Here is a 72089-nt window from a genome sequence, read left to right as displayed (position 1 = left end):
TGTCCTCTTTGATGACCGGTTGAAGCGGTCATCAAGAGGTGAAGTCCTCTGGATGGCCGGTCAAACCGGTCATCCAAAGGTCGTGTCCTCTTTGATGACCGGTAGACCAGTCATTGAGGTGTTGTGTCCTTTTTGATGACCAAATGATTGGTCATTGAGAGGTGTAGCTTGGAGACCCGACGAGTGGATTTATCACCCAAAAATACAGGTCCAGACCTCTATTTCCGAAATGGCGGGGATGATAAATTTTCAGTCATGCGAGGTCATGTCTTTTATGATATTACTGGCTGCCACAAACACCAAATAAGTGGCTGTTATACCCCGGGCAACCCCCGTTATAAATTGCCCAATTTATCACATCACCTCGCGCGGCCAAACAGGGCCTTATAAACCTGTGGTTTATATCTTGTTATAAACTTGTGGTTTATCTAAGTTTCAATAAAACAGTGATTTACGGAAATTTTGATCATGGGTTCACCTGGTTCTTTTCCCTTTCTAACAGTTTGGTGTAATAAAGGTTTTCAAGCCACCTGTTATTTTGGAATTATCCGTAAGACTGGAGCGAGTCCCGCTAACCAGTCAGAAGCCCCCATTGTAACAGGCGGCTCCGGCAGCATAATAATGTCAAGATCCGGAGCCACGAGGGAAACATGTGACCTGCATGGCAATCAGCCTTATATATTCTTTTGTAATTTGTTTTTTTTTCATCCTCAGCGTACCCTCCAAACAACTTTACACACTCATACTCAACTCCCTACAGAACTGGAACATTCCCAAGTCACGCGGCCCCCTCGTTGGGCACGGATTACAATGATTTGAGACGTTTTGCCCTTGACCTGGGCACATCCCTTGCACGCCATTCCCTGTTTGTTCATAATTACCAAACCGGAAACTTCCCGACACACGCCCCCTCCTTGGGCACGGATGACAATTACTGAGACGTTTTCCCCTTGAACCGGGCACACCCCTTCCACGCCACTCCCTCTTTGGTTACAACTCACAATCATCAAGATGTTTTGCCCTCAACCCAGGCACAGCCTCCTTCCGACTCAATGGATTATTCAGCATGAAATTTTTTGGTGTTTCGTCGTCTTTTCCTTGGGATTGTCAGTACTTACCTTGTGATGTTTCTTTTTCCGGTTTGAATTCATACAAACCCGCATTCGAAATCAAAGTTCCCTACAAGGGCAACCCTTACTTGTCTAAGGTCTTCCTTGTGGAACACTTTCCTATCCCTTGCGCCTCGTGTATCCACGTTCACTCGACCATTCCTATTTTACGCCTCATTTGATTAACAGAATCACAGGAGACTTTGGAAGATGATACTGTCATTCAGGATTCAGGGACAAGGGTTTGGAATCTCACCCCTTGTCTTTTACCGCGCCCTTTTGTAAAAGGAGTTTCTTCTCAGCTCAACCCTTCAGAAGAGTGGCTTCAATTTTTGCGGTTCCTTGGCTCAATGGGTGGTCTCTTGTCGCAACATTTTGACAAAGGGTCTTCTTCTCAACGCACCCTTGAGAAAAAAAGTGGACAGTTTCATGAGTGATTCATTGAATGGGTTATTTGCCTGCGCTGCTTACCGCGCCCTTTTGCCAAAGGTTTTTCTTCTCAGCTTGACCCTTCAGAAGAGTGGCTTCAACCTTTGCGGTTGTTAGGTTCAATGGGTGGTTTGAAGTTGCACCATATGGAAAAAGGGTATTCTTTTCAACGCACCCGTGAGAAATAAGGTTTCCAGGTTCTTGAGTGATCTGATGAATGGGTTTTTTGCCTGCGCTGTACACTATCAATTTTTTTCCACGTTTTCTATAAATAAGAACTTTCCGCGCTTGACTTTTCTCTCACACCAAGTTGATCCTGTTGACCCACAAATAAATTTAAACATCTTCATAAAACCTCCACGTAAGAATCAGTACCACTTTTTCAAATTCCTTCTTGAATTTTCAACAATTTCAACTCCAAGACCATCAAACCATCCAAACATTGTCTCTGGACACTTTGAAGCCACAGCTGATGTATACATATTTCTCAAAACTGTTGGTCTATTGTGATGCTTACGCCTTTTTGTTAGTCTGAACTTGATGTATTCCGCGGCAACCAATACGGCTTGGTGACTACTGGCACTTTCTTCCAATGTTCCGGAGTCGCAGGCAAGAAGGAAATAGATTTCAAAGTCAAACTCATGGCAAATACGGCAATCAAAAACGCCCTTGAGGAGGGCATTCTGTATTCTCTGACTGGAGGGCAAATGATTTTCCTTAACAATGGCAGTACTCCAACTATCACATATACACAGGAGTCAATAATGCGCATTGGTAAGGAATCTGACCTCACCCTTGATTTTACCAATCAAACTGGGATTGTCAAACTTGGTGTAATTTTTGAAAAGTCCAAGATACCAAGCCCACACGTGGGAGAGGATAACCAACTCAAGTTTAATTACTCAAACTATACCTTGTTTTGAGTTTGAACTCAACAACGACACAACTGTAATCTCAGGCTTTGCTCATCCGCAAATTTTATGTTACATAATCAAAAATTGTGAGATGCACCCTCATGTATCAGATAATTCATATCCAGGAGTGAGGGTGCAACTCAAAGGGTTGTTGGAGGGGTTTGACTCAAACACAGCTAGATTGATAATGAAGGTGTGCATTTCTTGCTCCTAAGCCAAGTCAATGGCTCCCAAGCCAAGGCAATGGCTCCTAAGCCAAGGCAATGGCTCCTAAGCCAACGCAATGGCTTCTAAGCCAAGGCAATGATAGCTAATTCAGCAGTTTTTCAGGTGACATCTGGTGTTTTTGGCCCAAATGGGGACCCTTCTGCTTGTTCATCCATCTGACATATCCCTCTATGAAAAAAAGAATCCCATTTTGTTTTCTTCTCACTCCCTACGTTGACAGATGGAACAATTTATCATTTTCTTGACGTCTTCCTATATTCTTAAACTTTCACCTTTTCTTATTTTTCCAAAGTGTGATATATCTTACTCCTTGCGGACTATTTTTAAGTAGCTGTGAGGGAACTTGGAATAAAAGTTTCAATTCAACTTGCAATTCACCATGGTCTGCAACAAGCGGCGGCGCAGCCGCCTTGAAAGTCTAGTATCTTGTAAAATAGGGGGTATCAAATATGACCAAATCCACCATTATGTAATTGACTGGTTTGAAAAAACCCATCATTTTTAAAACATGCTGGTCCTTCTTCTACCCCATTTTATGATCCACTGGTGAACAATTTGATTTTTGGCTAATTGACTGGTTTCTAATTGTGGATTTCTCATATTTGATACCCCCTAATGTGGTTTACACCTTGTAAACTGTGGTCTCAACCTTGTAAACTGTGGTTTAAACTTTGTAAACTGTGGCTTACACCTTGTAAATTTACAAGATTACAAGATGTAAACCACAAGTTTGCGAGATGTCAACCACAAGCTCACAAGATGCAAACTGTGAGTTTACAATATTTAAACCACAAGTTTACAAGATGTAAACCACAGATTTACAAGATGTAAACCACAGGCTTACAAGATGTAAACCACAGGTTTACAAGATGTAAACCACAGGTTTACAAGATGTAAACCACAGGTTTACAAGATGTAAACCACAGGTTTATTATAAGATGTAAACCACAGGTTTACAAGACGTAAATCACAACTTTACAAGCTGTAAACTACACTTTACAGCATGTACACCACTGGGCCTGTTTCTGGCATTGAAGACCATTGGTGAGACAGTCTGGTTCAGCAGACATGTTCCCAAAGGGGCCGCATTGTCTATGTCAAGGGACCTGCTCAGCATGCAGAGGTCTGATGGCTGCACCAATAGATTTAAATAATCTGTTGTGCAGATGGATTTTCAACACAGAGACAACATTTGGTGTCTTGCTGATCCCAGGAATCAAACCCAGGACCTTCCTGGGGACCTATAAATTACCAATTCCAGGAGGATCTCCAACAATTGGTGTGTTGTGTATGCAAATTTCACCATGCCATCATGTGCCCCTTGCCACCTGCATTTCCTCTCCCCAACGAAGTGCCCCTCCCCTGGGCAGATGGGCTGTTTCCCTATTGGTCCCCCGGTTGCCCCCATTATCCAATTGGCAAACCACTTTCCCAAGGTTAAATCAACACTCTGGTGGACCCAACGTTCCTCAGAAACAGATGAGTGCCATGAATTAATGGAGGCCGCTGTGGAATTACTCAAAGGGGAGAATATAGCTTGGAGGGGAAATGGTTAACTAGACTAGTACTAATGTGGGTTATGCTAAGAATGCTGATACACAAGCTGCCTTCCTGACTAATGCTGCAGCGGTGGGCAGATACGTTATCAATTTGGATAACTCTGCCTGTAACGTAACCTTTACAGTTACGTTACGGCCCAGTTACTGATAGCTGGTGGCTGAGTTACGTTATCCAATTTGCAAAATTGGGTAACGTAGTTTAAGTTACGATATTGGATATTGCAATGGTTGGGTTGCTCCGTTATCCGCAGTTTGACAAGTGTGAATTATACCAGCTGGTAAGGGGTCAGTTAGGTGTCTGCCAGCTGCTGTATATGTCGCGTGTTCAACTCCCACCCTGGGAGGGGGTAGCCAGTCCCCTATGTGGGTGTGGGTGCCTCAACACTGTATTAAAAGGGTTTTTTTGACGTTACAGATATTGTAATTCCCCAAAATTACGTTAACTGCGCCCGATTCATGGGAAAGTTACGTTAACATGGCTGCAAAAACAGTACCCCATCTGTGCATTATGTTACATTGCGACAGAGTAAAAATTAATGTACGTTATCCCAGAGGGCAGATCTGGATAACTAAAAATAGTTATGGTATCCAAAATTGCCCCCGTAACGTACCGTAACGTATCTGCCCACCGTGCTGTTGGGTATGAGAGTAACACTAAGAAAAATAAGAAATAGGTGTGGCTGGATTTCTACTTTATGTTAGACTGACTAATACGTATGAGATGACTACTTTCTACTAAGGTGAGAGCAATGGAATGATGGGGAAATTGTTGAGCAATAGGGTGTGCAATCTGAGGAGCAATGAGTTGTTCAATATGAGGAGCAATGAGGTTCAATATGAGGAGCAATGATTTTCAATATGATATTCAATGAGGTGAGTGATGAGGTTCAATCAATAAGGAATAATCAATGATGATGAGTGGAGTATACAATATCCAAAAATATGGGGGGAGAAACAATCAATAGTCTATGGTGATGATGGAGGGATAAAAGGCTCCAATCATCTGATGAAGGCAATACTATGGGGGGTAAGCATAATAAAACCAGCATGGGGGAAATACAACATCTGAGGAGGGGTTTATATAAGAGAGATTCTGCAATAGGTAGAAGGGAGGAGGAGCACGATAACTGATGAGAAAGAAAAATGAGTGCCAAGTGAGGATGTACTACAATAAGAATGAACAGGTGTGAAAAAGACAAGCTAAAGGGTGGCAATGGGAAATGTTCTTATATTTGATATGTGAACTGTACTGAATGGAGAGTGCAAGAATTTTGTGTATGTACTATATGTAATAAGTGGTAGAAATATATGGATGTACTGTATGTAATAAGAGGAAAGAAGAGTAATAGAAGTAACTCTGTACCAACGGTGGATAGTTACTTTACTTTACAATATCTGCGGGATTTTTTTAAAGTAGCTACCCGCCGTTACTTTTTGAGCCGTTATCTTTAGCAGTAATGCACAAAACAACGCGCGAACAGCGGCATCACGCGTAACGTAGCGGGCCTCTTTTTTTGAGGCCGTTACCAGTAAAGTAACGCGTTATCCAGCGGATAACACGTTATTGAGCAATAAAAGGCTAAGTTGGCCCTATTTTGGCCTTTTATTGCTTGTTATCTTGCCCGATATCTGTTGCTACGCGCTCAGATATAGTAACGGCCGTTGCCAAAAAAAAACTCTTGGTGTGATATCAATATTGCACTGCCGTTACTGGTAACAATAACAATAACGGCCAAAAAATGTTACGTTATCATTACGTTACGCGTTACTGTAGCAATAACTACCCACCGTTGTCTGTACTATGTAGGTGATGACTTGTAATAATTCAAAGTGGCAGTACGAAATATGAATGGCTATAACTATGAAAGTATGTGGAAATAGGGCATAGTGTGAGTGAGGAGCTAGGGGCAAAATGAGATGAGGAATCTGAATATGGAATACTATTTGGGAATATATGTAAGGATACTATGTAATCTTATAGCTATTGATGATTATAACTACGGGTTTACTTTGAGCACAGAGGGAAACTTGTTGCGCACGGAAATTTACGTTGAATTGACGTCACGTGAAGGAGGGCCTCCCTCCGTGCGCGCCACCAGCTCCCCTCAAAAAACTATCTGCACACAGGGGTGCTGTGCGGTGACAGGTGGCCGGGTTGAGACACTCCAGCAATCCGGAGGAAAAAAAACCCTTGATGACCGGCACAGACCGGTCATCAAGCTACTACATCCCTCTTGCCGGTGTGGAACTACTCTGAGGGAAGAATAGAGCTTGAGAGAGATTTGGTGCTTGAAGGGCTGCCTCTCAGGGGAACAAGAGGAAGAATATAAGAGTATGGACTCTTAAGGAAAGGTGTGGCTATAGAGGATTCTTGAGGTATGTCTAAGGTTTTACTTTCTACTAATCTAATAGCAAGGTAAAGGTAATGTAAAGTCTGTCCAACCTGATATATTTGGCATAGACTTATCAAGTTTGTCCACTCTGATTTAATGGCATAAGCTAGGCTAGTGAATGGTGACCAGTGATCTGGATCGCTGGGACAGGATCTTATGGGGAACAAAAGGTAGGGCCAAAGAGGGCAGACTATATACAAAATATTATGGGGCTGAGTTGTGGTTGGGAGAAAAGATGAAACAGTAAAAATTCTCAATCAAGCGGCTGAGGCTGAAAATGCTATGGGTATGGAGAGTTCTGGAATAAGGCTGGAATGTGGAGAGACAATGAAACATCAGGAGAAGGGGATTACATATCATATGAGTGGCTGAAAAGGGAAGGGCTGAAACCAAAGGAGACAAGGGGTAACCAGGATAAGATCTCTATGGTTATTAAATGTGTGGCTAATTCCAAAATGGGTTTGTTATGCTGGATTGGGAAGGGAGGAAAAGATGATGAATATCCAGGGTCTTTCCTAATAGTCTGGCTCTGTCTGATGGGTGACTTTCTCCCACTTGTGCCTAGCTGGGAGCCTGAGGAGTGTTGAGTTGGTGTGGGTGGGTATCCAGGAGGTGAAAAAAAGGGCAAAGAGAGGATGGGGGGCCTGTTGATGGGATGAGTTGTCCTGGCCTTGATTCTTGAGGAGGTGGGGCCTTGAGTATTCCAGAGAAGGTTATATTGAGGGAAAAAGACTTTGATTTTGGTGCCATATTCAGGATTGGCTTACCACACCGGTCTTCAAGGGGATTGTTTCCTCCGGATGGCCGGAGTGCTTCACCCTGGCCACCTGTCACAGCACGGCACCCCCGTGTGCGGATAGTTTTTTGAGGGGAGCTGGTGGCACACACGGAGGGGGGCCCAACGTCACGTGACATTGATTCAACGGAAATTCCTGTGCGCAACAAGTTTCCCTCCGTGCGCAAAGTAAACCTGTATAACTTTTACTATGCGGAAATAAGAAAGCAAAGATACCACTGGTGATATGCTATGGAGCATCACATAATGTCAACCACAAGCTCACAAGATGTAAACCACGAGTTTACAAGATGTAAACCACAAGTTTATCAGATGTAAGCCACAGGTTTGCAAGATTTCAACCACATTTTTACAAGATATAAACCACAGGTTTACAACATGTAAACCACCAGTTTAAAGCATGTAAACCACAAGTTTACAGCATGTAAATCACATGTTTACAGCATGTAAACCACAAGTTTACAGCATGTAAACCACAAGTTTACGGCATATGAACCACAAGTCTACAGCATGTAAACCACATGTTTACAGCATGTAAACTACAGTTTACAAGATGTAAACCACCAGTATACAGCATGTAAACTACAGTTTACAAGTAGTAAACTACAGTTTACAAGTAGTAAACTACAGTTTACAAGATGTAAACTACATTTTACAAAATGTAAATTACAATTTACAAGATGTAAACTATAAGTTAACAAGATGTAAACTATAAGTTAACAAGATGTAAACCACAAGTTTACAAGATGTAAACCACAAGTTTACAAGATGTAAACCACAAGTTTACAAGATGTAAACCACAAGTTTACAAGATGTAAACCACAAGTTTACAGCATGTAAACCACAAGTTTACAAGATGTAAACCACAAGTTTACAAGTTGGAAACCACAAGTTTACAAGTTATAAACCATAATTTTACAAGTTGTAAACCACAAGTTCACAAGTTTTAAATCATAAGTTTACAAGTTGTAAACCACAAGTTCACAAGTTGTAAACCACAAGTTCACAAGTTGTAAACCACAGGTTGTTTACAGGTTGTAAACCACAGGTTTGCAAGATGTGAACCACAAGTTTAAAAGATGTAAACCACAAGTTTACAAGATGTAAACCACAAGCTTACAAGATGTAAACCACAAGTTTACAAGATGTAAACCACAAGTTCACAAGTTGTGAACCACAAGCTTCCAAGTTGTAAACCACAAGGATTAACAAGATGTAAACCACAAGTTTAATAGTTCTAAACCAGAGGCTTAGAAGATGTGAACCACAAGTTTAAAAGATGTAAACCCCAAGTTTACAAGATGTAAACCCCAAGTTTACAAGATGTAAACCCCAAGTTTACAAGATGTAAACCCCAAGTTTACAAGATGTAAACCCCAAGTTTACAAGATGTAAACCACAATTTTACAGCATGTAAACTACAGTTTACAAGATGTAAACTATAGGTTTCCAAGATGTAAACCACAGGTTAACAAGATGTAAACAACCAGTTTACATCTTGTAAAATTGCGCTTTACATCTTGTAACCTGTAGTTCACCTGCCGTAAACTTGTGTTTTTTGTCTTGCAAACTTGTAGTTTAGATTTGGCAAAATTGTTGTTTGCATCATGTAAAATTGTGGTTTACATCTTTCAAACTTTTGGTTTAGATGTTGTTAATCTGTGGTTTACATCTTGGGACCTTGTGGTTTACATGTTGTAAACTTTAGTTTACATGCTCTTAGAATATGTGGGTGCACAGTGGTACGGCTTGTGACTTCAAACTTGTTTTCAATGATGTCAACGGTGTGTTAAGCCAATCCTGATCTAACCAGAAAACCAGCAACCATCAATCACAAGGCTGTCACACCTCAAGACTAAATCCCATACCTCTGGCCCCCTTGTCAGCAAAGCCCAAGCCCTCAACATCCCCACTCAATGGTAATACCCTGGATAATAGTATTCCCTCTTCCCACACTCACCCTCACTTGGATAAACCCTCTCCCTAGTCTCAAACATCTACCCAGATCACATGTTACCCCCTTCTTCTAGTGTTTCCTTAGAACCATGTGCTCAAAGATGTATAAGCAACCTTGAAACCCTTCACCCTCCAAACCCAACATGATACACATTATACTAGACATAGCCCCAAACCCCACCTAGATTATTTCTCCCTGAAACACTTCCTGAAACGCTTCCTGAAACACCTAACTCCTCCTATCTTCAATCCCTAGATTATTTCTCCCTGAAACACTTCCTGAAACGCCTAACTACTCCTATCTTAGATCATAGAATATTCTACCCCTGTTATGTCTCACATATCCCCTCCTCTAACTAGGAAGATTGCACCATAGCCCCTAGAAGATGGCATCATCCCCACCCACTATTACACCATCATGTGACTCCTTGACCCACTACTCTGACCACATGGCTGTTTCATCCTATAGAAGTAGAATGTTCTATGCTTCCCTTCAGGCTATCCTTGTTTCATCATGGCTCCTCTTTCTTGTGTATATAAAATGGGTTGTTTTCTTCTTCATTTGTTCCCCATCAGATCCTGTCCCAGCAATCCAGATCACTGGTCACCATTCACTAGCCTAGCTTATGCCATTAAATCAGAGTGGACAAGCTTGATAAGTCTATGCCAAATATATCAGGTTGGACAGACTTTACATTACCTTTACCTTGCTATTAGATTAGTAGAAAGTAAAACCTTAGACATACCTCAAGAATCTCCATAGCCACACCTTTCCTTAAGAGTCCATACTCTTATATCTTTTTCTTTCTCCCAGAGAGGCAGCCCATTAAAGCACCATTCCCTCTCCAGCTCTATTTTTCCCTCAGAGTAGTTCCACAACGGGTGTGAAGGTTTCAAATTGAAAGCAGTTGAGCACTACTCCTTGATCCAGTTGACAGTCACCAATTTCCTTTCCTGCATCTTGACACCTTCTATCCAGCCAGGGGCTAGTCAAACACCAAATCATAGTGTGGTTCCTTGTCAAGGTCACTAGTCTAGGCGGTTTCTTTCTCATCTATCCTGTTGACCATGATTAGCTAACTCTTCATTTATTATCTTAGCCCATGTGTTTGCATCTCAACTTTGTTCCTTTTTCTTTCAGGTAAAAATCAATCATCATTGTTTTCTATCTTATTTTTGTTTTTACTGAAATCAATTTCTTTTAGCCTGAACTTATCACATTGTCAGCCTTAGAGATACATCAAGTATCCAAAAAACTGCAATAAATTAGTAAATAATAATAATTATCAAATTATTAGTGCAGAATCAGATTCCTCATCATAAATTAAGGGGGGTCACCCACTCAAAGTAACCCCTTATTCCTATTCCTTCATGTACTAATTGTATAAATAAGAATTGGCCACAGAAAGCGCCCAAAAATAGTATTACATACAAAAATTGAGTAAAACAAACAAAATACGTAAAAAATAAACGGTTGTACAGTAATGAGTAATATTACTCGTGTAAAAATACCCCGTGAAAGTATTATGTAGACTTCTACTGAAGCTCTTTCACAGGACAATTGGTTATAAACATGTCATGTGACAGAGTCAGGGAAATTAGTCTATTATAATACAAATAATTTTCCCACAGCCAAGCCCTGGTCACGGCTACACCTCAGGATACTCCCATAGGGAGAAAAGGAATTAGTGTTTACGCCCACTGAAGTCCCCTCTACAAATAGAGGCCTATTTTGTTGAGTTGTCTGTTAGTCTGCTACCATGATGTATCACCACAGTATGGAGGGCTGTTGGATCAACCCATGAGCACTACCAACCAACCACCCAGCTGGCAGCCACAAGCGTCTGTAGCCTAGTTGGTAAAGGCAGCACTCTAGTATGTGTCTCAGCATAGCTGAGGTCGTGAGTTCGACTCTCACCAGACACATCTTCATTTTACAGTCTCTACAGGTTATGAGCCCAGAGCTACCTGAGCGCTACTCGCTTACAATAGAGACTTGATGAATTTGTGAATGCTTACTTGTAAGACCACGCAATCCCCTATAAGCCTACATCTAGATCACAGGTTCAATCCCTACGCTGATCATCTTTCCTGGGTCTCATTCCCACTCTCTCTTGGGGTCAATCCCCACTTCCCATCATGTAGCAAGGGGGGGTGTTGAGTTGTCTGTTAGTCTGCTACCATGATGTATCACCACAGTATGGAGGGCTGTTGGATCGACCCATGAGCACTACCAACCAACCACCCAGCTGGCAGCCACAAGTGTCTGTAGCCTAGTTGGTAAAGGCAGCACTCTAGTATGTGTCTCAGCATAGCTGAGGTCGTGAGTTCGACTCTCACCAGACACATCTTTATTTTACAGTCTCTACATATTTGGCCCTCAGGAAAAGATCCCCCAGACCATTCACCGCCCATCAACCGTGAGTTTGCCGTGAATATTCTCCCCTGCTACTACAGTAGCCCCTTTTCCTTATAAACCATCCCCAGCACGTAAAATCCACTGGATTAAACCCTTTAAAATATCAAAAATCCCTTATTAGCATAATTAAAGCTTTATCCTTATAAGTAGTTGCCGTAAGACCTCCGCCTCTGTCAAGCAGCCAATCAGTTTAAGCGCTTACCACCTACTTTTACACCAAATTAATTCCCTGTAATTAATAATTACATAATTAATCCTTCCTCTGTTACAGAGTGTTTAAACCCTTGTAGTGGCCATATTTGCCACTTAAAAAGCTTGGTAATTTATATTACCAGTGTTTACATCAGCACAGTTATAGTGCTAGGGCCCAAAACCCTTATTTTGACGGGTTTTTTGCCCTAAGCTTCATAAACAGAGCTGTCACACATGCTGTAAACTTGTGGTTTCCTGATTGTAAACTTGTGTTTTGCAACTTGTACATTGTGGATTACAACTTGTAAACTTGTGGTTTACATCTTGCAAACTTGTGGTTTACATCTGGTAATCTTGTGGTCTTGTAACCTGTAGTTCACATGCTGGAAACTTGTGGTTTACATCTTGTCAACTTGTGGTTTAGATCTTGTAAACCTGTGGTTTACATCTTGTAAAATTGTGGTTTACTCTTGTAAAATTGTGGTTTACATCTGGTAAAATTGTTGTTTGCATCATGTAAAATTGTGGTTTACATCTTTCAAACTGGTTTAGATCTTGTAAACCTGTGGTTTACAACTTGTAAACTTGTGGTTTACAACTTGTGAGCCTGTGGTGTACAACTTGCAAACTTGTGGTTTACAACTTGTAAACTTGTGGCTTACAAGCTGTAAACTTGTGGTTTACATCTTGTCAACTTGTGGTTTAAATCTTGTAAACTTGTGGTTTACATCTTGCAAACTTGTGGTTTACATCTGGTAATCTTGCAGGTTGTTAAGCACATGCCGTCGGCAAAGGTAGTTTTGAGATCAATTCATATGCTCTATACTGCCGTTCAAGACAGTTACCGGGATGATTTACGCCCCGTTTGGCACTGATATAAATATAGGTGATATAATCACAGGCTAATTCAATAAAAAATACAAAATTCAACATAAAGCCTCCAAATTTTTCTAGGCAATCTACAGTGCTGTTCTCTTCAACTGTGAACCCAGAATCAACTTATCCAGCCATCTTCAGCACCATAATACCATTATATCACTTCATATTGGTTAAAAGTGATATAATGGTATTATGGTGCTGAAGATGGCTGAATCAGTTGAATCAGATTTCAAAATTGAAGAGACCAGAACTGTAGGTTGCCTACAAAAAACATTTGGAGGCTTTATGTTGAACTAGAGGCCAAGGCGGCTGCAGCGCCGCTGCAGTGAAAAAAACACAATTATAGGCATGGGCCCTGGCATTGCATTTTGTTATATTGTAAATCAGTTATTTTGCCATAAAAATAGGATTACCAAACTTGGACATCATGTTTTCATAATTTCTTGCCAAGTCGTAAGAATACATATGTACCTTTTTTCTAATTTTCAATCAGATATTCTCCCATAACAAATGGCATCACCACACTTGGACATGATGTGTTCACAAATAATTGCCAAGTTCAAAAATATGTGACATTTGTCCATTTGGATATAATAAATGTCCTGCTGAGTTTTGAAAATGTATAACCCTGGCAGTTGTGAGATATCCAAAGCAGCAACATGATTTCAAATGGTTAAATCATAAATTCATGATCCACCCAAAAAAAGGTGCTGCAGACCATGATTTATGGTAAAGACACTATGGGCCATTTTACCAATTGGAAACAATTTATTTGCCCATGATGGTTTCAAAAAGAACCATCAGAATCAGATGCTTCAACTTGCAAAAGTGGTGATTGCCAATTTACACTATTCTGATAATCACAGCAATACATCAACATTAATCATATCAACACTTCAACTTCCCACATCAAACCACATACCTGACAGGAAACCCCTAGTCTTTTTCACAACCCTACTCTTGTGCAACAAATGAACAGCCCAAATAGCCCATGCCTGATGATTGATTTCAGAACCACTGTTTCCATAAAATGTTAATTTGCACCCATCTTCCTGGCCACTCTTAGGGCTGTTTCTATCAAGTTTCACTCATATTAACCATCACATGGTATTAATCAACACCTGCCCTGATCAACCTGCTTGTTCATGATAGCAATCAATCCACTCTCATCAACCTGCTCCCAATTGACAGCAATCATTCAATACAGTACCTTAATCAACATGCCTATACTCAATGCCAACATTTTGCTTGACCATCTCAAGATCAGAACAAAAAGTTTGACAATAATTATCACCACACTGTGCAGGTAGCTAATTAACTATTCTTTTGCTTGAAAAACATTGTCATGAAACCTGATTATCAAGACATGAATACAATGTTGTAAATGCACATTTGTTCTTGTTTTTTTTTTTTTTATGTTTTTTTATAAGCCACCATTGTGGAAACCTACAACATCTTTCCTAGCTGATGTAGACAAAATTACTACTGAAGGGAGCAGCGGGGAGGTTTAATTGACTTTTTACACCAAAAAACTAAAAGAAAACCCCAAACAATTGAAAACAGCAATAGAGAGGAGTTAAGAGAGGAGGACGGAATTTGTGTTTAACTATGATGTCAAGCAGCTTGATCATGGTTCTGATCTGGGCCAAGCTATAAGTTTGGAAGTTTCCTGGGTAATCATTGTGCCCTCAACGTTGGGGAGGGGATCGGAATTCTGGAAGTTCTGGTTCGCGGCGGAGGCGTTGGGGAGCTTGAGAGCAGAGGGCCGGGGCCAAGGCCGAGGCTGGCGGCGAAGAGCGGTGTGGTGACGTGGTGTGTCAGTGGTCGGAGAGGAGGGGGCAGAAGGGCGTACCGGGAGAGACTTGACGGGGTGTGCTTGTTTGAGGGGAAGAGTTGGAGCAGGAGGCGGTTGGCATTCATGAGGGAGATGCTTGTGTGATGAGACTGGCCACTCGTCTTTGGATGCGCCTTGTTTGCCAGCAGCACCAAGCTGTTGCTCGTGCTCGACAACAACATGCTAGTCACCCGGCGCGGGGAGAGGCGGGCTTGGTTCTTTAATGTGTTCTTCTTCTACCGATGTTTGTGTGACTCGAGGAGGTCCGGCGGGTATGAGGACCAATTGGATTTCATACTGGTAGAAGAGCTTTGGTTCCAGATACAGAATCAGTGGGCATGACCTTGAGGGGCAAGGATGAGGAAGGTTCAATTGGTGAACCGAGACAAGTTTGACACTGGGGATGTTTCAAAAGCACGGACAATACCCTCTTCCTTTTTACACCAAGGATGTTTTGGAAGCACATACGATACCCTTGTCCTTGTTGGAAATGATGAGGGGAACATGACGCTGAAGGTAGCAGCGGCCACGCGTCTTTAAATTACCAGCGTTGGCTTTACAAGAGTTGGAGACCTTCATGACATCGAAATAGGCATTGAGAGACATCAAAACGGCGAGGAACTCCTTGGTCTTGGAGATGAACTCGAGTGATCAACAAAACATAAACTGAGTTAGAGAGAAATATGATCAGTCGGGCTCTTGACCACCAGCAAAGTGAAAAAAAGTGCTCCCTTTATAGTCCGATAGCTGTTCAATCCCTCTTGAAAGGGTGTGGGGGAGTGATGTGGCGGTGGTTTTGTTTCCAAGGCAGGCCAGGGCGTACAGTCGAGTAGTCAAGGAGACTTTGTCCAGTAGCAGTGTGAGTGGGGCTCTGTTGCTACCAGGCTGTAGCAGGGTGGAGTTGGGAAAGAGAAGGTCAGGGCTGGGTGGATGAGTCCAATGGGTATATAAACAATGGTGGGCCAGCTACGCTAACCGTAGCGTTAGTGTGGCGTAGTGTAGCGGAATTCCGCTAAATTTTAGCGTAGGGTTAGCGGATTGCGCCTTCTCTGCACTAACGCTACACACAAAGGGTGCGCAGCTAATTTAGCTGTTAGCGTAGCGTTAGCGCAGATGCGCGCAATTGCGCTAACACTACACACGCAGGGCGCAAAAGAGCACGGGCTACGGTGCACCACAGTGCTTTTAGCTGAAAAAAAGGCCTTTTTTTCCGCTAAAAGCGCTGTAGCGCAGCGTAGTGACTGTAGCGGCGCGCTAACACTAACAAACAATTGGCGCCCTGTTAGCGCCGCTGAAACGTAGCGCAGCGTAGCGGCGCTAACAGCGCGCTAACGCTACTCAAAATGGGCGGGCGCTTTTTGCCGCTACGCTAACGCTAAGTGGCCCTGTAGCGTAGTGTAGCGTAGCGGCCCACCGTTGATATAAACCACAAGATTGTGTTTGCTTTAGCCCCAGGGCGTCCTCTGCCGCTGTACTTCCAGCGTGCAGTTTTTCCTCACCCCCTCCACTGTTGCACTTGCACAGTTTGAGGGGTTCAACTCGTTGGCCCCCCTTTGCATAATGCCTTAAATGTGGCACGCTGGGGGTCATCCTCTCACTGTTTTTTAACCCTGCTAGACAGGGATGGACAGTGGGCCATGGTGCATCAGCAGCTTGCTGATGTTAGGTGGCTGGTTGCAGGTTGTTGTTAAATTGTGTTTTTTTGTTGATTTAGACATTTGTAGAGGGAAAACCCTTCATTTTTTTTGCAGAAGTTGTAGAGGGGAAACCCTTGATTTTTTTTTGTGATTTTTGGAGATTTCTAGGGGAAACCCTTGAGGTTTTGTTTTGTGATTCAGAGGCTTTAATAAACTTGGATTTTCTATTTTTTATTGAATTAATCAGCGATTATATCACCCATAATTATATTGGTGCCAAATGGGGCCTTAAAGGTAGACAGCTCATTTAATGATTATTGCCTTTCAGTGATGCTCCAAAACTGACTATCCAATAATCTTTAATTTTTTTTGTTGGTCAGAAACATGTGGGTGCCATGTACCTTGGGGCTAGAGATGGCAAATGGTACCCGCCGCGTGTCCGGGTACTGCCTGCTTTTTTGGCCCAAAACAGATACCCGTACCCGTACTTGGCACCCAGGTCTTTCTGGCGGGTACCGGCGGTACCCGCGAAGTTGTTTTTTGTAGATATTGTGTTTTGCTTAATGGTTGGACTTCAAGAGTGAAGTTGAGTGCTGTAGTTATGGGGTTGTCTGGCACAGCCCCAGTTTAATCTCCATCATTCTGCCATACGGAGCCCGCCTGTACTGAAGTGAAAATGATCATGATGATCTTTATTTCACAATCCAAGGCAAAACAAAACAAAATGGAATTACAGAATGCCATGATTTGTGCACAGCAACAGGACCATCTGTCCAAGCATTCTACAAAACACAATATTTGCCTGCTTTCCAAGAGGGATCCCTCTTGGGCTTCTGCGAGCTGGTATCAGTATACCTGCCGCCGAGAGAGGATTTATACCTGCTCGCCGAGAGAGATTCCTCTCGGCGAGCACTGGTATACACACACCAGCTCGCCAAACTCTTGGCGAGCTGGTGGGTGTATACCTGCTCGCCGAGAGGAATCCCTCTCGGCGAGCTGGTGTGTGTATACCAGTGCTCGCCAAGAGGAATCCCTCTCGGCGAGCTGGTGTATGTATACCGGTGCTTGCCAAGAGGAATCCCTCTCGGCGAGCCGGTCATGGTGTGTGTACACCAGCTTTCCGAACTCTCGGCAAGCTGTTGTGTGTACACCAGCTCTCCGACCTCTCGGCGAGCTGGTGTGTGTGCACCAGCTCTCCGAACTCTTGGCGAGCTGGTGTGTGTATACCTGCTCGCCGAGAGGAATCCCTCTTGGCGGGCTGGTGGCTCGGCGAGCTGGTGTGTGTATACCAGTGCTCGCCAAGAGGAATCCCTCTCGGCGAGCTGGTGTGTGTATACCTGCTCGCCGAGAGGAATCCCTCTTGGCGGGCTGATGGGCGAGCTGGTGGTGCTGCAGCCGGGGATATCACACAGGACTTGCAGGAGACAAGTCCAGAAGGGGGTCGGGGACACACACAGCGGAAAAGAGGTAGCAGTATTGGCGGGTATCAAGCGGCGGTACCCGCCTAAAAATCACACAAAAACCAATGCCGGGTACCGCCGCGCGGGTACCCGTTTGCCATCTCTACTTGGGGCCGATGCATGGCAGTCACCCAATGGTCAGGATATCCATGGGGTAATCATTTACCGCTTAGGGGAGAAGGATGACGGAAAATTCAATCTTGAATCCATGCCACTTGATTTTGTTCAGCTCGCTTGCAGTAACACTGGAGACTATCTTGCCAAAACAATGTCCTTGGTAGTTGAAAAATTTGAAGTTCAAGATAAAGTACGCCCAATTTGATGCCTTTTCTTCTTGTGATACATTTTTATGACCTAATTCATTGCTTTTAATCAGATCTGTGGCATTGTTGACAACAATGCCTCAAACAATGCATCTATGGTGGCCGCTATGAAAAAGTTTAAATGGCCTTGTTTCAAAGGTGAACCACATTGGATCAGGTTCTTTGCACATATACTTAATATGATTGTCCAATCAATCCTGCGGCCGTTCAAGCATCTCCAAAATAAAGCACCTGGTAAACGGGCAACCAATATTGAAACAGACAAGGAATCAGAATATGAGGATGCCAAGATTCAGATCCAAAGGCAAGTTGTTTTATCATTAAATAATAATGAACATCATTCTCATGGTCTCAATGGAAAAATAGATACAACACCAATGATTCCATCTGTCAGGGCGGGTCTCTATTGTGGCCGCGCCCTGAATATAAACCTTAGTTATGATCTAAGGTTTCAGCTGATCTCAGCTGTCACAACATCAGTCGGAGCTCGACTTGGCCGCAGCACAAGGAGGAAAAGCCGCGCCTCCGTCTGGAGGGGCTGGTTGAGCGTATACAACCAAATTCCAAGGGACTCGAAGATTTTGGTCCTGTCTAGGACAGGAAAGAGAAAAAAGGGAAAAGGCCCGACTTACCTAGTGGAACTGGGAGTCGGGTTGAGAACGGAAAGGATGGAAGTGAGAAAGAGATGGATCAGAAACCCCAATTGTTGTGTTTGGTGTGCGTAGTCGAATGCAACAATGAAAGCGGGTGTGGTAACTCATCTGGGGGTTGTTCCTGTAGGAACAATCCCTAGTACTTATACCCCAGTCGTGCTGGGCTAACCTGTGGTCCGATGCACATCGGTAATCTTTGATCTATCCACCTGGGAATCTTATTAAAAGATACCCAGGTGTTGCTCCCTCACTCACTCGAAGTCAACACCCGATTCTGGCTGTCTCACTCAAGGGTGCTACATGAGTGTGCTCGCTATTTGGATGAATTGCTTGGTTGCGGGCCGCTCTTGCTCACAGTGGCCCGTAACTTGTCGCTGTCTGCGCTGTCTTTACTAGCAGACTGCTGACACTCGCCCCCCCAAAAAAGCACCGCTCTGATAGGAGTCGTGCCAGGATTGCGACGCTTTGCGGCGCGAAATTTTTGCACATCACAGTTGGTGATAGCTTCCCGCGGCAACCACTTATTGTGATCCGCTGACAAGCCCTTAAAGCGCATCAAATATAGCCTGCAATCTTGTCCCTGCGCTCTGGTCAATTTTTCGTCCAGAATGCGGAACGCAACACTTCCGTTGTGGAACTACTCAAAGGGGAGAATAGAGCTTGGAAGGGAAATGGATAGCAACACTAGTACTAATGTAAGCTATGCAAGGGTGCTGATGAGGCTGCCTTCCTGACTAATGCTGAGGGGATGAGAGTAACACTAAGAAAAAGAAGAAAAGGTGTGGCTGATTTCTGCTTGATCTTAGGAGCTAGGACTATGAGCTTTAACTACTGACTACTGAGGGTAAGAGAGTTGGAGGAGTGATGAGAGTGGGGAATTCAATGGCAAGGTTCAATGGCAATGGGTTGATGAGAATGGGCACTTATAATTTCTGTATCTAAAATTATCTATAAATTCTGCATATAGTTCTCTGCATGAGGTACAAGTGAGGGGGGGAAGACAGTTCTTATAGTAAGGAGGGATGAGCACAGACAGTGGAGGAATTCTGGCTATGAGAATGAAGGTTGTACAAATGAGGAAGAGTGATGTGAACATAGTAACAGCATGTAATGATGAGCAATGCTGAAAGGGGAATGCTGGTTATGGGAATAAAAGAATGTACTAATGGGGAAGAGTGATGAGAACATAGTAACTACTTGTAATGATGAGCACTACTGAAAAAGGTAAGCACAGATCCAATGATGTAATGTGTACAATAGGTATAGTACATAATGAGAAATGTATGTAAAGGGTTTAGTATGTGAGAATAAATATGTAAAAGAAATGTACTGTATTGATTCAAGTAGGTTACTAATGAAATGAGTATTGTAACTAATGAAGACTGTAGGTTGTCTGTAAGTCTTATATCCTCTATAACTACTGAACCATTGAAAATAAGGGGGTACTATGTATCAGTGACTATAGGTAAAATCTGGCGTAGAATCTGAATATGCAATAATAATGAGGTATTTGTGAAGGGTTATGGGGAGATGGGAAATGTAATGATGAATATATGTAAAGAAAAGCAATAAAATACTACTTATGGTTTGGAATGGAGCACCACACTGTCAGTAGCCTCCAGGAGCATATCCCGCACGACCGGAGGTGGAGGATCACTCCTGTCCCCATCAACCACATACTTTTTTCAGAAAGCCAACTGGAAAAGCTGGGTGTTTAAGGTCAAAACCCTCTGTCAGGATAACCTCTACGGCATTTCGCCCGTGAAGAGCCTTGACAAAAAATGGCCCCACAAATGCATCCTTCAGTTTGCGGTTGCCATCTAAATTCTGAAAATTAACACTGGAAACCAATACGCAATCTCCAACCTTAATATCATAATCGCGGTGGCTCTTGTCCCATTGTTCTTTATTGTACGCAACGGCCTTGGCTATGCAATTGCTGGCATGTTTCTCTGCCTGGAGCATCATCTGCTGGAACCGCTCAGCGGATGGGTGAAGAGTCACCCCTTTGCTGAGTAACATATCGCAAGGCATATGCAGAACCCATCTGCGTTCCAGTTCAAACGGTGTTTTACCTGTGCTGGAATGTATGCTGGAGTTATAGGCATATTCCAGCGCAGGTAACAAACACACCCAGTCGTGTGTATAGCCTTCGCTGTCCTTAAACTGGAGGCCAAAGGCACAGTACCGCCAAATCATATCCTCCAGTGTCTGAATCATATGCTCCGCCAAACCATCTGTTTGAGGGTGATACGCAGTGGAGAAAACTTCGTCCCCACAAGTTGGAACAAATTTTTCCAGAATTCAGAGGTAAACTTGGGGTCACGGTCAGTGATGATTACCTTTGGGCAACCAACATCATGAATAATGGAATTCCAAAAAATCAAGGCGACGTCCAACGCGGTATTCTCCTTGTAACACGGCAAGAAATGCGCCCGTTTCGAGAAACAATCCACTACAACCAAGACCGCGTTATAGCTATCCTTGCCCGCCGTGGGGAGCGCGGTGACGAAGTCCATATTGATGACTTCCCACTGCCCTTTAGGCTCCTCAATTGCTTGCAAAAGCCCGAACCGCTTACCGGTCGCCCGATTGGCCCTCTGGCAGCGGTCACAGCTTGCGCAATATTGCTCTACTCGTGTGGTCCACCCCTGCCACCAGGCCAACAATAGCAGGCGTTCCACTGTCCTGTCTTTAGAAAAGTGTCCGGCCGCTACATTATTGTGGCATTCATGCAACATGGTCTGAATATGATCCTCATTAACCAGGACAAGGGCACAATGATTTTCAGTCCAATGGTACAGTAGTCCATCAAGCAAGAGAAATCTGTAGAGACTGTAAAATGAAGATGTGTCTGGTGAGAGTCGAACTCACGACCTCAGCTATGCTGAGACACATACTAGAGTGCTGCCTTTACCAACTAGGCTACAGACGCTTGTGGCTGCCAGCTGGGTGGTTGGTTGGTAGTGCTCATGGGTCGATCCAACAGCCCTCCATACTGTGGTGATACATCATGGTAGCAGACTAACAGACAACTCAACACCCCCCCTTGCTACATGATGGGAAGTGGGGATTGACCCCAAGAGAGAGTGGGAATGAGACCCAGGAAAGATGATCAGCGTAGGGATTGAACCTGTGATCTAGATGTAGGCTTATAGAGGTTTGTGTGGTCTTACAAGTAAGCATTCACAAATTCATCAAGTCTCTATTGTAAGCGAGTAGCGCTCAGGTAGCTCTGGGCTCATAACCTGTAGAGACTGTAAAATGAAGATGTGTCTGGTGAGAGTCGAACTCACGACCTCAGCTATGCTGAGACACATACTAGAGTGCTGCCTTTACCAACTAGGCTACAGACGCTTGTGGCTGCCAGCTGGGTGGTTGGTTGGTAGTGCTCATGGGTCGATCCAACAGCCCTCCATACTGTGGTGATACATCATGGTAGCAGACTAACAGACAACTCAACAAAATTGGCTGGCGCTGAAATTAGCTTTCCAAGGCTCCTCTAAATGAGCAACCAAGTCTGGCTGCAAATGTTTTGACCGGAGAATCCCAATAAGGGCAGCCGTATTACGGTCCGTATCATAGCTACGTTCAACTGAGTCCCAGAACTCACCTGACAGCCCGCTGACGCTAACTGCCATGATAGGTACCTCCCGTGGAGTATCGTCCTTGTCAGACGCGGGGTTATCCTTATCATTCGGCAAGGCCCACCGCGATAGCCCATCCACATTCTTCTGGATCAATCCGTCGCTGTGTACAATGGTCATTGATCCCCTCCACTCCTGAATGGAAATCTGCCACCGCATCATGTGTCGACTCGGAGTCTTCATGCTGAGCAACGATTTCAAAGCAACACAGTCAGTAATTACAGTAAACACACACCCGTCTAAGTAATAGTAGAGATTCTCAAGCGCCCATACCAAACAAAGGCACTCGAGCTGCGAAGCTCCATATTTCTTCTCGGAGTCTTTCAGCTGCCGCAAGATGAAACAAATAGGCCCCTCCTGTTCCTTATCCCCAATCATCTGGATCTGGTGCAGCGCCGCCCCGATCCCATCCATACATGCATCAACATACAGCAAAAAAGGACGAGAGGGATCAGGGTGGAACAGCAAGGGAGCCGTAGTCAATGCAACCCGCAACGCCTTGTAAGCTGCAATCCGTTCCAGAGTCATTTCAAAGGCAACATTTGGACTACAGATTTTGTATAAGCACGACGCCATCATATTGAAGTCTTTGATGTGCAGACAATAATAACCTGCAAAACCAAGAAAAGACTGAAGCTCCTTGACCGTCACCGGGATGGGCTTCAAAAGGACCGCCGCTACCCGGTTCTGGTCAATACCCAAAGACAGTCCGTTCACAATGTGTCCCAGCGCTTTCAGTTCTGAAAACCCAAAGGAACACTTCGCCAGGGAAATCTTCATTCCCATGGCAAGCACCTTCTGGAGAATGATATGTAGCTTCAACAGATGTTCCTCCCAGGTGTCAGTGAAAATGATAATATTGTCAATATAAATAATTAACCACAGCTCACTCAATTCCAGGCGGAACTCAGTGTCCATCATACGCTGGAAATGAGAAGGCGCGTTCTTAATGCCAAACGGCATCCGCATGTATTTGTGGATTCCCATGTGAGATATGATACGCAAGAACTGGCGACTATCCTTATTCACCGTGTTCTGGTGGAAACCCTTCAGGACGTCCATACAAGTTATGTATTTTGCTCCATGCAGTTTGGTCAGAGATTCCGTGATCTTTGGCATAGGGTACCGGTCCGGCGTAGTGTACGTATTCAGCGCCCAAAAATCGCCAACTAGCCTAGACTTTTCCTTATTCCACACGATTATCACGGGGGTGGTGATAGAAACGCCCTCATTAGACCCTAATTTTTGTAATATACCCATGCGGATCAGAAGCGCGATATGTTCCTCAATCACCGCGCGGGTTCTTGGACTAGCGGGGTACGGTGACTTCCGAAGGGCCAAAGGGTATGGTTTTTCCACTGTCAAAGTAACCTCCACTTCGTGGCCCCTAATGGATCCAAAGGGCTGATCCGGTGTGGCAAAAGCGGCTTTGTTCTCGGACAAGGTGCGCACTAGACACTGTTGCTGGTCCGTAGTGAGGTCGTCACAGATTTTAGACTCGCGCCCAACCTCATCCTCAAACGCCTCCACAGCTTCTGTCCCGGTATCAACTGTCCATGACAACAAACTTCATAACCATCTTTACATTTCTCAAGATAAGACAAATATTCACAATACCCAGTGGAATCAAGGACCCGGAGGCGCTATGAAATTTTCCCACCTGGTCTGTCAGGATAAACTTCTCCCATCCCGGGCAAAAACGCGCAAGATAGTGTTTTCCAACTACGGACCTAACCGCGCCGCTATCTAAAAACACCATGCAATCCCTGTCACAGCAGGTCATCTGCACAAGGTTGTTCCTCCCGCGAGGTGCTCCCACCGTATCTACGCTTCCAGAGACAACACCTATAAAGGATTTATTGTCTTCCGGATCACTGCCCAGCTCTGCACCAACGCCGGCCTCGTCACCTTCGTCCACAGCATTGACATTCTTAGGACACTTTTGTGATGTGTGACCTGCCTCCTTACATGTGAAGCATTTAATGTCAGAAGGCAAGGACTTCCCCTTCTTGCTGGGGTTGCCCAAGGCTTTGGCTGGTGTGGGCGGAGAAACCTTTGGTGGGAACCGTCTACGGCCCAGCCAAGTCTTGTCGCAAATATCTTCCAGTATATTGATAAAACTACTCAAGTCCTTGTTGGGCCACTTCATCGCGGTCTTAGCCGCGTACTCAACTTCATTGTCCATCAAGTTCAGGAGTTTGAAGTTGATGGACTCTTGATCAATAGTAGGCTCAAAAAACTTCAGCCTGCTATATTGGCGTGTGACCCACTGCGCCGGACTGGTCTCGCCGGGCACGAACCTATCCGCTGCGAAAGCGTTTTGTTTTTTGCGTTTCCACGCTGAATGGCCAAACTTCTTACAGATCTCAGCTCGCCAAAACGCCCACGTGGAGTCTTGGTGAGTGAGACGCATAGTCTCATACCATGAAAGTGCCGCTCCTGTGAGCATGGTTAAAAGCTTTAGCACAATGACTTCATTGTCAACGTAACTATCCTTCTGGGCGGTATCAATCCACTGGACAAAACGCAGGTGGTCATATTCGCCTTCGCCAGAAAAACTAGGCCAATCCGATTTAGAAATGGCGAAGTTAAGGCGCTTCTTCAGTTCAGGATCTATGCCCGTAGTTTCCCGACGCGGCTGCCCCATCGCGGCACCAGCAAGGTGAGGGGGCGCTTCCCTTACACCATTATTCCTTGTAAAGGATTGTACTGTGTTAGTCAGACCTGTGATCTCTTCGCGAAGCCGGGCACCCTGAGCTCGTTACTGGCTCATCATCTGATCAATCTTTCCTTGGAGATTCAGGAAATCAATGTGCTGACTTTCACTCTGTTCCTTGAGTTTTTCTTCTACCTCACTTCCAAGAACTGAACCGCGAGGATCATGGCGAACGGTTTGGAGGAGATCAGCTAAGCGGCGTTCAAAACCTTGAAAGGTCTGTTCTAAACGGTCAGTTACCGCGGCACCAATGTCGTCTGGAGCCGGAGCAGCAGCCACAGGGGTGGGTGGGGAGAAGATGTGAGACTCTAAGTTAGCCATACGGGCACTCAGTCCCTGTACCTCATGTATGAGTTTAGGGTTGCTTGTATCCCGGCTAATAATCTTGGAGACCGATACGTCAAGCGTGTTCTGCACAAACTCCTTAACACGCCTCTCCATCCCATCCAACTGGCCATTCCCAACGCTAAGTTTTCTCACAGCTTCCTCCACCTTGTCCACACGACAATTTAAGCTTTTTATATCCACAACATTATTATTAACAGACGCGGATATAGTATTACTTCGATTAGTGAGACCAGACAAGGAAAACTTAACGGACTTGAAATTCTTGGATATGATATCTTTCAGCAAGTGAAAATTATTAGAAACAGGAGTAGACACGTCCTTCTGGACAGATTTAACAAGAGAAGATATAGCAGAGTTTGTATGTAGTATAATCTGCTTGGAATTACCATCAACAATCTTCTCCATCTGGGAGAACATTTGATTTAGCATACCGCTAGCGTCGCCAAAGCTTAGTGGCGCTGATTCCCTTGGTGTCGGGCCCTGGACTGATTGATTGACTGGTAGCCGCCCTGGATTGTCCGACTCATACGGAACAACTCGTCGTAGATCAAGGTCCGGTAATCCCGGCGCCCCCTCATGCGGCCGTTTTGGCCTGGTCGGGGTCGAACTGTCCCCGGAGCCGGTTCCTGTTGTTTGTTTGCCGGAGGCGCTGCTGGTGGGGCCCGTTGGCGTGCAGAGGCTGCTTGGCGGTTTTGGCCCCGGGCGCGGCTGCGCGGAATGCTCGCCGGATCGTTTGCCGGATGATTCGGCTGACTGTTTGCTGGGTGGTTTGGGTGAGTCACGTGGGGGTTCCAACCCTTGGTTAGAGAGAGAAGAATCTCCCAGCTGATCAAACGTTCAAGACTGTTGTGGGTTGTGATGGCCTGATCCCAAAGAAGGATCATTGCCTCCTGGTTGTTGCCCGCTTGAGCCTCCAGGAACGCCTGCTTGAAGCGTAGGTGGGTCTGGAGAAGTAGCTCGGTCGTGGGATTCCAACCGCAGCGGGCCGCTGGCACGTTTAAACTTGCCGGCCGGGACAAGGGGGGGGTTTGCGGACCTAGTAGAAGAGGAATGAGAACCAGTGTTACTGCCGGTTTTCTCGGTTTTTTTAGGGGGAGGCATGTTGGGAGGTTTAGGATGAATAACCGGTTGGTTCCGTAACGACTATTATGGACTCGCCGCTATCTGGTGAAGCTCTTTGTACCGTGCTATTGAGCCGGATAGGGTCGCCAAGAGTAAGCCGTCTTTTGACTTCGGCGGTGGAGCCTCTAGCTAAGGAGGTCTTGCAGGATCGGATATTGTTAATCAACCTTGTAACCACTGGGTGAGCAGGGCGGCTAGTTGTAGTCGAGAGCGCAGGATCAATAGGATTGGTGGCCGGAGCTGTTGCTGGGGCTATAGCAGGATCTCAATGATTAGTCTCAGTTGCCGGGGGATCCACGGTATTACCGGTCTGTCTGAATAAATGATCAAACAATTTGGCGACTCCGTTAGAGCTGACCGGTGGGGTAGAGTTTTGATTAACAGGATTCCCGTTTCTGTTAGCGTTTTCACTGTTAACAGTTTTGGGCCTGGGTCTGTTGGATTGAAAAAAACTGTGGAGTGAAGTTTGTTGGGATGCCACTAGTAGAAGGCTTCAGCCATACGTTGTACACTCTGTAGAACCCAGGGTCTAGTTTGAGGACTTACTACTGTCGAACTGGTAGGAAGTTACTGAGGTAGAACGTTTGTGAGGACCAAGTCGTGTTTGAACGAAAAAACAGTATCTAACAAAATAATCACACTTAGGTAAGTGGACAATCAAAAAAGGCTTTAGGAAAAGAAAGTTTCCCAATGAGGCCCCCAAATGTCAGGGCGGGTCTCTATCGTGGCCGCGCCCTGAATATAAACCTTAGTTATGATCTAAGGTTTCAGCTGATCTCAGCTGTCACGACGTCAGTCGGAGCTCGACTTGGCTGCAGCACAAGGAGGAAAAGCCGCGCCTCCGTCTGGAGAGGCCGGTTGAGCGTATACAACCAAAGTCCAAGGGACTCAAAGATTTTGGTCCTGTCTAGGACAGGAAAGAGAAAAAAGGGAAAAGGACTTACCTAGTGGAACTGGGAGTCGGGTCAAGAGCGGAAAGGATGGAAGTGAGAAAGAGATGGGTCAGAAACCCCAATTGTTGTGTTTGGTGTGCGTAGTCGAATGCAACAATGAAAGCGGGTGTGGTAACTCATCTGGGGGTTGTTCCTGGTAGGAACAATCCCTAGTACTTATACCCCAGTCGTGCTGGGCTAACCTGTGGTCCGATGCACATCGGTAATCTTTGATCTATCCACCTGGGAATCTTATTAGAAAATACCCAGGTGTTGCTCCCTCACTCACTCGAAGTCGACACCCGAGTCTGGCTGTCTCACTCAAGGGTGCTACATGAGTGCGCTCGCTATTTGGATGAATTGCTTGGTTGCGGGCCGCTCTTGCTCACAGTGGCCCATAACTTGTCGCTGTCTGCGCTGTCTTTACTAGCAGACTGCTGCCACCATCTGTGGGGAAGATGATGCTGCCAAAGGAGACTCTGCTGACAGTGGAGATTTGGAAGAATTGAACCGCAACAATGGGTTATATTCTGATTTATCTATGGCCAACATTGAGGATTTGAGTGATGAGGATGAAGATAAAACCCTCTACACTTCGGCATCATGCAAAAGAAGCTTAAAAAATGGTAAATGATTCACGTCCAAGCAAGAGCAAGTTCTGCAAACTCACCTCACTTCTTTCTAGTTCCGTGCCATAGCTTGGAAGCTGCGCAAATCACCAAATTTGAAGGCCAATTTCATCAAACTGTGTGCAGAAATGGATTGCTTGACACCTCACAGCATTCCAAGAGACATCCGAACAAGATTGAACTCCACCTTTGCTCAGCTTGAAGGAATAATCCAATGTGAGAAAGCAATGTGGGTAACAGATCACATCCCTGATGAATTCATCACAAAAGCTGATTATAATCTGCGGGGAAGCTTCATCTGGCAAAAGGACCACAAATTTGGGATGCCTCAAGGCTATAACATTGGCAAGGTTGATATACACTTGGCACACGACCTCGTGGCCATCTTGCAGATATTCTACAAGCAAACACTCCAAATTTCTGTGTCTGGATCTTCTTGACTGACACATATCATTGTCTTCATAGAAAAGATAACCAAACATCTTTCAAATGTGATCAAGGGAGACGGCAAAAAATACCCACCCGTACTCCAAAACGTGTGCCAACTTGGCCTGCAGCTTACCAATTAATATTATATGCTTACTGACTGCTTGCCTTTGTATCACATTGCCATGGGTTTGTCTTCCTTTTGTCTCAATCCCATCTGAATATGCTAACCAAAACCTATCTGCTTACCTTTTGACCAGTACTCCACCCATCCTCCAAAGACCAGTACTTTGAGATTGCTGGCTGGGAAAAGAATTGGATTGATGAAGCCCTTTGGCTGACACAAGATATGTTCAATACATTATACAAGCATCCACTCAAAGCTCTCCCCTCCAGTCAATCAACAAAATCAAGCAAGTTGGGCTCATTTAGGGCCTGTTAGGCCACGCAGGGGCCAAAATCTCAAACTTGCAAGATCAGAATCTTCCCATGGGCAGATTCTGATCTTGGCCAATGACAGCTGGGCAGCCAAACATGCCTGGAATCTGGATCTTTGACATTGAGATCCTGATCCAGGACTGTTTGGCTGCCGAGAATCTCGGGTTGACCCTGCCACCACGGGCCACCTCACCAGCATCCAAGCGAGAACAATACCTATGTATGTACTGGTACATATGCAGGTATTGTTCTTGTTGCCTCAAATTAGATTTGAACCCATGACCAATCTGACTGGTTATTGAGAGGTTTGATCCCTCTCTACTTGATGACCAGTCTGACTGGTGATCAAGTAGGTTGATTCCTCTTGATGTCAGCCTTAGAGTCAACACAGTTGACCTAAAACTGCCTTTTATCTCCATTTTGTACCTAAATATGTTTATATCTTTTTAACCTTAAGACATAAGGTTGTTTTGACTTCAAATCCTGATTTCTGATGCAATTTTGACCCTAGTTTTCACTGATCACTTTCCAATATCTCTGCTCCTTCATAGAGTTTGTGGTTTGTGACACGCATGCGCAGCGGCGCCGTGTAGTCGCACCTGAGCGCTCCAAACCACATGTACATGTGTGATTATGTCATCCAGCTTTGAATTCGAAGTCAGGTTCCCTTATGCAGCTGGAGGATCCACAGACTTCAGTGTGGTTTTCTTGTAAACTTGTGGTTTACATCTTGTAAACTGTAGTTTGCATGCTGTAAAGTGTGGTTTACATCTTGTAAACTGTAGTTTACATGCTGTAAAGTGTGGTTTACATCTTGTAAACTGTAGTTTACATGCTTTAAAGTGTGGTTTACATCTTGTAAACTGTAGTTTACATGCTGTAAAGTGTGGTTTACATCTTGTAAACTGTAGTTTACATGCTGTAAAGTGTGGTTTACATCTTGTAAACTGTAGTTTACATGCTGTAAAGTGTGGTTTACATCTTGTAAACTGTAGTTTACATGCTGTAAAGTGTGGTTTACATCTTGTAAACTTGTGGTTTACATCTTGTAAACTTGTGGTTTACATCTTGTAAAATTGTGGTTTACATCTTGTAAACTTGTGGTTTACATCTTGTAAACTTGTGGTTTACATCTTGTAAACTTGTGGTTTACATCTTGTAAAATTGTGGTTTACATCTTGTAAACTTGTGGTTTACATCTTGTAAACTTGTGGTTTACATGCTCTAAACTTGTGGTTTATATCTTGTCAACTTGTGGTTTATTTACATCTTGTTAACTTATAGTTTAAATCTTGTCCATGTAAGTTTTGTTTGCCTTTTTTTAGCTGTACATTTTTCAAAGGGAGTGCGCCATAGGATTCTTCCTTGCCCGTCCCCTTCTAGGGAGGCCCAAACCGTCTGATCTCATAGAGGGTTCCAGGTCTCCCAATGTGTGGGTCGACTGCGTGAAGAGCCCCTCCTTTCGACTGATGAAGGCCGTAAGGCTTGTTCAGCGTGCCTGTGTGCAATGGGCGCTCAGGGCGCCGAGAGGGGTCTCCTCCGCAAGACAGCTCTTGAGCGTTATTAGGAGGAGGTTTCTTAGGAGAGCCAAATGTGAGCCCCTAGAACTTGGCTTCTGAGAGCCTGAGACATTAGGTAGACCCAAACCTCTAAGAAGCAAGCATTGTTGTTGCACACGCGTCAAGTAACTGAATAAGACCCACATCACAATACAAGGTTCTTATTGTGTTTTTCAAGAAGCTTGGACAATTTCAGGAATTTTTTATTTCATGTTATGGATTTATTTTCAGCTTCCAGATAGACTCCGCGCTTAAATATCCCACAGCCATCATTTGATTGTAGTGTGTGTAACAGTCCTGAGCTCGGTCGGTCCCTCCGTTCAGGCAGAGGGCAGCAGCCTAGCTACATGATGAGGGGCAGGGAGGGGAAAAAAGCCTCTCCGGTTCCAAATATGAGCTTTGTTTTTCCAAAATTCTACTCCCTGACCATCATCTGGAGAATGATGGCTCAGGGATTAGATTTAGGCTTGGGCCCCATCTGACACCTGTCAAGACTAAGCGTGGAGTAAACATGAAAGATATGGGATCTGCCAGGATCTACCCCAAATAAAACTTTGTGAATGTGTCCAAGCTTCTTGAAAAACACAATATGTAATATTCCTAATGCGGCAGCTTTCTCTGATGGGGAGTAGTGTCTGATATACAGATTGTAGCAATCTGATTTTCAGCGTCCTAAGTGACAGATCTGATCTACCGGTACCCCTAAAGCGTTCCGCAGGGAAGCGCCTCCGACCCGGAAGGAATAGCCTGATATGCCAGTGTACCCACCACCAAACAGGAGCTGCTGGATGAGTTGGACCGCGTCGGCGCGGGTCAAGTTGAATTAGTTGGGGCCGTGTTGGTAACTGAAGAGTACCCTGTCTGAACCTGGAGCGGCTTGTCGCAACGCAGGATGGCTGCTACTGGGCAGAGGAGCCCCCCCAGCCGTTTTAAATGGAGTAGTTGGGGCTCTCCGGGCTTGGCGGTCTCTGCTCCTCGGAGAGGCAATGAGACCAGGTTAGAATCAAGGGTTATGAAACGTCCCTAAACAATGGTGTCCTTGACTAAAACGGTTGAAGATGGCTCAGGTTGTCCTGTCGCATTTGAGAAGGTCAGCTCAGCTAGTCGGGCCATCCCCCAGAACGCCACCACCGCCATATCAAATATTGCCCTGGATTTGGGGGGGCCGTCCTTCATGCACTTGGCCAGATAGAGGAGGTGGTGAAGCTGTATTGCTTTCTTGGATGGACAGGGCGGTTTGGCCGCATCTAACCATGCGGAGGACCAAAGGAGCACCACCAGACCCGTCGAGCAGAAATGTCCGACTTCTGCTCAAACGGGGGGATCCGACGGGTGGGCTCGACCACCCATTGGACGGCCATGTCCGGCAACTGGTCGGACATGCCTGTCCGAGCTCTTGTCGAACAAGCATGTCCGAGGGGATAATCCATGCAGTGCATCAAAGAACTTGAAGCATATCAGCAACCCGTCTCCTCCCCCCACAGACAGCAACCCGTCTCCTCCCCCCACAGAAAAGTGTGGCATCTAAAAAAAAATGAAAGAAGTTGAAAGAAACAAAAAACAGTATGATGAGCCTTGCAACTTCACAGAAAAAGTTAACAGATGTAATACTTACCTGGGGAAGTCAAAGAGTGTCCTGTTCAGTCACACCTACGCAGTTGCCAGCATCGTGGCGGAGGGATTGGCCATAAGCAGTGTGGAGGATCGCGTGACCGGTCCGGTTGGCAGCCGCGGCACATTGGTAGGCGTGTCCGCCCATGCCGTACTTCAACGCATTACTCCTGCAAAAGGCACTCCTCCCAGGTTCGCTGCACTGGATTTGTAATACTACAGGGCAGGGGGCTGAAAACAGTGTCAATGTCCCATCATTGCTAAGCGTTGTTACAGGTTGTTACTTGGATATTGGTGGTGGCGGCATTTTTTTGTATGTATTTGTTCCATGGCGGTGTTGGTGGCGTTGTTGATATGGCATTGGTGCTGTGAAACCAGCGGTGACAGGACCCTGGAAAGCCCCTATGGAACACAGTAACCTAAATTCCAAGATTTTTGAAAAATTCATACATTTTTGGAGCCCATTCATACACGTTTTGTGTGTAGGTGCAGAGCTTTTTCAAAGAATTCATACAAATTTTGTGCGTACGTTTTCTTTGCCGCGGGCGTGAAGAAATACTCCCAGAAATGAGTAGCCATTTCTGCTACATACCCAGAGGAGCAGTGACAAAGGTAAAAAATGGAAGAAGAATATATTTTCGGGTTTACTTCGCGCACGGAGGGAAACTCGTTGCGCACGGGAATTTCCGTTGACTCGACGTCACGTGACGTTGGGCCCCCCTCCGTGCGCGCCACCAGCTCCCCTCGACCTATGTAACCTCCGAACAGCCAGTGTTAGACTGGGCTCGCGCGTGCACGCGAACCCAGTCGTGGGCTGAGTATCCCCGCAAAATGTCTTGAATCCTGCTTGCTCTGAAACCCGCTTCAATCCCGCGCGACTTTTACCAGTCCATCGTCCACCTGTCACCCCACACCGCGCCTACACTCCAAACCTGGCGCCTGAGCTCCAAACCTCTCTCCGCAAAAAAAGCAAAGTCATCACTCAAGATCACGTCGTAACTTCTCGTACGGCTCATCATTCAGGATCATCAACTAGGCTCAAAAATGGAATCAAATCATCCCTTCCTTGCGCGTATAACATCCAGGCCCTCTCAAATCCCACCCAACCCTACCATGAACGCTCCCCAAAAAACACTCTCGACTGCGCTGCCGGATAATTCTGACGACTTTGTTGACCCATCTCTTCGCCCTTCGCTTCAGTCCCCCCCAATCAGTCCAGCTACTATTGGCTCCGCGTTGAACAACCCAGCTGTTACAAAAACTCAGGAGGCCTTGACACCCGACAAAGAAATGGAAAAATACAAAAAGAAAACCTTGCGAGAGCTCCGCGAACTCCAACACACTCACATAAAGTACAAAAAACTCAACCAAGCAATCAAAACCGAGGCCGAAAATCTCTACTTCGAATATCAGAAAAAACAGCATTTGCTTTCGCTCAAGTACAGCCGGCCGTCCGCATTATTAACCAAGTACCTTGGTCAGCGCCGCACCCGTCAACAGGAAAGCTGTTGGGATAGTTTCCGGAAAAACGACCCAGATGCGCAGGAGGCTTTACACAACAGTAAGCACAATCCAATACTTCCATGATTTTCTGTTTTTCAGTTCACATAGACTGGGTTTTGCATCTTTTCCAGCCGAGAATAATATTGGCCAGCGGAACAAAGAAGTCTCCAAGTTGTACAAGCAGGCTACAAGCACAAACAACCCAAAAGAGAGCCGAGAAACCAACAGCCAAGCAGATGCGACCAACACTTCAGACGCCGCCGAGCGAGGGATTTTCAATAAGATATTCAAATCAAGTGAGAAACTTCGAGCGGAGACTAGGTCTTGGGCCGAAGGGGTCCAGCAGCAAGTGAGTCTCAATTCAGCATCTATCCTTGAGAAAAACTCAAAATCAATGCTTTTTCCTCTGATTAGCTGAAGGAGTTCAGCGACTTGTTTGGTATGGAGGGATTCCTCGTCCTTGCTGGGCAAGATCATCAGAATCCGTTTTTCTTCCAAGGCGGAAGCATAAACGGTGACGATTTTCTGAAAGGTCTTATTGATGAAGGTGATCAAATGCGTGAGTTTGCGATCTGGACAGCTGGACAGAAGAAGAATATGAAAAAGAAACAGAAGAAACTTGCTAGGCCTCTTGCTTCTGGATCGGCTCTTCAGGTTGCCAGTCAGCCCCGAAGCAAGAAAACAAAACTCAACCGGTTGGCTTTTGAGAATCAGGATGTTTGCCAGGGTCTGTTTTATGCTCTGAATTTTCTTTTAACTCTGTTTAACGTCTCAGGACCCATTTTGATCATTTACTGGCATGATTTAGGTAGCTTAGCGCTCAACCACAAATACATCTGTTGCAAGCTCCGTGAAATATACGGTAAGTGTTCTCTTACGAACAGATTGTTAAGACTTCCAAAGTCTGTTTGATTAAGTGTTTCATTCTTTTCTTTAGAGGAGGTTCAGACTAGCAGCAAGAAGAAAGATACACGCGGTTGGCCAGGAACCGATACCGCTTTTCAACTTGCCAACTTTGACCGCAAACTTGTTGTGAAAGAAAACACTGTTGGCCTCACATCAGAACATCTTCTTAATGTTCCAATCAAGAATATGCCTATCAAGGTGACCTGGTTGGTCCTGCGTGGCCTAAAAAACAACTGGATAACTTTAGCAAAACATCGATTCGACACACCTCCCAAATGAACTGGCGGAAAGAAGCGCAAAGCCTCTAAAATCAATGAGGAAGAGGAGGATGGAAATGATGGTGAGGATCAAGCAGGAAACACCGAAGACAAAGGAGATGATGAAGAAGTGTATGGCGAAGATGACAATGAGTAAAAGAAGTTTTGTTTTGATTTCTCTGTGTGGAAAGTAGTTCACCTTCCCTCGTGTAGAGAAACAATGTCAACAATGTTAAACTTATATAATGAACATTAAACTAGGCCAATAACAAACTTGAAATTGCAATTCATTGATTGACATCAGCTTTTCCATCAAAGGCTGAACTACCAACAACTGCAGATACATAGACAAATGCTTGACTTGGAGATGCTTCATTCCAAGGTTTGCAATCTGCCTTATTCAAAATAAGTACTTTCCAATACAATTCTATTTTTTCAACCTACTATTATTACCAAATATACATCCTTCAAAGTCAAATAAATATCCAAGTTGCTCTGTCACCATTTCCCTTATGGTAAAACTGTCTGCCTATCAAATTGGATTAATGTTATGCACAAATCCACGTTATTTAGTTTATGTTTCCCTTGAATGCAATCAACTCAAAATAAATATTGGGATGTAATGGTCTGGCCATGTATTTTTGCACACTATTAGCCAGAAAGGAATGAATTTGCATTATGAGTGATGTAAGAATAAATTTGAATACAAGGGGAAGCAATGATGTTTGCCAAAGTGATGATAAATATGGCCTGAACACCAGAGGCCTCAACTTTAATAATCTGAACACTCTGAAAAGAAACACAATTATTTCAAGATATGTAAATTTCCAAAGCACTTTCACAAATTTACACTTTCATAAACCCAAATTATGATTCTTAACAGTAAATACTATATATTTCCAATATTGAACTGGAAGCCTGCTATACTAACATAAAATTTAATTATACTAACAGCTAACCTGTTCTTCATTAGCTGTGAATTACCAGATGTGCACTAGCACACACAGATGGCAAAAACTGGTGACAACGACTCATGTTGGAATCCAGAATTATAATTATTAGTAATATAAACACCATACCACAGAAGATCCAATATTATATCATGGAATTTACAAGTCAAACCTATTCAAAACATATAGAAATGAGAACCAGGGACATATCTTGGTTTTGATAAAATTCTCATCAAATTTCTCCTTCAGAAACCAGAGTTATCATTTTTGATAGTACTAGAGGCCAAGGCGGCTGCGCCGCTGCAGGGTTTAAAACCCCAAAAACCAAGAATCATCACATGATATTATTCCAGGTGCGTGAGTTTTACAAGACTTATTTTACAAGGCATAACCCTTGTAAAAGTGGTCCTTTGTAATTTTATTACATGCACAGGACAAAACAGATTTTTCCAAGGGATTTGGAATTTTCTTAGCCCATGTAAATAATTCATTGTGAAACATGCGGTGGAAAAATACTGTGTACAGGGGTATTGCTTATTATTACAAAGTATGTTTTACAAACTTTGTAATAACACCTATGTATTTTCAATATTTGAACTTGAAACTGTATTTTTACGCGGTACAGAATACAAGGCTTGTTTTATTCCGCTGGAAAAATTTATCACCGCAAGGTCAAACAACAATTTTACATGCCTCAACGCCTCGGTTCCGTAGGATGCCCCCCATTTGTAAGTTTGTTGTTTGGAGTCCCGCCCCCCTCACCGTTCCCTCCATCCGCTAATTTTCTCTCAGCACATTCTGCTTTAGCCGATCTCTGTGAGCTGGTGAGATTACATTGAACACGTCAGCCAGAAGCCATGACCTTGAGGATTTATCCCATCCCTCTCCCATACACCCCAATAACAAGCCAATCAATGGCTAAAAAAATTCTTTGCCGCTACCGGAAACAAAGAGACTCGTCCACCTCCGAAACCACTGCTCTCAAACAGGTCCAAGTCTACGTTGACAGTGTCAGGTGACCGAGGTCAGTCTCTTGGCTCCAGGTACCTACGCCCCCTCTGATATTGGGCCTGATACCTTGTTGTCGTGTTCTGATTTTTTCTTGGCTATGTATTTTTGTAGGCCGGCGGACAAACACTGGTGTGGCTGGACCATCCCGAGGCCACTCCTTCTACCCCCGAGCTCGCCAAACCCTCACTCGTCACCGCACAAAAACCGCTGACAGGTCGGAGCAGCCGAGGACGCCAATTAGAGGAGACTGACCTCGAAGATAAGCTCGACCAAATTAGAGGAGACTGACCTCAAAGATCAGCTCAACCAGCTGTTCTTTATCTCTACACCTTCTGAGCAGCTTCATGTAGACATTCAGATCTTCGAACAGCCAGGCATCATCGTTATCAGGACCTTCATCCAACGCTGGGTCATCCAGTCCGTCACAGTAGGTCTTGTATCGTTCATAGGCTTGAGAGGCTTGTTGGATACGTTGGTAGGCTACCTTGTCGAGCTTAGGGCCCTTGGGGGATCTCAAGATGACCGCCATCAGATTGACATTTTCACTTTCTAAGGACAGCGAAGATGGGAGAAGTGAGTACAAGCAAGATGATCAGCGCGCGGAAGATTGGCTACTGACTGGCATCCTCTTCGCAAAGTTCCTGGATCTCTCGAGGCGCTTCGACAAACTTCTTGATTCATTCACAAAGCCTATCATCAGCAATCTTCACTGCGACCTTCTCGGCATCTTCCTTGAATTCTCGAATCTCCTTGTACAGGCCACTGCGTGTTTCGAGTATCTCAGTGACATACTCAAAAGAAAGGAAAAATGTGTGTATTTTTTTTGGAGATAATCAACTGACGATGAGAACATCCGCTGGATGTTCTCATTGTCAGTTGAGCAAAGTGTTGGGACAGCGGTTCATGATCAGAGATGACCCCCGTTTGTAAGCAAGGAGACTTGGATACATTGGGCGAGTTGAGGATCAAAATGAAAGTCTTGAAGACTGCAAAGACTCCCATCTCCCGGCTATGGAAGCCGCCTCGGATCTCCTTTCTGGCTAAATGGCTCCTGCCACCTGTTCCTTGTCTGTTGACCGCTCTTGGTCCTCTCCTGTTTGGGTGCTGCTCTTCGCCTTGTACATATTTCATTCTCTTAACCACCGCTCTCAGCCTATATATATATAGGCTGAGAGCGGCCCTCTTGTAGAACCTACTACGACCTGCCTTGCAGAAGCTTGTCCGTTAGATTTCTCTTCAGACTCGGTCTTCTCGTATCGCAAGAGTCCCATTAGATGGGACTCATCACTTCTCTTTTGTATCTCTCTCACTAGCGACCTGCTGAACATCCTATTGTTCTCCTCCAACATAAAAAGGCCTCTGACTTGCTGCAATGGTATGAGAAATAAGTTTGCTTGTACTTTCCCTGCTCTTGAAACCAGCGAGCATCACAATACTAACAATCCGCAACTGACAATCACATATTCAAACATTGAAGAGAAGAAATGTCCAAGCAAAGGAAAGCAAGCACGCAAGCAAGAGGACTATCAAGCCAAAAATCAAAGAGCAAAAGACGGACAAAGTCAAGGAAACCAGCGACCCAACACAGAAGACCATTGAGCCCAAATGCTTGGCCACTCAATCAAGCACCCACAAGGTTTCCCAGGGTTCCCAATGCTGAATACGTGTGGTGAGTCTCAAGACACACTGTTTTTGATGAGGCAGGCCGTCTAAACTTTCTTTTTTTTGTCTTTTTGGGGGTGGCAAGTATCCTGTGTAAATAGTTGTTTGCCTCGTAAAATTCTCATTTTTGTCCACCAGATGTGAATTTTACAACCCTTGTGAATGCAAAAAAGGATCCCATGTAAATTAAACCTCAGAAATTTGAGATTATTGTGCCTCACGTACCTTTTTGCATGGGTTTTTTTTTGCAAGGCAAATCCTCGTGAGAAAATCACTTGTGAAATTATATTTCAGTCCCACAAGCCAAAAATTTACAAGGTATGTTTTACAATGGTTGTTTTACAAAGTAGGCAAAATTTGAAGAACCCTTGTAAAAGTACAATAAACCCGCAATGGAATGTAATTTTACAAGGGATCAGCTTTACAAGGCATAAGCCTTGCAAAAAAAGGGTTGTAAAATTCAACCCCCCCATATTATTCCTTTTGAGTAAAAGTTGAGTTAGGGGCCAGATGGAGGTGATAGGAAGGGTAATCTTCAGTTAATGTGAGACAAGAATTGGTGATTCAGTGTTGTGCAGTTTGATTATGACTTGGAAAGTTTTGTCTTGTGATTTGTAACAAGTGAAACATGCATTGTGGATTTTGATCTGAAGAAATTCAATCTAGATAGCAAGCAGATAAAACATTAACACATCCATTGGTGGATCAGTCAGACTTACATTTGGCGTGGGAAGGGGCAAAGTATAGAGATCAATTAATGACCATTGCCTCTCATTTAAGGTCCTATGTGGAAAGGTTAATGAATGGGTTTTCACAGTATGCAAAAGTGAATTATGGAGGTTTTCCATCCAAGAATCATCATTTAAATGGAATTGCTGTCAATATTAAACCCCAGGCTCTAGAGGCAAAGAATCATTTGTCTCTGGTTCAAGCATCTGTGTGTTAAGTCCCCCAATAAGTGCCATCATGTGAGCCCATGTACAATCTTCATGAGCAATGTCTTCTTCATGGAATTGCCAGTTTTCCTGTTCCTGAGTTTGATCAGCCTCCCAAGGGGTACCCTTGACCTCCTCAATTCATTGCGCCGTTGGACGTTGTTCTTGTGTGCGGCATTTTTGACATGCTGGTGCCAGTCCTTTTCTTGCTTGGGGAAATACAAAGTATGTAACACTCTCTTTGTGGGTTTAGTCTTTTGAAAAGGAGGAATATTTGAGCCTTTTTGTCACAAACAACTGAAGTAGTGGAGAAAAGGCATACCTGGCTCATCAGTGGGGCCCATTTCAGCCGCAGATTGATGATTGTGTGGTCCTGGTGTTGGATGAAATTTTCACTACATGTCACATGCTCAATCTCCATCTCAAATAAGCTTCTAGAATTTTCACCTCAAGCTCTGGGAGCGAACTAACCCAGTACCTTCAAGATCACACTCCACACCATTGACTGAACCCCGCCAATTGGCAATATTGAATCAAGGTAAATTCAACATTATCAAGCACTCATCTGAATGTCATATCAATCAGTGCATCTCAGTCAAGCGCAGGCGTAGTTCTCAAGACACAGAGGATACTTGATCAGGGGGAGGAGAGGTACTTTGCTTGCTCGCTGTTTCTCAATCTTAGGTTTCATCAACTCAATGCTCTTTATATTTTCTCAGTTTACATATTCTCTCATAGTCTATCGCCAACATCAACAGCCTGTCTAGTCAATAAAACTAAACCTCAATAGGTAAAATTATTCAATGTTTTCACACATTTTCCTATCTTTTATTAACCATTGTTTTTGTTAGATTTACTACTACTGGAATTTAAGTGTTTGCAATAAATCAAGACTTCTCTGAACTACACCTAGGTGTGTGAATTTGTGAAGTGGGGTCTGAGTGGGTTGTTTTGTATGAGAAGCGGATCTTGGCTGGGGCAGGAAGTGTTTATGGTTTCACCTCACCAAGTGCTGGGGAAGGAAGCGTTACAGTTTCACCTTGCCTCACCTCTGAGGTGAAACCAAGGGTCTCTTCAAGGTGTTTCTGGGGGTCGTTGAACGCAAGCGCCCTCCGCCCACATCCCACACCTCTTGGGGCTGCCCTCATGGCTTGCCCGACCCGGCTCAAAGGCTCCGATGGGGCCTCTCTGGGCCTACGCCTCAACAGGGCGGCGGTATGGCCGTGGAGGCATGTGGCCGACTCCCGGGCGACCCCGGGGCCATACTCACCCCAAGGCGCCCCCCGTCCTGCCGGCGGCCAGCCTCGGCGACGCCATGATGGACCCGCGGGGCGCCCCCCCCCCCCCCCCCCCCCCCCCTGCCGAAGCGGCGTACTACGCCGCGTAGGGGTGCCAGATGGGGGCGTACCTGGGGCGCCCAGGTCAATGGCAATACCATGTTGTACATGAGGGCGTCACCTCAACCGGTGGCGCCCCGGTTCATGACAGGGGGCGTCACGATGACTGTGTGTCCTCATGAGCCCCAGTGGCGCCAATGTGGCGCCTGCACTGCTGGTGCGCCGGCTGAGCGCCCCGAGCGGGGAGCGAGCTTAACTAAGCCTCTCCGAGCAGGCGCGGAGCGTCTCCAGGGTGCTCGCGAGGGACTGGTGTTAAGTTCGAGCGGGGAGGGGTGGCAAGAGGCCGAGCAGACGGCCGGGAGTGAATACGAGGCCCCAAGCCTCCTGGATCCTCCTGCATCTCTCCGCCCCGAGGAGCAGCAGCGCATACAGCGTGGATGCACTGCCTACGTAAATCCTCCGCTCCTGAGCAAAAAAAGTAAACGACGCATACAGGTATGGTATGGTGCCCCACCTGTACCTGTCAAGCCGAGCCCAGAGGCCGGCGAGGGACCAAATACTTGCAGGAGGCATATGCGATATGCACGTGGCTGTGATCTGGACATGCGGGGCTAGTCAGCATGACATATCTTTTGTGCTGAGCTTCGGCTTGGTTTCCAGGCGTCAGGAGGAGACGGAGACGCTGGGGCAAGCTTGTTGACGATCGGGCGCATATATATATATGCCGATGCCGCCGGACAGTTGTGGGACACAAGGTTGTGGAGGCAGTGCAGTCAAGTCACTATCGGTGCGATTGGGCAACTTTGTCATGCTGGATGGTGTGGCATTGTCACTGCGAGTAATCAGAACAAGACATTTCATAGAATGGAAGCGGCAAGAACTCTGGACAAAGGCATGGCAGAAAAGATAATCCAAACAACGGCGAACAGCACATGGTAATATATATAGATATACGGTTCCCACTTTTGTTTTCATGGTGAGAGGAAGGAGGAAAGGAAAAAATACAGGACCGTTATGAAGGGAGAGCCAGGAAAGACGGGAACGCAATGGAATTAGGCATAACAGAAAAGGCAAAAAATGGACCGAAGTGGCAAACAAAGAAGAAGACAAAGAAAGATCAAGATGGGATATCAGAGGGGAAGGGAGACAGCCGGATCACGATTTCATCGCTGCTGCTTTGACTTTCTTTGTCGTAGAGCTTGTCTTCTTGCCAGTAGACTGTAGTAAGTAAAGAGTGCCAATTAGTACCGATCAGACGTGCTGGGGATGAGTGGAAAGGAGAACTTACTGCCTTAGCGGCGGCGACTTTCTTTGTGGGGGCGGTGGGGACCTTCTTGGTTACCTTCTTGGCAGCGGCTGGGGCCTTTACTTTCTCGGCGGCGGGCTTCTTAGCGACGGGCTTGCTGGCAGGCTTGGCGGCTTTGGGGGCTGGTTTCTGCGAGACGGAAGCGGAGTCAACAACGGCACCAGTGGGAGCTGCAGGATGAGGATGGACTTACGGGCTCTTTGACTTCCGAGACGGGTTTGACGGGTTTGGCTAGTTTGACCTTGCCGCTGGCGCCCTTGGGCAGAGCGAAAACACCTTTCTCGGCCCCTCAAGCAATGGCTTTGTTCAGACGAGCAATGTTGGCCGGGGTGTCAAGAACCTTGAAGCGGAAAGCGAGATATCTGCGAACGTGGAGTAATGGGGTCAAAAAACATGTAAAGATCGCGGCGGGGGCAGAAAATTGGCTTACTTCTTGTTGGCTGGTTGACTGACGCCACCCCGGACGTTTTCCTTGTCGTTCTTGATTGCATCCTTGATCATGTCCTCCATGGTAAATTTGATTTCGGTGGGTGCGGCCTGCAGACGAAGATCGAAGTTGGTCAGATGTGCAATGCTTGGACTCTGCCCTGCTGTGTTGCGAATGAAATGCGCGAGGCGAGCGGAGTGGGTGGCGCGGCATGTAGCAACCATCGTGGCAAACCTTTGTAGTAGGGGCAGCCCGCTGCCTTGGAGCATAGTGACTGGTACAGCCAGTACTCAACCCTCCATGGTACACACAACATACAGTATGGAGGGCGACGCCACCGCCACGCTGCTGCCTCGCGACTGCCCGCACAGTTCTTGTAGACATACATACCCAAAAACTCAAGGTGGGTGAGTTGGTTGGGGTATATAAACCTGGGGTTTGGATTTTTCTAACCCCAGGACGTTCTCTGCCACTGCACTTCCAGCTGGCAGCTTGTCCTCAACCCCTCCGCTGTTGCACTTGCGCAGTTTGAGGGTTAATTCTCGATGACCCCCCTTTGCAATTGCCTTAAATGCGGCGGGCTGGGGGTTATCTGCCCAATACTTGCAACCTCTCTAGAAGAGGATGGGTATTGGTTCTGGTGTTGTTGTTTGACTTCCTTTTTTTTCTTGTTATTATTTTGTAGGGGAAACCCTTGATCTTTGTTTTTGTGATTGTCTGTCTTTAATAAACTTAGATAGTGTCATATGCAATTTTGAACACCATAAATACTATGGTGCACATGACAAGTTGATGACTAATGACAAGATTCACAACTGACACATGCTTAGATCCAAGAATCACAAACATGTCACTACCCTACTCTAACACAAACCATCTGTGAAAATTTTTCACAGATGGTTTGAAATCTCATGCACACTTCCTGTATAAAATCCTGCATAAGCATTAGGGGGGCTCACGTTAGCCTGATTTTGGCTGCTGGTCACAGATGGTTTCAAATCTCATGCACCCTTCCTGCATAAACTTAAAAAAAATACTGCATAAGCATTCCCTTCAGCAAGGCCTTTACAGGGGAGGTCTTGCTGAGAACTCTATTTATTTTCTAGAATATCCTTGCATAGACCTGCATGAGCAGACATCAATTTTTAGCAAGGTTTTTAGACTGATTTTGAAATCAGGCTAACGTGAACCCCCCTATTCCCTTCAGCAAGGTGTTGAAACTCTGTCTTCTGTTTCCTACTTGCTCCAAAATCCCATACATATATAATTTTCTCCCTCTTGATGATACACAACATTATAGCCTGTTTGCATCTCAGTTATGTATGTCTGACCAACGTCTTGTACTTGTAGTCATGAACCCTGACATTATCGGCTTATCAACTCTCCGAGTGTAACTTGTCTTCTTGGGTGTGATTTTATTCATTATGGTGCTGTTTTTTATTCATAACCTCATTTTCTCTCAACCACAGTTTGACCTCATGTACATAGTTTACTTATACTGTGCTAGTTACATGTGAATCAAATCATCGGTTCCCTCCCTCTTTTTCCGCCATTGAGCTGATCCAGTGAGAAAACCTCCTCTCACTGTCCTGCATATCCTTACTGCATCTCCGCCTCCTTTTTGGGGTTCTCCGGTCGAAAATTCAACACAAGGCCTTGCGGAAAACTCTATTTCTTTCCCAGAATATCCTTGCATTGACCTGCGTGAGCAGCCATCCAATTTTTGGAAAGGTTTGTGATTTTGAAATCAGGCTAAAGTGAATCACCCTAATGTACGTTAAAACCACGACAGCAACACCGTCAACTCTGTCTCCGGGAGAGTCCGGCTCTGTCCGGCTATGGACAAACGTCGCCAACAAAAACCCGCCCAGCGAGAGTTGATCTTCCGGCTTCGTGCCCACGTCTGTCAGAGACGCCACTAGACAGGCTACATCTGGATTCACTCCCTCTGGTCGGCTCGAACTGGAAGTGAATAATGACAACCGATGCGCCAGTTGATGGATAGCTAACTCAAGTACTATCTGCAAAAAAACGGAGAGCAAAAATCATGAATCAGTTCATTTGCTTTGTAACACTTAGAAAAAGTTGAACTCTCGAATGGAAGATGATTGTCAGTTTTTTACCCAGTGCTGTGTAGACCAAGAAGATGTATTTGAAAGGGATAGTCGCCTTGAAATTCGACGTAGAGCCCAGCGCACGGTCTGTGGTGCTAAACGGAGCATTTGTCACAAGGAAACATGATCACATTGTTGGCTTCCTCATCTGCAAACAGAAAGAAACCTTAGCGGGTCAAAGGGCGGTGAAAGGGCTTTGAAAGAAGCAGAAGAAGAGTGGCTGTCTTCGCCACAGACGCAGCGGGTGATGCTAGTATCACATCTTCCGGGATGAGTTCGTGCTGCTGAGGAGAATTGGGCAGTTTCTATCTGGCAGGTTGTTTGTTTCAACTTAGCCAGGGATCGATGTTTTGATAAGTTGTATTTAACAATGTTTATGTATGGTGTTCATGAAGGATAACACTTATGGCTGAAGGACAAAGAAGAATTCATAATAAAAACGTTGTTCTGCGAAGGGAGTAGGCAGCGTGGATAGCATTTTGGGAAGCTGTAGAAAACAAACTGTGCCAAGTGGCAAACCAAGATTTGTCATAATTTTGTGAAGACAGCTCGTTTATGTCAGGGAATATAAAAGGAGCTATATGATGTTCCGCAAGATATACATAACGTTGAAAACGGTCTGATAGGTCTCCGATGATGTCAATGAGAGATGAACTGATACTTTCTGGTGAACGTGCATCAGCTGATTTCAAAATCTTTACCAGCCATTCACAACCATATCTCATGAATCTTGCTGCTTGATCTAAGAATTCCAGTTGTCCAGAAGACATCTCTGTAAATAATGGTACCAGTTTCTTTTTCATTCCCTCCCTTGCTAGTTTGTCAAAGAATAGTTTTGATAGTCGCATGATTGGTATAACTGATCTAAAAAGCTGCTCGGCTGGCCGACTCATCGGTCTTTCCGAGTCTGGAGAGGACAGGTGGAAGTAGTAATTCGTTAATGAGCTGCGCATCTCGTCATGGGGCCAAAACTCCCGAATAAAGTCGAATTCAGATCCTTCCATCCATTTGATGGTTTCATCGATCGATTCGTTTAGAAGAACGGCGGAACTGCGTATGTAGTGCCATCTGACCGTCTTTTGGAGCTTGAGGCCTTCAATCAAACTACGGGAGGAAAGGAAATAGACAGACACCATAATCTCCAATTTTCCGATAGCCCGAGCCATGCCGTGCAGTCTGTAACATTTGAACTCTTGGAAGTGCCGATCGGTGGTTTGGGTTGGCTCGGGTACGGTTCCGGGAATAATATCATCAACCGCACGACTGATTTCGTCCAAAGTCCTATGTACGTGTGGTTGGACTTCAAGAATGAGTTGTAGTTTTGGGTGCGGTTCTTTCAGCAAGTCACCCGGTTATCCAGAGCTAGCGAGAAGCTTTGAAATTGCTGCTTCAGGTGAGGTAGAAGAATCGAGTGCAGGTGAGCGTAGATATTTCTCTTCGAACGCAGTCTGGCGATAGACATATCCGTTGGGATATCCCTAGGAATTATACTTGGCCAGTGAAGCGAGTGCGCCACAAGACGGTCGAAGCCTTGAATAACCAGATCTAGCGTTGTGGTACGCAGTCAGTCAATTTTTGATGTTCAATTTGAGACCGTCGGTTTGATGGAAGGACCTTATGCGGATACATACCTGCTTGATGGTGATCAAGCTGCTGGATTTCTAGGGTAGGGTCCGGCGTATCAACGAGCTGATCGGTTGGGTCGGGCATTATCACGCAGGTCTTGGCTGCTTCGTGTGTCAGCCTGCGTGATGCCAAGGACAATAATCCTTCTAGCTACACGAGCTGCAAAGTGAAATACTAGAGTTTTAAGGACTCTGGGGATGATATCCAAGGCTTTGGAGAGGTTGTGTGGCGTAAAAAAATAGAGAAATAGTAGTAGTTAATTATGTTAATAAAATTAATATAATTAAAATAAGAGGGGCCTGCAAGCAGGGGTGGTTTAGATCCCTCTAAGGTATCGTGCAAAAGCAGAAGATTTAGGTACCTGTTAGTACTGGGGCCTGCAAGCAGGGGTGGTTTAGATCCCAGCAAGAATGAAGCGGAGAATCTCAAGAGAAAGGGGTTAAACTTACTAGAATTAAGCCCTTAAAGTCTTGAGGTTCTTCAGGGGAGAATCTGAGCAGATTCAGACGAAGGAATTGAGCTAAAGTCAGCAACTAAGGATCTTACCAGGCAGAGAACAGGTGTTGAGCACGTGTTGGAAGCGGGTAATGATCAGAGTAGGTGTAATAGCATGAGGGAGGGTCTTTGGAGCGCACAGAGGGCCCTTTAAATAGTCATGAAAGCCCTCAGGGAGCGCTCAGGGAGCCATATAGCTGCTGGCCAACTTGTGGGCGTAATTCTGGCTCAATTTGGCGGTTGGCCAACTTGTGGGCGTGATTTTAGACCAATTTGGCAACACTACAGGAGGACTATTCCTTTTTGGGGCGTGCAAATGGCTGCAAAAGTAATATTTGGCCGTATCAGGACTAGTCTAAAACACTTCTAACTAGTAGGGGTTGTTACGTGTGTCCTATCTTCTAGATTGGGCCACTTATGATGCTCCTGTATCATAATTAGTCTGAAACACATGGTAATTGTTTCAGGCTAATTTACAGGTTACATAATAGTAATTACTGTTTGGGACATGCAGACTGTCACGTGTGGCCAATTGTTCTGCTTTGGTCTACATAATGACATCACATGTACCAATTGGTTGGTACTTCTTATCTTTGTGCGTCAAGAATGTTTTATTTACATCATTACATATGTAATGGAACATTCTAGGCGCTCATGGGACTCAGAAGGTGTCATATCTTCATAGTATGGCGTGATCACGGCCTTTTTGGGTGTCTGTGGCGCTTACAAGCATATGTACATGAGCATATAAGCATGAGCGCTACCTTATCCGTGGTAACTGGGTATATTTTCATGTGTAATTTACACAGGGAAGGAGTAAGAGTTTAGGGTACGTTGCAGTGAGGTACCCTAGTTTATTTTAGGCGTGGATTAGGAATCTGAAGTAATATTCTACAATTTACATATGTAAGAGTGCGTAATAATGTCTCTTTCATAGGTAATATTTATACTTTTTATAGTGTTACATATGTAGGAGATTAGTAATAATGTCTCTAACATATGTAACAATTTTATTATTTTTCTGTGATATTATGTCACGGTGGCTCTGACATAGTAGCCAGCTGACATCGTGAGTCTTCGGCGGTCAACGAAAATGACTACTCTGGCGAGCTGCCGCTCTCGGACCTGGAATGATGAGAGAGAACACATGATCCATGTGATGAAAACAAGAACAACGAGCCAAAGAACTAACGACACAAGGAGAACCAGAGACGTGTCAACCGAGAAAGAGTGTGTGAATGTGAAAATGAAAACTGGCGGTGTCAAACATATTGTCTTTTTACTAAAGCTTGGAGCGATTTTCGGGAAGGTTTGACAAAACCATCGAATGTGAGTTTTAGGTTTGGCTTTTTGTTCTCGCCTCCAAACCCATGATCCTGACCAGAGTGATGATCATCGGCCACAGCTGCCACAGCAGACCCTTCATGCCTGCTGTACCTCGATGGGATGGTCCGGATCAATGGTCAACAGACGGGCAGTCACCTCCATCCCCCCCAATTTCGGCCTTTCCAAGCACCCACCCTCCAATACCGAATTTGAGCTCGCGAATGTCACGATTTGGACTCGATCTCTTAGGCAGGGAGAATCCTCCTCCGGGCTATTTTAGCGCTAGCAAATACCAGCGCATTCACATGTCTGGAGAACCGTCGAATGACCTACCGGTGAGGCTGCGATTATGAACTATCATGGCTTTCTATTGATAGCCTGCTGATTTTCTTTGCTTGGTTTATTATCTGCACATGCAGCCGCAGGTTATTGTCGTGGACACCAGCTTCAGATTACTTTGCCCCAAAGAATCGAGTCAATACAAGCCTCAGTGGACGTTGGTCAACTCCGCTGACTCCGGTGGAAACTTTGATGTTATGATCACTGCCGGACGACTCGCCATTGCCGACTTTCAAAACACCATCGCGGAAGCATGTAACGAGCGTTACGATGGAGCCGGCACCCTCATCCAAAATGCGCTCAAAAAAGGCTCTCCGCGCCTTTGTTGGAACCTTTCAATGCACGGGAAAACTGCTCCCGAGTTTGCCAAATCGAAGAAGTACACTATCAATACTGCGGATTCGTTCAACCATTGGATGAATGCCGTCGTTGAGCTCGGGAAAGATCGAACCATGGCCTCCTTGGCCATTCTAATGGTCAACCCAAATACCGACGGCAAGAGTGCGAAAGCAGTCGTTGACGTCAAGAAGCATATCTTGACTGTCGAGGCTGCCCAGAAGGCTTCGTCAAGTCATCCGGCCCCAGATCACCCATCCGACATGATCACGGCCGATCGATTCAACCCAATCAACGTCCACATGAATCAGATCTATGCCACTCACCCGCCGAACAGCAAATACCACAAGAAGCTCCCGGTTTTTGTCCATCAAACCGATCCAAATCGATTCATACCCCTGACTGCAGGGGTGGTCCAAAAGTGGGCCCAATGCCTGGTGAGTGCAATCATTCTTGGTTATTTTGTATTGCATATTGACCTTGATCACCTGTATTGCAACAAAGGCCGACGTGGTCGCTAGTGTCTTGCTCTACTCGCCTCCGGCCAACTTGAAGTACGAGACGGTCTCTTCCAAGAGACAAAAGCAAATCCACACGTCCCAACCTCGCATTCAAAGCCCATCTGGGCAATCTGAAGATTCTGAAGTCCTCATCCCGGATCCTCAATTAATAGTCGACTACATCGACTTCTTAAAAATTCTTCCAACCAAACGCAATGAAGTCATCGCAATTCTTGAGAAGAACGATATCACCCATCCAAACATTCTTAACTCAAAGAGAATTTCGGACGAGCGGATGAGCAAATGGGGTTTGAGCGATGGACTCATTGCTCAGTTAAGGGACAATGTTACCAAGTTTGAGAAGCACTTGGCTTCTCAATAGCCAGCTTCTCTTCTTATTCATCTAGCACAGATTTTATCCATAAGCTTAAAACAATCCCTTGTCTCGTATTGCTCAGATCAAAATCATCTTGTAATCATCGGGCTGATAGCTTTTTACCTCTCAACAACCCGCTTTATTACCACTCACATTACGACCAGCTTTATTACCACTCAAATTACAACCAGCTTTATTACCACCAAAAATCGAACAATGTTCAGTGTACTACAGTTTTATCTTGCCAATATGAAGGACTTTCATAGGATGTAAAATGAATCCTTTTATTTACCAGTAAAAAAATATTACCCATCAGGAGGCTTTTGGACAAGGGTGATGGAGGAGGAGGATAATATGGAGTGCAATTTGCCAACAAGCCGTGAGTGGGGGGCGGGCACATCCTGAGGGGGCAGCTGTTTGCGGCAGCTGATCTGGATCCGCAAGTTGTTGATGCAGGAGGAGCTGTCGGAGCTGTCGGAGGTCAGGCTGCAGCTGCTGCTGCTGTTGCTTTGCAAATGACCTGCGTCGCCAAGTTTGGACAGCGCCGAGTCAAAAAAAAAAAAAATCTTATTTTCATTGGGGAGAGTTTGCAAAAATCCAAACCTGCCCCCGGTGCTTTGTGTAAGGTTAAAAGATGGTCAACAAGCTGTTTTTATTGATTGAAAAGCACAAACTTTCTTAGTAAACTACATGCATACTGGGTAAAATAAAGTGAGCTATTTTGTAGATGATTTCAGGCTAAGACTGGCTATCTTTAACATACTGATGCCATCGATGAGATATGAAATCGGGGAATAAATGCAAAAAATAGATATCAGTTGTCTGGAACACAATAGCCACAATGCTTAAAAGCATTGAAAGCCATCTCTGCTGTCAAAACCTCGGCAGCGATGCGACGGACTGTGGCTTCAGGGTTGGGAGAAAAATTGAGCTCTTGAGATGCCCATAATTTTTGTTTGATTGCTGCAAAGCCGAGTTCGATCGGGTTTAGCTCGGGACAGTAGGGCGGAAGGTAGAGAACTCGTACACCCGCCGCATCGCAAAGCTCTTCGACACAATCACCTCGATGGATCGCTGTGTTATTGCAGACAAGCACCGAGTTTGAATCGGGATATCAATTCATTTGGGGAAGCTGTGAAATCAATCATCAGCTAAAAATACAAAAAGAGTGTAATATCAACACTCACCAAGTCAAATTCCAGGAAGTGCTCAAACTTCCGACCGGTGTAAGTATCCGAGGTCATCGTGATGGCTATGAGGCCCTCAATCGATATTGCTGGCAGCAGACTCAACCGTTCGGGGTTTTGATTGATGATGTGGCGCTCCGAGGGGGTCCCGATAGCGGACCTCGCAAACGATCGAAGTAGCTCACTGTCACAGAATGAGCTCTCGTCTGCAGGAGACAAGACTTAAGTCTGATGAATCATAAACAAGCAAAAACAAAAACTCACCGGTAAACACGAGAAAGTCAGCTGGGAAGAACTCCATCTTCTCAATATACGAGTATTTTGCGGTGAGTGATTTTCGAATGTTTTTTGTTTCAGGTTTCTTCAAAGTTATCGAGAGCCGTTCGACAAGGTTTCGGTGAACGGCCTCGGTGCTGAGCAAAAGGCCGGAGGAATCGTATAGTTGCTCCTGGATCTCGTGTAGAAAGAGGCCCGGCTCCGACCGGACAAGTTGGATCATAAAGTCGCATTCGACTGGGGTCAGGCTTGCCGGTCGGCCCCGCTGCTCATACAAGCTCGGATCCCTGACAACGCATCTTGTTTCTTGAAATAGATGGATCCACCGCCGGAACGACTGTGGCAAAACTGTAATCTCGAGAAACCGTCGGATGTCGGCCAACAACAGCCCTTGGATCGCCATGCGGACCACGGCGGCCTTGAGTTCGGGGGCGTAGCGGTGATAAACCATAATAGAAACCCGGAAAGACGCCTGTCCTGTCGCGAAGGGGAGAGAAAACGGGGTCAGGACGAAAAGTGATTGTGAGAGATCAGTGGATGAAGTCGGCACCCGCACACTTACAGATGTCGAAGTTGATCCACCTGCCGGCAGCAAAGAAGCTGGTTGGCTGTTTTTGCGGGCTGGCGGGTTGTCTGGGGAATCGGCCGCTGGCTCACCTGTCCGATTTCTTCCTGGCGGGTGGGTTTGACTGTGTTTGGTGGGATCGATGGCGGTTGCTGCCTCCTGACCACACAGCTGGATTCTGGTGGTCACAGCCGGCAAGCTGTGCGCGGCAGAAACCTTGGATTTAAAGGGGTGCTGTGCCCCAAACCCCATAACCTTCGCATCCAAAAATGAACTTTGAGTCCAAGCTTTAGTGAAAACACAATAGCAGCACCTGAGCTCCCCAATAGCTCCTGTGACACCTCACTCATTGGTGACACCTCACCGCCCTGAACGCACACACCCCCGGACACCCAGCCACTACCTCGAGTAGGGGAACTCGGGGCTTGGTGAAAGCCGAGTTTAGCTCTCAGAATACCTCCCAGAGACTAGAGTCCCATGTGGTGGATGCCGCAGCAGGCCAAATCAGCTCTGGAGCTAAACATGGCAAAATTTTAGCACCGCGGAAAGCTCCGGCAATGGATTTGCTCTCACCTTAGATGGCGGCTACAACTGATCAATGTTGTAACTTGGGTTACAGGGTTACTTGGCTGTGGCTCTCTGCAGCGTAGAAGACTACGTCTCCTCCACCAGAGTTGAGTGTGCTCAGATTCATCATCATCATTTTTCTATAGTGTTATTGATTTCACACATCACATACTGTATAACCAAAATTTAAACTAAATACATGCATGTGATTTGCATCTTGTCCTGTGGTGTTGTTGTCCTATTGGCTGTACAACAGTTCTTGAGGTTGTTGCCAATTTGAATCACCATCTACCATCACAGTTTCACCACATCTTGTAGTTTTGTGAGGTCTTTTATAATTGCAAACACTTTAAACCAGTAGTAGTAAAACTGAACAAAAACAAAAAGTTAATAAATGAAACATGAACAATAATCATGTGTGGGTTGTTGAATATTTTACCTATTTAGTTTTTGGTTTGTGTGTAAATAAACAGACTGTTGAGAAGACAATGAGATTGAGAGACAAACAACTAAAAATGAATAAAAACATTGAGTTGGGACTTTAATGGGAATGAGAAACATCATAAAACCAAGTACCTCTCCTTCCCCTGAGCAAGTATCTTCTGTTGACTTTGCAATCCCACACGCTCTTGACCAACATACACTGTTGAGCACTGATTTATGATAAGCAAAGATTCTTTGATAGCAAGATAGTGTCGACGTTACCTGGATCAATTCTGGTGGTTACTTGATTTGAAGAGATGGTTCTTGTTTTCGGAGCTTCATCTTGATGGTTCTGAGTTCATCCGCTGGGAAAATTGTGGAATTTGATTCAAGAGGGTGACTGAGCATGTGACATGTAATAGACATTTCCTCCAACACATCTCCACAGTTTATGAGCTAGAGAATGTCAAAGCCCAGGTACCTCCCTGTTTTTTCAGCCAAAGTGGGTACCTAGTACTCCACCTGGCACCGCTGGGCGGGTACCAGTGGTACTTAAGGCAGTGTGGTATACAAAATTGAGAAAAATCACATATGCATATTTACTCATAGAATGCCTCAAGACACAATCACAGTGCACACAGACCTCAGAAACAGATTCTACAACCAATTAAACCCCTAGTCCTCCCTGGAAGCATCACTGGATGTTAGACCCTTTGGAAAACCTGTAGCAATGGTGGGTAGTTACATTGGCAATAATGGTAACACAGCGGTCATGTAAAAAGATTTCAGCTGTTATTGTTACAGTTATTTGTAACAGCAGTGCTTGTAAGTTGTACTTCTGCAACATAACAGAAAAATATTGATGTTTGTTATGTTACTAGCGCCTTCGGAGCGCCAGATAACGCCCAATAACGACCAATTTTTGCCTGTTACACGCTATCCGGTGGATAAAGCGCAGTAACAAGCTCAAAAAAGGAGCCCTTTCCATTACTTGCAAGGCCTGCAACAACTCTGTTAAAAATAACATAACAGGCAGGTGCGGTTAATGAGGGTAGTTATGTTACCCAAATTAAATGAATAATGTAACATAACATAACTACCCATCATTGCTTGTAGCACCCAGTCAACCAACTGTCACATGCCTCAAGTCACCTTTCCCCACTACATAGATTGGTTTGGCTTTGTTTGTTATCTGCATAACATCATGCAGCACTGCTCCTGCAGGCTGTGCCCCCTCAACCAAATTGTTCCCTGGCTCCTAGGTCTTTCTAGGTCCACTTTTGTGGTCTTATTACATCACCTGATCATTCCCCAAACCCTTGCATAAATTATTACATCACCTGGCACATCCCCCACTTCATATATGCACCCCTTCAAGGGGGGGCCCTTGCATAGAGATGGCCAAACGGGTCCAGGTACCCGCGATGGGTGCAGGTACTTGCTATGAATTTCTCCAATTTTGAACACCCAGACCCGGACACGGCACCCGCCAACGGGTACCGGCAGTACTTGAGGCGGGTACTGCACTGTTTTGCAAGTGACCAATTGAGTGGGCCATGTAAACACCCCTCTCGATGGCCTGTCATTGAGCACAGTACACACCCCTCTTGATGACCGCACATTGAGCGGGGTACACATCCCACCCAATGACCGGCCATCAAGTGGGATGCGCACTCAACCCAATGACCGGCCATTGAGTGTGGGTGTAGGCCGGTCATTGAGCGGAGTACACACCCCGCTCAGTGGCCGGCCATTGTGATCACCCCACTCAACGTCCGGTCATCGCGTGGGATGTGGGGGTATGTACTACGCTCAAAAATGGTCGGTCATTGAGAGTGTGTACCCCACTCAATGACCGTTCATTGAGCGGGGTGTGTACTTGGTGACCGGTGTGGTGCTCCATTCCAAACCATAAGTAGTATTTTACTGTCTTCTTTTACATATATTCATCATTACACTGCCTATTACTCCACACTCCTTCACAAATAACTTATTATTATTGCATATTCAGATTCTACGCCTCATTTCACCTATAGTCACTTGTACATAGTACCCCTTTATCTTCAATGGTTCAATAGTTATAGAGGATACTAGAGTTCAGGGGCGGCTACGCCGCCCTCTCCAAGACCCAAGTCAAGCCATCTTGCATAAGGCTCTGTTTGGCAACGTCATATTGTGCTGCATAGTAATAGGAAACATGCTACATTACATATGGTAAAACATGTCTTTTTAGGATAATATTTTTAAAGTAAACCCTCATAAGGCTTGGTAGTTCACTTCCAAAAGATCAGGCGGAAAAGTAGTGTCTTACACAATGTAGGGGGACATGGCAAGATTATTTATTGCATAATAATCACGCTGCCAAACAGGGCCAGTTTTATTACTCCAGTATAATTAGGTAAATACAACTTTCTTTACCACATTTACAACTCTTGTTTCATCCCTTTCAGCCACTTGCACAACTAACAAATTATCTACATCTCAAACTCAAGAGAGCCCTACATATAACTTCCCATGCGCAAACACCTGACTGTGCAATACCAATGCCACCTGCCTCATACTTTGGCCCTGACATTTATTTATAGTCATGGCAAATGCTAAAGCCACTGGGAATTGGTATCTATAAAAAGATACCTTGACATAATAGTCACCCTCATGTAACAGGGTTATCTTTGGTATAGTTATTTCTCTACCCTTGAGTGGACCAGTCAAAATCCTACCACACAGAGCATTCCTTGTGACTCTCAACAGAACCAATCTGGTGCTGTTGCAAAGCCCATCCTTGATGCTTATATTTCTCAAAAGTACTACTGGAGTTTAAATATGTGCTGGGGAAAGCCTGGAAAGTCAATCTTTGCCAACACCTCAGGTTGAAGTGTATCCATGGCCTCATCAATTGGTCTATCAATTGAGATCAATTCCACTTCTTTGCCGTGAACTGCATTCAATAATTGGTCATTTATTGCTTTATAATTGGAATTCAAAGGCGTGAGGATAAATTGTTCCAATAGGTAATTTGAATAAGTCACAATATCTGATTTCTGCTTGGAGTTGATATCATTAAAACACCACACCATTGCTCTATTTCCACATGTGCGTGATGTCCCCAAAGATTCCATCTTGATGCCCGCGACTTGTAACCAAGAAATGATGTGTTCTTGCAGTATACCTTCACCTGTCCGCAAGAGTTCTGCTGCAAAATCTATTTTTGCTGCAGAAACATTGCCACTACCTAGACCCAAGTGCACATTATCTTTCAGAGAAAATGTAGAGATCTATTTCCACAAGCTTTAACTCTTGATTGTTGCAAATTTGGACCTGGGAAACACACCATCCTTCACTACAAGTAAAGTTTTTCAAAAGTCTCCTGCAAATATTACCAGCCTCCCTCCAAACGGCAGTTGATTTCCAGAAAGATCTCTGAGCGATCTGTCTACAGTTTCAATGGCGTGTTGGTGCATCGCTCATATTTTCAAGATTATCTTATGCAAGAATCCCGACGATAAGCCCCGCTTGCACCTGCGGCTTTGTGGTGCCGTGAGCTTTGTTACGCTCGGCACAGTCCCGAGGCATTGGCGGCTGACTCTGTATATAGAGCCGAGAGCGGCTGGAAGTATGTAGACAAGAGGAATCGCCGAGAGCGGCATACAAGCAGGGCGGAGATGCCGAGAGTGGCATACAAGTAAGGCGGAGATTCCGAGAGCGGCATACAAGTAAGGCGGAGATGCCGACAGCGGCGAAAAACAGAGATGAAGCAACAGACGCAACAGACCAAGAGCGGTCAAAGATGAAAGAAGATCGCCAGAGCCCATGATCTTAGGCGGAGATATGGTAGGGGTTACCATACCCGGGAGCGGGAGACTTCACAACTGTTCCAGGTTCACCCGGTGACCATTTGAAAAAGGGACCGAGACATGGAAAAGTTCCGTTGTCTCGTGCCGTCTATAGCAATCACTATGAAGATACCAAATGCACGCGATGCATGTTGAATGCTAAACCCGTTGAATGCACATGATGTTGATGGAGAAAAGGAGCCGGTTTGCATTCAGGGGGAAGCCCGAAAGGGTATAAGAAGGAGAGTGTTTGGATTCCAGAGGATTCCGCCATCGCAGATCCAGTGGGGGCCAACGGCTGCCCACGCGGTGGTCTTGCGATCAATTTTTTTGGCTGCTGGCGGGAGTTTGACCTTTAAGGTTGAAGGAGGAATAAGACTTACAGATAACCTACAGTCTTCATTAGTTACAATACTCATTTCATTAGGAACTTACTTGGATCATTACATTACATTCTTTTCACAGATATTTTCTCACATACTAAACTCTTTACATACATTACTTATTATGTACTATACCTATTGTACACATTACATCATTGGATCTGTGCTTACCCCTTTCAGTAGTGCTCATCATTACAAGCTGTTACTATGTTCACATCAACCTTCCCCATTTGTACAACCTTCATTCCCATAGCCAGAATTCCTCATTGTCTGTGCTCATCCTTACTTCATATAAAAACTGTCTTTCCCCCCCTCACTTGTACCCTAGCCAATGGAAGATTTATGCAGAGATTATATACAGAAATTGTAGTAGAAATCACTCTTAACCTATTGCTCATTGATACCATTGCAGTTGCTCCTGAACCCATTGCTATTGAACCATTGCCATTGCATTCCCCTCTCCCATCACTGCTCCAACCCTCTCACCTTCAGTAGTCAGTAGTCAAGCTCATAGTACTAGCTCCTAAGATCAAGTAGAAATCAGCCACACCTTTTCTTGTTTTTCTTAGTGTTACTCTCTTCCCCTCGGCATTAGTCAGGAAGGCAGCCTCATCAGCACCCTTGCATAGCTTACATTAGTACTAGTGTTGCTATCCATTTCCCTCCCAAGCTCTATTCTCCCCTTTGAGTAGTTCCACACCAGTCAATGGTCATTGAGTGCGCATCCCACTCAATGGCTGGTCATGGAGTGCACCGGCCATTGAGTGAGATGTTTATCATGCTTGATGTCTGGTCATCAAGCGGGGTGTGTACTCCACTTGATGACTGGTCATCAAGCGGGGCGTGTACTCCGCTTGATGACCAGTCATCAAGCGGGGCGTGTACTCCGCTTGATGTCCAGTCATCAAGCGGGGAGTTTACCCCACTCAATGGCCGGCCCTCCACAGCAGTGAAAAACTGTGGCTGAAAGCAGCGGGTACCTGGTGATTTTCCGGCCCAAATTGCATACCCGGACCTGTACACAGCACCTGCGGACGGGTACTCAAAGGGCAGTGGCGGGTACCCGCCAACGGGTGCCAGCTACCGCCAAACGGGTCCCCACTGGCCATCTCTACCCTTGCATAAATTTTACACAGCCACTCCATCTTAACTCCCTTTTTTTTACTGCCCTGGAGCCAAAACCCCTCAAATTTGTCTATATAAGGAGCTCTCCCCTCCATTTGTTTTTCGCCAAACGGGTCCCCACTGGCCATCTCTACCCTTGCATAAATTTTACACAGCCACTCCATCTTAACTCCCTTTTTTTTACTGCCCTGGAGCCAAAACCCCTCAAATTTGTCTATATAAGGAGCTCTCCCCTCCATTTGTTTTTCCTCATTTCCACTCCATTCAATTTCAACTACTCATTTTACTACTCACTCTCATTTTATTACTCATCAATCACAGCTCTAACAACTTAACATCAGTGCAATACACACACAACCCTTACCTACATATAACAACTTATACATATTAATAAAAATATTTTTTCTATACTGTGTCACAAACAACCTCATCTTGAGATAAACACTCCTATCATTAAACCTTGCCAAACTTACCTTGGTGGGAATTTTATCTGGTAGACAGAAGGGCAGAGCTTGCAACTCCTTCATCCCCTTCTCCATTCAGCAAAAGGGGTTCACAACCAATTTTGAGTTTTACATCGGGTAGCACCAGTAGTAGTACCACTAGGGGTTACCTAATACCAGGCTAAAAAAACTTTCTGTTGCTTGCATGTCAATGCACACCTTCCAGCAATCAGGATTGCAAATTATTGATGAACAGAACACCTTGAACATTTAGAATTCACAGTCTTGATTGCCAAGACAAATCTTTTTGCCGCCATCTTGATGACTGGGGTGTCTTGTGTGTCAAGATAGCTGCAGAGGAATTATCAAGGACAGTAAAGAGTACAGTCTTGATGGCCAAGATGGTTCCTCCATGTCCATCTTGACACTCAAGACACCCCCGCCATGAAGAATGCATGCTATCAATTTCTGGGAAGGAATTTTCATGGCCATCAAGACCGCACAGACCAGTCTCAAAGTAAGCAAGAAGTGTACTGCAGGCATCTCAATGGTCAAGACATCCCTGAAATCTGGATTTCACAGTCTTGGCAGCTGGGAAAAAATCCCCTCAGCCATCAAGGCTGCACAAAATTCATAGACAGTCTCCATGGCCAAGGTGGTAATTGAAAGCAGTAGCCAGGTACTGCACCCATTTTCTAGCCAAAAGAATGTACCTAGTACTGCATCAGGCACTGCCCCACAGGTGCATGGTGTGGTGTGCCAAATCTGTTTCAAGTATCAAATTTCATAAAATCTTGGTTCACTGTATGAGAAGGATGCATATTTGTGGAGGTATTATTGCAAAATTAGATTCTAAAGGTCATTTAACCCCTAGTCACTCCATTGAACCACTAGGCTAGCTCCACTCAGTCAAAAGTTATTTGGGATTAAACTGTTTTTGATAGAACATAATCAAATACTGTAGAATTATATTTGGTAGTTACTGTAGAATTATATTTGGTAGTACATAGTATAGAATCAGGTGCAAGTACATATTTAGGGTATAGCTTATACAGGTGCACACATGTACCCCTGTATGTTCACATGACATCATCAGTCGCATGTTGGATCACATGTTTATCACATGGCTCACTAGCTAAAATCCCTCAATAGAAGCTCCCATGCAGCAAAAATCCCTCAAAGGAGAATTCACACCAGCATTAATCCTTCAACTGACTTCCCAATCAGCAAAAATACCTCACATTTTACTATATAAGGAGCATGTTTTCCCTCCTCAGTTTCAGCATGCCCCCCAGGCAATTGTAAATAGAACACACATCTCACTTTAAAGTTTCATGTACATACATAACCTCTTATCTCAACAAGTAGTCTCATAATCAGTGTGATCTTGAAAAAGTATATATCCTCTAAACATCCTTGAACTTCAATGATTCCTTGGAACCATCTGCTGTAGAGATTATATAAGGGTTTTTTTTGTGGTACACATTTCACTGATCTAGGTCTGATAGAGACTACTGCACAAAGTGTTCTCTGTCAAGGTTTGGCCACAAAAATAAATATATTTTGTTGTCAGAATTCTTGTGTATTACAACAGAGGGTGATCAGGTCCTTCTAACCACCTGTAACATAAGTATTACTGAACTAGATATCTTACTTGTTATTTCACCCTCAAAGAACTGCCCCCCATCCCAAAAGGAGTTCTCACAACGGCGTGTGGGGGCAGTGCCAGTTACCCCCCCCCCCCCCCCCCCCCCCCCCTCCCCCCCACTGGTACAGGTTGACATTCTCTACCTGGACTCTTTTCAACTTCCTACTTTCCACAAAAATCTTGGCACAGTTGACGCACTTTTAATGTTTGAGTCAGCTGTCAAATCAAGCTTGGATGTTCTCCAGGATTGGCTTTCCTGACACAGAGTGGCTCACAAACTCCCTATAGCCGGTGTGTTGCTCCATCCCAAGCCACAAGTAGTATTTTAGTATCTTCTCTTTACATATCCTCATCATCACACTGCCTATTAACCCATAAAAATTCACAGATACTTCATTATTATTGCATATTAAGATTCTACGCCTCATTTCACCTATAGTCACTCACACATAGTACCCCTTTATCTTCAATGTTTCACTAGTTATAAAGGATATAAGATTTACAGAAAACCTACAGTCTTCATTAGTTACAAAACTCATTTTATTAGTAAATTACTTAAATCATTACAGTACATTCCTTTTACAGATATCTTCTCACATATTAAACCCTTTACATACATTGCTCATCATGTACTATGTCTATTGTACACATTACATCATTGGATCTGTGCTTACCTCTTTCAGTAGTGCTCATCATTACAAGTTGTTACTATGTTCACATCACCTTCCCCATTTGTACAGTTTTTCTTCCCATAGCCAGAATTCCTCTTGACTGCTCATCTTTCAGCTTAACATCAGAACTGTCTTTCCCCCCCCCCCCCACTTGTAGATTCCCCCTGTCAGCCTTAGAGTCAACACAGCTGACCTAAAGTCTGCCTCTTTTTCTACTTATTACATATGAAATTAATCCATATCTTTTTCATCTTGAGAGATATCATTGTTTTGACTTCATATTCTGTTTCCTTAGACAATTTTAACCCTAGTTACAACTTATCAATTCTTTGTAACTATACTCCTTCCCTGAGTTCTTGAGTTGTAGCACGCATGCGCAGTTGTGACGTGTCAGCGCTACCAGGCGCGCCAAACCACATGTACATATTTAATTACATAAGCAAACTGTGAAAACTTTTGAAGTCAGGATCCCCCTTGCCTGAGGAGGATCTACAGACTTCAGCACACCAGAACCACACCCCAGATAACCCAGAATCACCACCAAAGAGACCACCAAGCTCCCAGTATACCTACCGTCACAGGCGCCTAGGATATTGACAGTAAGTAAACTCTTTTCACTGAACCTTGCTTATCCAGAGTGAAACTCTGTTGCTCTTGATTTTTTCTTCTTTTCTTCAACTCTTTCAATCTTAAAAGATCAAAAGGTTATCTCTGGTTAAGACCTACAAAACCAGAGCAGATAAGTAACCCTACTTCTGAATCCCACCAACGTTTCCTTGTTGTGAGTGGAGGCTGTTGCACTCTTTCTTGGCCTTGCACAGCTGGCATCCAACTTTTCCAGGTTGAGAATAGCCCAGATCAATTAATAAAGACTTAAAGTCTAGGCCTGATCTTCTCTTTCTCTCTCTTTCTCTTCTCTCTTTCAGTTTGTATTTCTTTAGCCCAAGAAATCCAAACTATTCCCCCTCCTTTTCTTTGTGTCCTGCTGTCACATAAGAGACACAGGCTCACACCCCCAGTGAAGATCATGCAGAAATTATATTAGAAATTTCTTATTACCCATTTGCTTATTGAAATCATTTCTATTGCCGCTCAACCATTGCTATGAAACATTGCCCATTTGCACCTCTGAAATCACCATTGCCATTGCTTCCCCCTCTTCAATTATTGCCCCAACCCTCTCATCCTCAGTAGCCAAACAGTAGTTAAAGCTCATAGTAATAGCTCCTAAGATCAAGTAGAAACCAGCCACAACTTTTCTCATTTTTCTTAGTTGTACTCTCATACCCTCAGTATCAGTCAGGAAGGCAGCCTCACCAGCACCCTTGCATAGCTTACATTAGTACTAGTGTTGCTATCCATTCCCTTCCAAGCTCTATTCCCCCCTTTGAGTAGTTCAACACCGGGCAGGGTGTCATGTTGGCCTGGGTGGGGGGTGATTTGTAGCACCACAAGGTTAGTTGAGGTAATGCTCAGCAGCCCACCAACCCTGCAGTATCATTGAGGGGGTGGTTGCTTTGACTGAATATACGTTTTGAGTTGATTTGGGGACTGGAGTGTCAGGACAGGGGAAACTAAGAGCAAAGTTAGTCAAGATTGTTGTTGTCAGCCGTGGAAATTTCAATAAGTGGCTGATTGAGTATACAGAAGACCGGTCTTGAGGGTGGCTGATACATTTCAGACACAGTTTGAGTGTTTTTCAAAGATGAGCTAGTGTCAGAAACCAAAATGTAACTTGTGCGCTATGGGATTTGAACCCATTTCCTCAACAGAGATGGCTGCGGGTACCGGGTGTGGGTTTGGGTATTCAGTTTTGCTAGAAAAACGGTGGGTACCCGGGTACCCAGCGCGGTCTGCCTGCCTGACTGTTGCGTAAACAGTTGTGAACCAATCAATGGGTCTCAGGATCCCATCATTGGGTATTGGAACCCATTTAATGGGTCTTAAGACCCATTGCAGACCCAATCAATGGGTCTTCAGACCCAATCAATGGGTCTTCAGACCCAATCAATGGGTCTTGGTACCCAATCATACCCCTGGGCCATGGGTACTTGCCTCTTGCACCCGGGTACCCACCACTTGCACCCAGGTACTTGCTCCAAGGGTGCGGGTGTCTGGTTTTTGTGAAAATCTGTCTGGGTTACCTGGGTGTGAAGTGCCATCCCTAGTCCTCAAACTTCATGAGTGATGCTTTAACCAAGTAAGCTAAGTGGGCTGTTGCTGTAGAGGCTTTAAAATGAAGATGTGTCTGGTGAGAGTTGAACTCACGACCTCAGCTATGCTGAGACACATACTAGAGTGCTGCCTTTACCAACTAGGCTACAGACACTTGTGGCTGCCAGCTGGGTGGTTGGTTGGTAGTGATCATGAGTCAATCCAACAGCCCTCCATACTGTGGTGATAAATCATGGTAGCAGACTAACAGACAACTCAAAAACCCCCCTTGCTACACAATGGGAAGTGGGCATTGACCTCAAGAGAGAGTGGGAATGAGACTAAGTAAAGATGATCAGCGTAGGAATTGAACCCGTGATCTAGATGTAGGCTTATAGGGGTTTGTGTGGTCTTACAAGTAAGCATTCACAACTTCATCAAGTCTCTAGTGTAAGCGAGTAGCGCTCAGGTAGCTCTGAGCTCATAACCTGTAGAGACTGTAAAAGAAGATGTGTCTGGTGAGAGTCAAACTCACAACCTCAGCTATGCTGAGACACATACTAGAGTGCTGCCTTTACCAACTAGGCTACAGACGCTTGTGGCTGCCAGCTGGGTGGTTGGTTGGTAGTGCTCATGGTTCAATCCAACAGCCCTCCATACTGTGGTGATACATCATGGTAGCAGACTAACAGGCAACTCAACAGTTGCTTCTGGTGCTCAATTCACTGTATGGTTACCAAAGTTTGAACATTTGACATATATCCTGGGATCAAGTCTTACATGTGTTTACATTGCTTGTCATGTTACCAGGGTCAAGCTCAGTTTTCTTTGGGTGACAGGATGCATAAGAGTAGAATTAAATATAACAGCTAGAGCAGAGGTGGCAGGGTTAATCAGTATATAAATAATGCAATTGTGTTTGGGCAAGTGAAGGTCTAGGGCACTCCCTGTTTCACTTGCATGGGTTAGTGTCCTCACAGCCCCAACTCTCTCTTCTCAAACTTGTGCAATTGCTGAGCAGGTTAAATCCGGCTCTTCTCAACCTGTGGTATGTCACAGGCTGGGCCGGGCTGTTATATGGCTTTGTTCAATATAAAATAGTTTGTCTTCTTTATTTAGTTTGTGGAATTTTTTCTTGGAGCTTTTGGGAAAGCTATGTTTTTTGTAGTCCTTTTGTCTAAATCCAGAAACAGAGAAAGTGCTGTGCTACGACAAGGAAGCAAAAAAGCACAGCGGCTACCCGCTATTCCCGGGGCCATTTATCAATATCAGACCAGTTATTGAGAGAACTCAACCCTCTCAATAACTGGCACAAACTGGTCATTGAGAGGACAGAGCACTCTTGATTAACTTTTTTTCCAGCAGGTAGCTTCCTGTTTTAGGGTCCCCGGTCATCAAGAGGGCTGTTTCCCTCTCAATAACCATGTAGTACCAGATATCAAGAGGGTTGATTCCTCTCAATGACCGGTCTCACCTGTCATTGAGGGCCTTGTATGTTTATTTACTCTCCTCAATGGCTGGTGCAGACCAGCCATTGAGGGGAGTCCGCCAGCACTGGACAAGGGTACAGGAGTGTCCAGGTGTTCAATTCAAACCAGCACGGAGTGCAGTGATGTGCACTCCAAAAAAGACCTGGTTTTGGAGTGAACCACATCCCACTCCAAATATATTGGAGTGTTCAGAGGTTCACACCTTTTTTTGGTGTGCACGTAGTAAGGCCCCGTTTGGCTTCCGCGTTATACGTCATAAATGGTTGAATTTATGACGCCGCGACCCAAAGTTTGCCCCCTGTTGCCACCAAAACTTTGAAAGCCCCGGGGGTTGCACGTCATAAATTCGACCATTTATGACGTATAACGCAGCAGCCAAACGGGGCCTAAATTATTGGTGTGCCTAAAGCCGGACCCATTCCAAAAATGGCCCAAGACCTCATCCCACACTCCATCCCGCCCCCTCCTGTCCCACTCCAACAATCAGCCCGTAAATGTTGAGCGGATTTTCTCTGTGCCTTCAAACATGTGGAAAACCTCTTGGAGCTCTCTCGCGCCAAAAACAAGTGGAAACTGCATCAGTAGTCACCTCTGGCTTTACAATGAAGTTAAGGCTCAAGGCAACTCCAATTTCTTCCCTGCCATTTTTGAGGCTGCAGAAAATAATCATAAATTCAACCTGGAGCTCATTCCAAAGGACTCCTTGTCTCAATGTTCAAATATTTTCTCCCTTCCCATTCTTTTTTTCCCTATTTCACTTTTTTTTGCCTTTATTTAGTAGTAGCACATACATGAGACTTGAAGTTGTGATGAAAGACTAGAAAAAATCCCACATCACTTTCAGGCTAAAAATATTGAAAAACCATCTCACCGCTTTTTAGCAAAAAATAAACCGGTATCTCAGCGAAATTGTCCGCTATTTAGCATGTAGATTAGCGGGTTTTCCGCTATTTCTGCGTTCAGTGTAACAAAAGACTGCGACTGACTGGCCACTAAAAAATCTCGCTATAAATCAGTGGGTTTTTCTCTGAAACCATCATCAAAAAACGTAGCGGGCCTCCCCCTATTGAAAGCGCTAGCAAAGCGGAACCAAAGCTGCTGCGCTTGTTCTACGCTTCCGCTGCGTGCAGGCAGCGCTTGCGGTGTTGAATACAGGGGGAACACTTGATTTTTTTCTTCAATTTGTGGTTTTAATAAAGTTAGATTTAGTGGAGGTTCTTATTTCATAGAGCAAGAATTATTACAACACTGTTTGAGAGAAGGAAGGAAAAAAAACTGTGAACACAATCACAAATCTATAGTGCAAGTGCATCATTTGAATCAAAGTTTAAATTTGAATCTTCAAAAAGAAAAATATGTTGATAAATAAGTTTTTGTTTGCTCTTCCATTGGCCCGTTTGATTTGGATTTTGGGAACAGGGTTTTTTTGCTTGCTTTCTATTTTTTAAGGGGGGGGGGGGGTTGCTTTGTTGCAGCAACTTGCAACTTGATTATCACAAATAATTTATATTTGAAAAATTAAACGGTCTGAATAAAAATGATTATGCTATAATGGCTTTAGATTCAGGTTGAATAGCTTTTAACCCTTTGCAGAAAGACTGGTCATCCTAGGTGATAATTGAAATCATTGATAGAACCTTGAAAAAATTGCCCATCATTGGTCTCACTATGTACACACAACTTGCTACTCCCAGTCCCCATCATTTCTACAGAATTTACTTGGTCACTGGACATCAGGTCTCCCGAGAGCTTGCTGTACTGATTGTTGGCCAGTTTGCTGTAATCTCCTTTCCCAGCAAGCAAAATCTTGATGCAGTTTTGGAGATCTTGTTGATCGGAGGAGTCTAATGTTGACCTACGATGGTCCGTGACCAATGCCTTTTTCTGGACTAGATCTTCGCTCAAAATCATAGACAGGGGAGAGGAATACTCGTCATTTTGTACCTGTACCTCAGTTGGTTTACTGCTCCCAAGATTCACTTCCGGTACCTGGGCCCTTCCTAGTAGAGAGAGATCGTTGGTGTTCCGCGTGAATTCAAATGCCTCCCCAAGCCAAGAGTTGGAAGACAATCTGCTTCTTTGAGATGTATCATAAATATCCGAAGGCAAACCTCCGCCGAGGGTATCAGAGCTTGCACAAGGTTCCCCTGCAAGCTTGGAAATATGATTTTGCCGATTGGCCAGAAAGCTTGGGAAACCATCAATGTTTGAATCAGCGGTGGATTTGATTTCTTCTCCAAAGAATGTTTGCTGGCTCGTGAATGATTGTTTCCGCAAGTTTCCCTGCACCTCCTCTGGAACTTTCGTCGAATACTGCTCGTTATTAAAGCTCGGTGATACCCCGGAGTTGAGAGGGTATCTTCTTGGGACCTCAAGATTTTGAGCCTCTGTAGTCGAACTAGAGCTGTTTTGGAATGTTTCATCATTGAAGGCATCATTGCCAGGCGAATATTCAGAAATTTTTCCTTGGTGGTCCTGAAAATTGTAAACCACTTGACTCTCATGAGCGATGGTATTTTCCGGTAGGAAGGATCTCACACTATCCGTGAACGTAGCGGTAGAATTACGAAGATCGCTGGGATAAGGCTGGTTAGATGGCGAAAAATTTGGGCCGGGCTGCTCAGAGATATCACGAATAAAATCGTTTGGACGTTCTCCTTGGATACGTCCAAGCATCCAAGGTTTTTGCAATTCATAACGTTCCCATTCAGAATTAAGAAGTTGAAAAGGCTCGCAATTGGGTTCGACAGGGCCTAAGCTCAGGAGATGATATGGTGGAGATCCAGATTGGACCTGCAAGTTGGCATCACAACCCAAGGAAACGGATCCTTCAAAATTTGAGCGCATTCTTCCTGGAAGGTTCAGGTCGTCTTTCCAAAGGGTAGGGGGATAAGATGGATTGAATCGATCTTCCAGCGATCGGGTGATCAGTGCAGGATTTGCATCAAGAACGTTTTCGGATATTCTCTCCGGGCTCGAATGCCGTTGTACCGAAAGATCTCGCCGATTATCTCTTCTGTCGGCTCGTCTCAGCCACATGTTGGACATATTCTCAAAACATTGAGCATATGGTTTTGCTTGTGGATAGTGAGTAGCATAAATTGATAATGCTTCCTGACAGTGTTTGACCTGTCGAAAGACTTGTGGAGATATCCCATTAGGGGAAGCAAAGTGTCTCTCGGGGGAAATATCCTGTTCTTGAAGACCTGAGTGTCCCGCGGTGGATTTCGTGCACGCATCCTCTGTTGTAATGGACAGACTAGGATCCTTGTCTAATGCAAACAGCATGAAAACTCCTGACATGAACAACTTGTGGAGAGAATAAACAGCTAGTGGGGCCACATAGTCTTTTTGCAAGCGCTTCCTTTGTAACCCGCATGCGGCCATAGCGGCGTGGGCGGCCCGATGGAGGTAAGGACTCCCGGGAGAAGCCGTCAGTGCTGATGGAATCATCAAGGATTGAATTGCCTGTTTGTTGATAGTAATACATTATCCAATCAAAACGAAATCAGTAAAACAGCTGTGCAAGCTTGAGATGAGATAAAAACACACGTTGTGATATCTATGGAGGACCGACCGCATTTTGGACGCGACATTGAGGTCTGTTTAGCCGCTGTCTCATTTCATACATTGGAAGAAAACCGCGCTCACTGTAACTCAAACCATTCACCTGTGTAGAAGGGAATCCCTCCGGAATCCCAACCGTTCTCTGTTTCTGGTTGAAACTCGCTGTGCGTTTCCAAGTTCAATCCAAATAGATTCCTTGCACTCCTATTTAAAGGGTTTTTGGCTGGAATGAGGGCGCGCCATTGGTCTAGCTCTGAGGCAAGCGATTCGAGGTTAGCATTTCGCTGCTCTATCGTTTCCTGGGCGGCTCGGGGATGATAAATTTTCTCCTTTATCTTGGTTAAGATTCTCATGAGACGCAAATGATGCAAGGAAGGGGTCATTGTTGTCCAGCCCAAAGGATATGGATTAATTTCCAACGTGGTTCCTGTTTCCGAGAGCTTCTTATCAATCGCAACACGCCGCGCTAGAATTTGTTCATTGTCGGTGATATGACAATCGATATCAAGAGGGAGCTTATGATTATTTAACAAATCGAAGTCAGATGGCGTTCCATTCAAAAGAGATTATTCAATATTGCTAACCTCGCTATCTATCTCCTCTTCTCTTATGGCTATCGGTCGTCCTAATTGAAATGCTATGTTTCTGTCTCCCAGAAAGTGAAGCAAAGTGGCAGCATTTTAGCATCAGCTCCACTTTGTGAAGGATATAAAACATAAGCGCACCTCTCTAATGCATAGACGCTCCACCAAATCCTTTTTTTCGTCTCCTCGTGGAACACACTAAGCTGTTGAGCCTTGGGTGTTTTTCTGTGCAGCCCCAATTCCAAAGCAGTTCTCATTGCGAGACCGGTCAGATGCCAAGTGGAAAGGCCCTTAGTCGAGCGGAAAGAATACATTGCTAGGAAGAGCAAAGCTTGAATGGTTGTCGTGTTAGAAGAAACGTGGTCGTAGTACTGTAGAGCAGCTTGAAAATAATACTTCACGCCCAGGCAGAAAATATCAAACTTCTCAATACACTTTAATTGTACACTTATGTGGGATGGAAACCACACATACCTCGTGCGATGGCAAACCCGGAATAACCCTTCCTCGCATCTCCCACAACCTGAGACCGAGAGCGTAGGTCAACCAGAGGAAAAAAGCCGCCGTACGTGGTCCGTCGGCTACAAGGGGTTGCCCGGCGGCGCAGTACTTATCTCTTTCGTTGTACCATTTTTTTAGCACAACAAAGTTCATGAAGCAGTGTCGTGCTTGTATGGTTGTGAAAACTGTGGCAAAAATTTCGTCGGATAACCGCTCATCTTGCGGAAGAGGAGGAAAGATGAAACCCGACTTCATTTTCAAAAAATTTGCATGGAAGTTGCTAGAATCTATGACAGCTGGTGCCGAGGATTCATATGATGAATTGAGTTTCGATCCCAGAGATTCATCAGAGCTCAATGAATCCGGCGATGTTTTTGGAGGTATCAAGCTTTCAGAAAAGAAAAAATATTCTCCCGTTTGATTGCACAAGGCACTTAAAAGATGTAAAACGGAGGCGGGTTTCATCAGCTTAATTCACACATTCTCAACAGTTCAGTCACTTGGACGAGCCACAAATTTCAAATGAAAGAACCCAAACGAGGAAAAAATCCGCCCCCAAGAAGCGCCCGAGCTTCCTCCCACATATAAAGGCTCAGCTCCGGAGGTCAAACTAAGAAATCCGAAACCGTCGACTAGATCCTGTTCGCTCAAAACCTCGGCATCCGTTGTCTTTTACACGATTTTGACGGAAAAAAGTAAGTGCCTGCTGTGCGTGGTATGGTTGTGAGTAGAGCTTAACTTGAGATAGGTTTGATTTGCTTACCTGAAGTACGGAATGGTCGGGAGCAATTTCCTTGAGAGCAGAGCTCAGTTCCCGGACTCGAGCCTCGAGGTTGGCGATGTGTTGTCTGAGAAACCTTTCGCCCATAATTTCGTCAGGAAAGACACATTCTGAATTGTTCTTCGCACAATTGCCGCATGGCTCGCTGATCCCATCGCAGCGCTGTTTCTTCAACCGGCATCTCAAGCAAGCGTTTGTTGCCCGTTTCCTTTTCTTTGCTCCCGGCGGGGATTCTTGCGAGAAAAGGAGCCGTCCCGACATCCTCAGTTTTATGAAAGGGGCATACGTATGTGTAACCTGATGATTGAAGATGGTCTTCCGGTTCTAAAGCTATAGACCAAAAGTCATCGTAGGTCTGCTTTGGCGAGTGAAGTGGGGGGCGTATTTATATCCTTGGCATTTGAGTGCATTATTTCTGCCGTATAGCCCCGAGAGGAGAGTGATCGATGAAACCTACGTCATAATGTGTGCGTTCCCCTCGTTTTTGGCCTGAGTCCGTCGGCTTGTTTGAAACACGCCGCAATCTAAAAGTTTGGCGTGGAGGAGCGAAGCCACTTTGAAGGACATATGGTACACATTTGCCACCTTGAACTTGTAAGCTACCCAAATACATATTTGAACGTAACTGCGCGTCCATGGGACTCAAGAGTAACATGCCGAAGGGCAGCCTACAGGCTACAGGTGCCGACGCAGCAACATATATTTTTGAAGTTGTTAACGCGTCAAAACTTGCGCGTTCGTTTGGAGTATTGCTATCTTGGAAGCCCCACAATGACACGCAGGGGCCATGCTTAACAGAAGAGTTATGCTACAACATTTGTACTGATGATGTGCGTATTGCTTATCACTGTGGCGGGGAACGACGAGGAAGTTGGGCAGTGGATGCTGTGACACACACCAAACTTGCCGAGGCTGTCACCATGAGCGTTATGGATGAACTTTCTAGCAAGTCACAGTTGCCACCAACGTGACGGCCTGGTATCTATACTTGAGTGGTCTGATATTTCCTACGACCAGAACAACTTTACCGACAGAATCCAGTACTGTTAATGCTGCGTTCATGTTTGGAGTCGCTAACGATGCACCACTTTATATGCTTGGCACCTGTCATGAAGGAATTCCAGCGACGGCACTTTCTTAAAATCAATCATCTGCATAGGCACCAGAGCAATTTTTTGTTTGGTGCACATGAAACTTTCTGTTCGGCTGACCTCGGGCAAGTAAAATACCCCTATATTTTTTTATAAAGCACCTGGGAACGACTCTGCCAAACTTTTTTCAGAACAGCATTGATCAGGATGAATCCGCTGATCTGATGATTCACAAACGATGATCAGGCACACGCGCAGAATCTCAAGGCAACAACTCAAGACGAGGTCAAGCAATAGCCACAGCAGTTTTGCTTCAAATGGCAAGCTATCTAGTCTTCTATATGGAAGTCGTTGAAACTTCTGTGGACTCATGACTCTTGCATGTCGGATTACGTACAAATGCTATCTATTTACTGTGAAATGGTGCAATCGCCACGTGGACCCGCGTTGGGAACTTGGGGGGCTTTTAGGCTCACAGTGTGGGGAAATTGTGAGGGTCTGAACTATTTTCACCCCGCACCCAGCGCCGAGTTTAAGGTTGAATACCTTGTTCTTCTTCACCGTCTGTTTGATGTACAGCGCCATCAATGTTTGTTTGCCGTTTGAGGATTGCATGCCTGCAGGGCCCTAGCTTAACAAAGCCACTCGAGCGGCGAACTGAACACAAGTCCCCCCATGCTGGTGGGGTGCAAGCCTAACTTAACTAAGTACCTCTATTGGAGGGGGGACGCCGTCCCGCAGGGACCCTCCGAAGGAGGGACTTATGCGCTATGTTGACCTTGTGGCAGTAGAGAATTAGAAAAATGATGTTTTTCAATCCTCTCTCACTCTGGACATGCAATATTTTGTCACCAGGTGATGAAATTTTGGGGGAGCAAAATGTGCACAACATCATGGAGTTTGGTTGTACATATTTTACAATTTTTTTTGGGGCCTTGGGTGCCCCATGAAGTCCTTTTTTGTGACTGACAAGTGTCCACTTCATCGTGCATTCCACATTTTTCACTGTACAGAATCTGAAATTGATAATGTTACAACTATGATTGCAGCTCAACCAGAGGAGTTGAGGATGAGAAAAAATAGTAGAAAGAAGGAGACAGCTTAAGACATCCCAGAAATGTAAATTACAGAAAAAAAGTTTCAGAAACAAAGACAGCAGATTGATTATAAAAAGGGGGTTGAGAA

General features: G+C 44.9%; 4 protein-coding genes across 4 annotated transcripts; 1 reads left to right on the top strand and 3 right to left on the bottom strand.

Annotated features, from left to right (window-relative positions):
- Positions 1-41925: 41925 nt before the first annotated feature.
- PtA15_14A386 (uncharacterized protein) lies at positions 41926-42727 on the bottom strand (the record flags this gene model as incomplete). The annotated part of the gene is made up of 5 exons (XM_053163096.1): positions 41926-41988; positions 42059-42205; positions 42270-42332; positions 42417-42438; positions 42507-42727. 5 exons carry the CDS (start codon positions 42725-42727, stop codon positions 41926-41928), a joined length of 516 nt encoding a protein of 171 aa, XP_053027057.1.
- A 2318-nt stretch (positions 42728-45045) lies between these two features.
- PtA15_14A385 (uncharacterized protein) lies at positions 45046-46327 on the bottom strand (the record flags this gene model as incomplete). The annotated part of the gene is made up of 3 exons (XM_053163095.1): positions 45046-45898; positions 46078-46162; positions 46249-46327. The coding sequence occupies 3 exons, from the start codon at positions 46325-46327 to the stop codon at positions 45046-45048; spliced, it is 1017 nt and encodes a 338-aa protein (XP_053027056.1).
- Positions 46328-58901: 12574 nt separating this feature from the next.
- PtA15_14A384 (uncharacterized protein) lies at positions 58902-59054 on the top strand (the record flags this gene model as incomplete). Its single annotated transcript, XM_053163094.1, has 1 exon — positions 58902-59054. One exon carries the CDS (start codon positions 58902-58904, stop codon positions 59052-59054), a length of 153 nt encoding a protein of 50 aa, XP_053027055.1.
- Positions 59055-65921: 6867 nt separating this feature from the next.
- PtA15_14A383 (uncharacterized protein) lies at positions 65922-70074 on the bottom strand (the record flags this gene model as incomplete). Its single annotated transcript, XM_053163093.1, has 9 exons — positions 65922-65987; positions 66100-67848; positions 67933-67942; positions 68032-68462; positions 68532-68592; positions 68673-68926; positions 69006-69465; positions 69571-69701; positions 69796-70074. 9 exons carry the CDS (start codon positions 70072-70074, stop codon positions 65922-65924), a joined length of 3441 nt encoding a protein of 1146 aa, XP_053027054.1.
- Positions 70075-72089: the final 2015 nt, after the last annotated feature.

This window comes from Puccinia triticina, chromosome 14A (assembly GCF_026914185.1).
Source record: "Puccinia triticina chromosome 14A, complete sequence".
NCBI classification, from domain to species: Eukaryota; Fungi; Basidiomycota; class Pucciniomycetes; order Pucciniales; family Pucciniaceae; genus Puccinia; species Puccinia triticina.
The sequence above is the reverse complement of the archived record's forward strand: the minus strand, read 5'-3'. Positions and strand labels throughout refer to the sequence as shown.